This window comes from Cricetulus griseus, chromosome X (assembly GCF_003668045.3).
Source record: "Cricetulus griseus strain 17A/GY chromosome X, alternate assembly CriGri-PICRH-1.0, whole genome shotgun sequence".
In the NCBI taxonomy this organism is placed as follows: domain Eukaryota; kingdom Metazoa; phylum Chordata; class Mammalia; order Rodentia; family Cricetidae; genus Cricetulus; species Cricetulus griseus.
The window spans coordinates 119,919,345-119,991,433 of record NC_048604.1 but is presented as its reverse complement, the minus strand read 5'-3'; positions in this window follow the sequence as shown (position 1 = coordinate 119,991,433).

The window sequence follows — 72,089 nt, the reverse complement described above, 5'->3', positions numbered from 1 at the left end:
GTACATGATATGAAACCCCTAAGGACTCAATAAAGAAGTTCAAAAAATGCATGGAGACATGATTAACCCAGCCGTGTGTTAAGCATACAATGTTGCATGTTGTCTAGTATCATGGATTTGGGATAGCTTCAAAATGCCTGCTTTCCTGCTGCCTCCACTAATGCTAATGTTATTTCTCTTTTTGTTTATAAGGTCTTAATGTATCCTGGGAAGGGTGTGGGCAAATACTCTCCTGCAATTCTGCAATCTCTGTCGTCAGAACAGAATAAATGTTTCTGCTTCCTGAAGTAATTACTAATTATAAAACCACAGATATAGCTCTCTGGTGGCTTTCATTTTCTCTAGTAGCCTTGCCTTTCCTGAATCCTTCAAGAGTGCTTCTCTAAGGAGTCTCAGCTGACATTCCAATCTCCCCAGGCAGTTTTCCACCATTACTGCCAAGGGCTTCCAAAAGAAACATATTTGACTTCAAGAGGAGAAATTCCTGCATTGCCTAATATCTGCTTCCCTACTACTCCCATCACACACACACACACACACACACACACACACACACACACACACACACACATATATATATATATAATATATATATATATATATATATATATATATCCATGTAAGCAGAAGTTGGCTGCCCCTTATGTGGAAAGGCTCAGTATCAAAAGTATTTCAGAGTTTGGATTTTTTTTCAGAATTTTGTAATGACTGAAACATACACAATGAGATATCTAGGAATGGAATCCAAGTAAATATTTCATATGTGTCTTATACACACAGCCTCAAGTTAAGTTCATGAAAATAAATTTAATTTTTAAAAGTTTTTAATCAGACTTATATATTTATGTCACATGCACACATTTGTTCATGTTACAGTATGTGTGGAGGAGTCAACTCCTTCCTTCCACCATGTGGGTCCTCAGATTGAACTCGGGTCCTCAGGATTGGCAACTAATGCCTTTATCTTCTGAGTCATCTCATTGGTCCCATAGAAGTTCCTTTATATTTTGAATGTAGTCTGTCAGAATTTTCTACTTATGATGTCATGTTGGTAATCAGAGAGTCTTGTATTTTGCATTTTTTTCCTAATTTCTAAGGGTGTGGAACACTTTTAAAGATATTTCCTAGCTATTTTCATTTCTTCTTTTAATAAATCTCTGTTCATATCCACAACCTATTTTTTCAGTTTTGAAAATTTAAGTTTTAAATTAAACTATAATTATATAATTTTCCCCCTTACCTTTCCTCTTTCCAACTCCAGCCATGTTCCCCCACCTCTCTCTTCAAATTGTGGCCTCTTTTTCTTTGTTATTGTTACATGGTGTGTGTGTGTGTGTGTGTGTGTGTGTGTGTGTGTGTGTGTGTGTGTGTGCGCCCTCATGAGCACACACATAAATGTCTAAATATAACCTACTGAGTCTGTTTAATGTTGTTTGTATATGATTTCAGGGGACCACATGATATTGGATAACCAATTAAGGGGCAAATTCCTGGGGGAGACAAGTTTCATAAATAAAAACCAAGGGGAAATTTTCCTATTTTGAAGCATTGTAGACATTGGTTTCAAATTAATGGTGCTCGGCACATAATGGCACCATGCTCTAAAAAGCAGTGTCATAACTAAAGTGGAAATTCAATTTACAGCAAAAATATCTGAGAAACTTTTAATAGAAATAGTATTTGATTTGACTTGAAACTTTAAAAGGTAGCCAGCCGTGGTGGCGCATGCCTTTAATCCCAGCACTCAGGAGGCAGAGGCAGGCAGATCTCTGTGAGTTCGAGACCAGCCTGGTCTACAAGAGCTAGTTCCAGGACAGCCTCCAAAGCCACAGAGAAACCCTGTCTCGAAAAATCAAAAAAAAAAAAATGGTTAGTAGGTATGCCTATGTAAAAATGTTTGCCCCTGAATGGATATTTTTATGATCTAATATTTTCTTCCTCCTTTCCTTATGGAGAGTTCATAGAAATTAACCTGGGAAATAAGCAAACAATTGGTGCAATCAACCCTATATCAAATCAGTATTACTTACGTAGATGAACACTTCTCCATTTTTTACACATAATTACAGCCAAGCAACTTTCATTGATTGATTAATGAGAACAAGAGTGACTCATGTGGGTTCTGGGTAGAAGCTTTGAAGGTCAGTACCTTGTACACCAAATTAACCACAGTTAATCTGTAGTGAACAAGTGGTAGGAGTAGAAAGTCAACCTTTGTTGTAACATATGGACACACTAAGGTTATTTGTTATAACAGCATAACTTAGCCCATCCTGACTAAAACAAATTCTGAATTTGCACTAATCAGATAAATGCCAGAAAAGTAATACAGGGATAAAATTGTTACTCAATTGTTTGCTGATGCTCCAAGCATTGGATAGAGCAACTTAGAGACATAATCTTATTTGGTCTTACAACTTCATGATTTAGAAGTCATTAGCCTTTCCTGTGAATAGAGAAATTAACAAAAGTTAAGGAAATGGCCCAAGATTACATAGCAGGTAAGTATCATTACAGAAAACCTAATTTTGTATTGTGAAATAAGGAATCTGCTCATTTTATGCATATGCCTACCAATTCACAATGATATTCTACCTTAAATGTCCATAGTTTCTTTAATAAGTAATGTCACTTTTCTGAAATTAATAATATTCTTGGTGACTATATTTTGGAGATAAGTGGAAAGAGCTTTGGTTCCAGATGCATTATTTGTTAGATGTGAGAAGCTGACCAATAGCAAATAATTTATTCAAATCAAGGAGTAAAGATTACCCTTAGAAATTATTTAATCAATTATGGTCCTTCAAATAAGAGTGTTAAATGCTGATCTATGATTCTAGGTATTTTTTCATTCATGATCTCTGATAACGTCAAAGGGTTAGATTTCCTTTGGATACCATAGAATCACAGAAAAAAAAAACATTTAGTTTGCCAAAAAAACAATGTACTTCAAGACTTGTTTGATCCTTGTGGATCTCTCACATATGTGAACTAGAGCTTTCTTAACTGCCTTGTCAATAGACTGCTAATCTTGGAAAGAGCCAGAAAGTCACAATAAATGTGGCCAAGCACAGTCAAGATACATAGTAAACAAGTATATAGTGGAGATAGGAGATGTTACCTGGGGAAGAGATGGGCACAATAGGGGAAACAAGTTCTTAGACATGAGCTCTGTAAAAGAAAGGCTGCAGCATGATTCTTTTATGAAGATCCAGTTGTTTCTTTTTTCTTATTATCCACCTTTATTTGTTCCTCTGGCTTACCTCATCTCTCTTCCTCTTTTTTTTAATTTCAGAGTTTATTTGAGTATCAAAATGGAATATGAAGAAGTGATTGACCAAGAATAAGGTAGCATTTAAAACCAACTCGGCAATATGAGCTGTGTATTTTTATATACTTCATATAAAGAAGCAAAGTTACCTGATTGGCCACAGCTAGGCATTATCCTTATTTGTGTATTATCCAATGTAGTGTTCCTAGTGTTACTTCACCTTACTCCTCTCTTAACTCACTTGTTCTTTTCTAATGAAAATTTTTATCTGTTTATTGATATAGATATGGACATCTTGGCCTGCATGTATGCCTGCACACCTCTTTCATGCAGGGGCCAAGTTAAGATCTTCATGAAAGTTTCTGACTTGTGTTCTCTTTCTATTGTGCCTCTTTTTGTCCTATTTGCTTCCATGTTGTGGCTGCAATAACTGTGTCTGGGCAATGACACTGTGTAAAACTTAACTTCACTGTAACACCAAACTGTATTAGACATTTGAGAATCTGATCAAATGATGAGATTGGCATAGCAGTCTGAGGGAACCAGTGTGTTGGTGAGCAGCATTTATGGTAGTACTGAAAGCTTTTCATCAATAATTTCAATTAAATGGCTTCTGTCAACTTTCCAAAATTCAGTACTGAGGGGTTGGGGAATTTGGGGTTTTGTTTTTGCCTAAAACAAGATATTATATAAATCTTGTCCATTACAAGGAAAAAAAGGCGGAGGGGGGAGATGGATGCTGCTTTTAGAATGCTTATAGTCTTGATCTCATTTATAGTTTGGACAAAGTGTCTTCTCAGAATTCAATGTCCTTAGTCTTGAGTCTCAAAGGTACAATGTGGCCAGGCGTTGGTGGCACACACCTTTAATCCCAGCACTCGGGAGGCAGAGGAATGTGGATCTCTGTGAGTTCAAGACCAGCCTGGTCTACAAGAGCTAGTTCCAGAACAGCCTCCAAAGCCACAGAGAAAGCCTGTCTTGAAATCCCCCCCCCAAAAAGGTACAATGTGGAAGAGTGGGAAAAGGCTCAGTGTAAATTTCAATGAAACTGAACTATGCCAACATTTTTATTATGATTGCTATAAATTTTTCACAATCTGGTTAGAAATGACCATGGGGTTTGAGTGGTTTCACCCAATTATATATTGCTCGGGAGAAAGTTATTGATAGTGTGATTTTTTTTTGATGAAAGAGTTTTCAGAAATACATATTTGATACTTTAGCAGAAGTGTGTGTGTGTGTTTGTGTGTGTGTGTGTGTGTGTGTGTGTGTGTGTGTGTGTGTGTGTGTGTGTGAAATTTAACTTGAATCCTGATTTAAAGTTGTGTTTTCCCTACTTCTTTAGGCCCTGTGTAGATGAGTAGGCTGTGCTATGGGAACAGTGTGCAATCCTTCTGTTTGTTGTCTTCACCTAAAAGCTCCAAACTGCTGTTGCCACCTTCCTCACTAGCTTTCTGACTCCAGCAGAACTAGAGAGAGAGGAGCATGTGAAGGAGGATTTCATGTTCTCTAAGCCTGCTAGACACTAGAAGTCAGCTTTTATTCTCAGAGTATTTCCCCTGAGGCATTATTCTGACCTTTCTGTGAACCAGGCAAATGTAGCTCCTCCCCTGGCTGCTTCCTTTCAGTATTTGTCTACTGCCTTGAGTCCAGGACACTCCTTCTGGGTCCCGAAGATCACATTCTTTTGCTGTCAGTGATGTTTCTCTAGGATAAAGATGTGCATAGCTCCAGGCTGGCTCTGTCTTCCTCATGCAGTCTTATCTAATTCCCAGGGAACTCACTGACCTCAGGGCACCAGTCAACTCCAGGGCTGAATGCTCACTATAGTTTGGGGATATTTTACTCCAAAACAAATTCCTCACAGAACCTCTAGACTTCTGAGGAAGCCTAACCCCAGTACATGGTGTCCTCCTAACTGTGGGACCTGCTTCCCAGTGTCTCATAATCATTTGTTCTCTTCAGACTGGAGTTAAAAGGAGAGCAGCCCTAATCCTCCTACCACAGAGGCATTTGTGGGGAGACAGCCAACAACTGTCAAAGACATTTCTTCACAAATCCCCCTGCACGTCCCCACTGCTGTCTACATCCTCTGTGAAAGAGAAGGGTTTAAAAGCTGAATAAACAATTCTCATAGTTTCACTCTGAAATGTTTGCATGGTGGTGCCTTTGGAGTACAGGATTTACTGGTTTCATGCTTCAGTGAGATCTGAGCTTAGAAGTGTCCTATTTGAAAATAGGTCTCACACACACACACACACACACACACACACACACACACACACGCATGGACACACCACAGAGATGTTTATTCCCACCTATGATAGGCAGTCTGTTTTCAATTATGAAACAACAGTCCCTCATTTCAAGTAATATATGTATAATGTAATATATATCTGTGAAGGCATATTCTACCACCTGGATTTTATTTATTATTTTTAAAACTGTCTTATTTTCCAGCTTTTTCAACACCTTATTTGAATTTTAATGTCATCTTATCAAACTACTCATACACAAAGAAACTGTAGGGTATTTTAATGAAAATAACATCCACAGACAGGTAGCAACTTCTGTCTGCTTCTCTATATTGGGTTGCATCTGTATTCTTTATTAAGTACGTTCATATGCTAAAGTTCCTTGCTTTATGAATAAAAGTCTTTAAATTACTTTTTAAAAATTGGTTGTTGCTGATTTACAATTTTTATTTTTAGCCACTAATGTTAATACTTCATATTACTTCTGATTGCCTGTGGGCCCTCTTATATTTTCTGTGTAGACACTTAAATTGCCTTTAAATTGTGACAATTTAACTTCTTTCATTTAATCCTTAAAATTGGACTTGACTTCCTTGTCTTTTGCAAGCATTAGAAACTTCTTTTTGTATACGATTAATATTTATTCAAACATATTTAATTGCTAGCAATAATTAGTTCAATAACTTTTAAAGGTTATCCATCAATTTTTATTAATTAAATTTATTCATTTAATTTATATCCTGATCACAGTTTCCCCTCCCTCCTCTCCTCCTATTCCCTCCTCTCACCTCTGCTCTGATCCTGAAAAGGGCAGGCCTTTAATGGGTGTCAACAAAGCACAGCATAAAAACTTGAGGTAGTACTAAACTCCTCCCTTTTTATTAAGGCTTGTTAAGGCAACCCAATAATGGGAACAGGTTCCCAAAAGCCTGCAAAGTGTGAGGGACAGGCCCCTCTCCTACTGCTATGAGTCCCACAAGTAGACTAAACTGTACAACTGTCAAACATATGTAGAGAGCCTACATTGGTCCCGTGTGGACTGCTTAGCTGTCTGTTGGTCTAGTGTCTGTGAGCTTCTATGAGCTCAGGTTAGTTGTCTCTGTGGTTGCTTTTTGATGACTTTGGTCCCCTGGCTCATACAATCCTTACTCCCTTTCTTCAGGAGGACTTCTGGGACATGGCCCAGTGGTTGGCTGTGGATCTCTGCATCTGCTTGAGGAAGCCTCTCTGATGACAATTAGGGTAGTCACCAATCTGATTACAGGAGTTGGCCACGTCAGGCGACCTGTCCACTATTGCTAGAAGTCTTAGCTTGGGTCATTCTTGTAGATTCCTGGAAGTTTCCCATGTACTCTTTCTACCTAACCCCCAAATGACCCAAACATCAAGACATCTCTTTCATTGCTCTCCCCCTCTATCCTGTTCCCAGCCCAATAGCTCATGTCCCCATTCCCACTCAACCCCAATTTACCCAGGAGATCTCTTCTATTTCCCCTTTCCAGGGAAATCCATGCATCCTTCTTGTTGCCTACACCACTTCTTGTTACCTATACTCTCTGGGGCTTAGGACTGTAGCCTGGTTATCCTTTACTTTACAGCTAATATCCACTTGTAAGTGAGTGCATACCATGCTTGTCTTTCTAGGTCTGGGTTACCTCACCCAGGATGATTTTTTTTCTAGTTCCATCCATTTGCCTTCAAATTTCCTAATGTCATTGTTTTGTTTTTAACAGCTGAAAAATACTCCATTGTATAAATGTACTACCTTTTCCTTATCCATTTTTGGTTGAGGGACATCTAGGTTGTTTCCAGGTTCTAGCTATTATGAGTAATTCTGCCAAGCATGTAGTTGAACAAGTGTTCTTGTGGTATGATTAAGCAGTTTGCATATATGCCTAAGGTTGGTTTAGCTGGGTCTTGAGATAGTTTGATTCCCAATTTTCTGAGAAACCATCATATTGATTTCCAAAGTGGCTGTGCAAGTTTGCACTCTCACCAACAATGGAAAAGTATTCCCCTTGCACCACATCCTCTCCAGCATAAGCTTTCATTAGTATTTTTGATCTTAGCTATTATGACAGTTGTAAGACAGAATCTCAGAGCCATTTTGATTTTAATTTACCTGATTGCTAAAATGTTGAACAATTCTTTAAGTGTCCATAAATGACCCCAAAAATTTTATCAGGGAACTCCTACAGCTGATAAACACCTTCAGTGATATGACAGGCTACAAGATTAACTCTCAAAATTCAGTAACGATCCTATACACAAATGATAAATGGGCTAATAAAGAAATCAGAGAAACAACAGCCTATATAACAGCCACAAAAAATACAAAATATCTTGGAGCAACTCTCACCAAGCAAATGAAAGACCTGTATGACAAGAACTTTATGCCTTTAAGGAAAGAAATTAGAGAAGATACCAGAAGATGGAAAGATTCCCCTATGTTCATGGACCAGTAGGATTAACATAGTAAAAATGCCAATCTTACCAAAAGCATTCCACAGATTCAATGCAATCACCATCAAAATCCCCACACAATTCTTCACAGACCTTGAAATATCAATACTCAACTTCACATGGAAAAAAAACCCAGGATAGATAAAACAATCCTGTACAATAAAGGGAGGTATCACCATCCCTGATTTTGAGCTTTCCTACAGAGCTATAGTAATAAAAACAGCATGGTACTGTCATAGAAAAAGACAGGCAGATCAATGGAATCGAATTAAAAACCCTGCCATATATCCACACACCTATGAACACCTGATCTTTAACAAAGAAGGTAACATTATACAATGGAAAAAGAGCATTTTCACCAAATGGTGCTGGCATAACTGAATGTCATCACACAGAATAATGCAAATAGATCCATATCCATCGCCATGCACAAAACTCAAATTCAGGCGGATCAAAGACCTCAACATACATCCACTTAAACTGAAACTGATAGAAGAGAAAGTGGGGAATAGCCTTGAACACATTGCCACAAGAGGCAACTTCCTGAACAGGACACTGGTAGCAAATGCACAAAGAACAGCAATCAATAAATGGGACCCCATGAATCTAAAAACCTTCTTTAAGGCAAAAGACACCATCAATAATATAAAAGAGCAGCCTACAGAATGGGAAAAGATCTTCACCAATCCCACATTTGATGGAGGGTTGATCTCTAAAATATATAAAGAACCCCAGAAACTGGACATCATAAAGCCAAATAAATTCAATTTTTAAAACAGGTACAAATCTAAACAGAGAATTCACAATAGGAGACTCCCAAATGGCCAATAGAACCTTCTTTAATGCCACGTTAAATCCAAACAATAAAAATAAGAAGTGTTATTTCATTACTAAGTCTCAAAGAAACATGTATCACTTTTTTGGCATAAGAGTTCCTTTAGGTTTCTAAGGCTGCAGTCAGTGACTATCTTTCTTCAGTATTCTTTGTGAATGGCCATCAGTGGTCAGAAATTCTAATCACTAGCAAAACTTCAGCTCAACCACAGCTCTACAAACAGGTCAAAAGCAAGTAAGTGACTTCCTCTAGGTCAGTGGTTTTCAAACTGTGGGTCTCAACCCCTTTAAGGCCATTGAAAAACACATATATTTACATTTTGGTTCATAGTAATAGCAAAACTACAGGTATGAATGGCAATGAAAATAATTTTATGGTTGGGGGGGCATGTCACCACAACATAAGGAACTGTATTAAAGGGTTGCGGCATTAAGAAACTTGAGAAGCACTGCTCTAGGTTTTCTGAAGTATTTAGCATATCCAGTTGTGTTTTTGCATAGATCTCCTACATATAAAAAGCATTGTTTATTCATTTGTTCTGGATTTCAATGCTTTATAATTTTAGTTTAGAGCCCTTACCGTGTATTATCATATATAATTAAAATTATATGAACTACCTAGAAGGTATCCTCTCTGAGGGAAGGGACTTTGCTTTGTTATTAATTTCTTTAGTATCTAGGACAGGGCCAAACACAGTGGGAAGAAACTCTTTCTTGAATAAATGGATCAGCATAATGTAACTCCAGCTCCTCCCATACTACAGCCTGAGTCTGACAATTTGCTCCATTCCCTGAATGCATTGAAAGAAGCATTCATAGAATGAATGAGCTATTCCAACCCCCTAGTCTTTCATTTTGATTCCACCATTCTTTCACCTGGACATCTCTATTTCCAAGCCACTTAAGTAAAGCTTGATGTTGATGATTTTTGTCATTGTCAGAAAAAAAAAATGTTTGACAAGTGTGCAATCTCACTTCATGAATTTCAAAACAGATGACACCCATTTTGATAAATGCATATGATTCTGCAGTTGATGAGAAAGAAAAATGAAAATAGGGCTAAATTACAGTTTGGTACCCAAGACAATAATCAATCTTTCATCATGTTAATGGTCTGTCATGAGCCTGTAAAAGCACAGCACACAAAGACAGGAAACAGGAACGTCCTCATACCAGCTTTCTAAGGGAGTCAACATAATTTGGTTAACAAGACACACTTATCTGTGAATGAATTATAACTAAGTATGAACCTGACAGTTCAATTATAAAATATGTCACAGCTTTCTAGAAGCTATTACTACCATAACACTGAATAGGGTTACCATGGGCAGAAGAGACTAATTGGTCAAGTTAAGTCTATTTTTAAATGTCACACATCTTTCTCCTCTTACTCTACTGTTCTCTGTGTCTTAGATAAGAATATTATCTACCTTCTGGTTTCTTATTCTCACTACATTTATTTCCTGACACATTATAGTTAAGGAGAGATAGCTGGAAATCTATAATAACTAATTCTATCTCTGTCTCTGATGAACTCTTGGTAATGAAGGATAGAGGAGGAAAGGGCTGGTAAGAGGGATGAGTGTTGGTAACTCACAAAAGCTCTTGCTGTACCATCTCTAGATGAATTGTGTAGTGCACTATAAGCAAGTTTTTGCCTTTGAGTCCAGGTTCCCATGAATACATGTCACTCAAATTCTACTTCTATCATGGCCTTCATGGAAAGATTACAATGTGAGACCATGATCCCTTAACCTTCTTGTATGAACAAAATCTCAATTCCAAGTTGTCATTGTTTGGATTTTTCCAGAGGCAGATCTTGAGTTAGGGGTTTGTGTACAGACAGAAGTCTTGAAGATAATCCCAAAAATGACCAGTAAGGGTATAGGACAGAATAATACAGAAAGAAAATGCAGCACAAGGCACATTGCCTTAAAGTTAGCGCTGGGGACAATGTGAAACTAGTGTCCCTTAGAAACTCCAGATACAGCATAAACCACAGTAGGTTGTGTTACACTATCCGGGTGGGCAAAAGAGGCTGAGGGATTTATTTATTCGTTTTTTAAATCATTCACTGAGTGAAGGATACTCCCAGGGAGCATTTATATCTGGGTATTCTTGTCCTTCTATGGACATGATTGGCTTTAGTAAAAAAAGATAGCCCTCAGGCATAGGTACAGTTGCAGGCTTTGAAGCTGAGCTAGATAACAGTGAAATCTTTGAAGTTGAGAGATGAGGGTGAGGATCTGACAATGTCCATTGTTCCAACCATTCAGGAGTAATTTTAGTGATGCAGAAGCCCTTCCAGTAGCCCTTGGGAATAAAAAGGAAACTGAAATGTTAATCCTTATGCAAAATCTACCTATCCCAGCTACCTTCAGTCACTCATCCCTTAGCTTCACTGACTCCAGGTCTTCACAGTGACCATCTTTGCCCTTTGTGATAGAGATTAAATGCGTCATGAGAATGTTCAACATTCTAACATACTTCTTTTCTCAGAAAGGAAAAAAATGTCTAAGTAGATAATATTTTATTAGAGCTAAGCAAATAGTTTTGTGTGGGCAAATGTTCTTATTTTAGAAATAGCAGAACTATAAATCCTAAGGCAATTATCTTGAGGAAACCAGCAAAGGAATAGGAGAAGGAGTATTATCTTACTTTTAATGACTTTTTATAATATCAAAATAAATCATTACTGACAGGGCTGAGAGGTAATTTCAATATTATAAACAAATCAGTGGAACAATTAAGTTATCAGAATGGAATCACACTAACTATAGAAAATCATACTCCAATAACCAAAGCAGGCATTTCTACCATTAATAGGAGACTACTGCACTCCAACCATCAATTTCACAAAGAAATGGAGTCTTAGATACCTTTTTACCCCATATAGTCATGATGGAGGATGGAATATAACATCTGTACAAAAGAGAACAAAAGTGAATTTTTAATCCATTGTGGATTTTGAACCATGATGAACCCAAGTACTTATCTTCCTTAAAACAATGAATAAACCAAGGCTAGGATGCCAATGGTAGCATTCTAGAAGGGGGAACCTATTGTTTCCATTGGGCTGCTTTCTCTTCCAAAAGAGAAAAATTTCTCTTATTTGTTTCATCTGGAATCTTTGTCACAATGAATTCCCATAAAATCCATGTCAAATTTCTGCAAAATTACAAAAAATAAAGCCAGGTACAATAATATCATCTTAGAAATTAAGAAACTAAGGCATGGACTGTGTCACTGTGTCACTGTGTCACTATTAACAACATAATATGAAAGCCCTTTACAAAGCCATTGAAGAGGAATTCTTCTGAAAACATATAAAAGTTCTGTACAGAAATATGTGAATCAGCAACAGGGTAGCATCTTGCCATCTTTCAGAAGAGAAACCAACTTCTATTATGAAGCTAGATGAAACGAGGACAACAGAGAAAGAAAGGAACAAAAACTACCACAAATATCATCTTTGATAAATCCCCTATCTAGAGTTAATGAGAACGCATATCAAGGAGATGTAATAGTAGTCCTTGATGGCCTTACACTTACACAATTGGTGAAAAAATAAATGTAAGCTATTTGCAGCTCAGCCCCTAAAGGAATGCATAGTGATGGCAAGCAAATGATAATTCCATGTCCTTTTCTAAAAATTAACATTGTTCTGAAACTTTAGAACATACAAGGAGCAAGGAAAGGAAATGGCAATTTATTTAGTAATTTTATGAAACATAAAGAAGGCTAAAGGAAATAGTCATAATAAGATGAAGGGTTTCCACTAGACAACATCCACTTAGGACTGTCATCTGATCTGTATAGAACTGAGGACAACTCCAGATTTGTCATATAATTTAGTGGAGTATATTCTTACTCCATTTTAGAGACTCTAGACTATTGATCAATTAATGTTCTGCCCAAGTATCTATTACAAATAATGCTAGCAGCACCTTTTCTTAATAGTACCCACTTGAAAGAATCTCACAATAATTATTAAATAATGTGCAGTTTTACAGACAGTCGATGAACAGGAAAGCTTGGTCACCTTTTCAACATGTCACTACTTCTTTGATTTGAGACATGGGAACCATTTAAACTACAAGGAGTGCATAAAATGTAAATGAAATAATACTGGTGAAGAATTTCATGCAAGAGAGAGCTGAGGATGTAGCTCAGTGATAGAGTGTTTTCTTAATATGCCAAGGAACAGCCCCCTCAAAGAGGAACTATATGGAGCAAGTGTGATAATACAACTTGGGGTATGACACAAATTAACTATGTACCAAAATATTAGCAATGCTGATAACTTTAATTAAAAACACAATCGTTTTTGTTTCAAACAGGCTTTCTCAATTTACACCCCAGGATGCAATTACTCATCTTACTTGTATCCTGATTTCTCTGTTTCTTTGTCAAACATCTCTCCCTCTTCATTATTTTTAGTATCAGAAGAGATGTCCTTCCTCAAAGTCAAGACTAACTTGTCACCTGGACCAAAGCCCTCCTTCATCCATCCTACCAAATCCATTCATTCCTTAACTTCATCAATAGCTTGATCAATGTGCTACAATCACCCTGAAGACTGGAGAAATATGTCAGCTGGTAAAGCTGTAAGCATGAGGACCTGAATTCAATCTCCCAGCACCTATGTGAAAAGACATAGGGTTATGGCTGTTATTTACCTCCATTCCAAGGTAAACAGAGGCAACCAGTCTAATGTAATTGGCAAGTTCCAGATCCTAGTAAGAAGGAGCAGGAAAAAAATTATGGTAAAATCACCCAGGCTCCAAAAGACAAATACTACATTTTTCCTCTCAAATGGGTGTCCTAGCTTCAAATATTTTGTTTGGGGTGTTTAACATGGAGTTCATATGAAAGCTACAAAACCAGTAATGTGCCATTGGCAGGAGATGCTTTTAAGGAACAGAGATAATATAATATAGATGAAATGAAATTAGAAAAGGGAGATACTGGGGACAGATGGGTCTAAGAAAATGGTGAAGTGATGAGGGTGGGAGAAATGAGGGGTCAGGAGAAAACTTAAACAAAATGAAGAATGTATGGAGATGCTATTTGGGAACATACAGCCTTACATTGTAATAATAGGAAATAGTAGAACATATGTGAACTGATATAAAAGGGCAAGAATACTGGGAGCTAACAGTTTAAATAGGGATGGGGCAAAGGGTAGGGAAAGGAGGGGTGAGGAGGTAACCAAAATTGAAGATGGATGAGGAAGCCTTATAAAAGCCCACTAATTTGCAAGCTGTAAGACAAGGCTTATTAAATGTAAATCCCAGTGGCAGCCATGAATTACCATCTTGTAAGTTATTATTTAGAGCAGGCACAGAGGCACCCAAAACAATACAGGCTATTTCCATTGCTTTTGGTTGCCTACCATAACTAGATAGTAAAATACCACTGTTGAAAACACCACACACTTTAGCTGCAGAACTCAGAGAAATCAATCTTGAAGTGACCAGAAAACTTCTCCCCTGGTTAACTTATATAGTGCTTAAAGAGGCCATTATGTAGACTGTTTGGGGAGAAAACATATCAGTGTCTTATTCAGTATAGGACTATTCATACTACAGTACAGACAGGCCAAGTATTATGTGCCACCGGCACAAAAGTGGCAAGACTGTTTATTAGGGTAACCAAACACTCTGCTGATTGGAATGCCTGATCAAAGCTCACTGCTAGAAAGTCATAGGCCTTAGGGGAGTGCTTATTGCTATTCATTTTCTAAGTGGTTGTTGTGCTAAACTGCCTTCTACAGATTTATCTTTGTATCTGTAGATTTGTGTTTGTCTTCAACCTTTGTAATGATAACTCTTTCTGTCAGCTGCCCAAGCCCTGCCGCCACACTAGGTCCCCCAAACAACACACAGTCTTATGTTAGTTACAGTGCTGCTGGCCAATGACTAGGATTTCTCATTTGCTAGCTCTGTCCTAAGTATCAGCCATAACAATTAGTCTATATATTTTATAAAGACTTATCTTACCAAGGACACCGGTGGCATGTGTCCTCTCTTGCTGGGATCACAAGGCGACTCCATCCCTTTCCTACATTTCCCAGAATCCTCCTTCTCTCCTAGTCCCACCTAACTTGCTCCCCTATTGGCTAACAGTGCTTTATTTATCAAACAATAAGACAAACATATACACAGAAGGACTTCCCCCATCATCTCCTCTTTTCTATCTAAATAAATAGGGTTTTAACATTAACAAAGTAACATATATAACAAAACAGTTATCAAGTAAGAACTATAGTTATAATATTTAGTTCATTAATATTTAGGAATATTTTAAAGAAAATATTCTATCATCTATCCTATCCTTGTGAGTCTCAAGTTTTATATGTAGCTTATCTTTTATAATAACTAAAGAAAACTATAACCATAACTATCTGTCTTCAACTCCATCAAAGACCACAGAAGGATAATATATAAACTCTAGATATGACAGAGACATCTTGATTCCTGGACGGTCACCCAAAGTTCCTGTGTAACATTGGGGCTTCCATCTTCAGCCTATAGGCCACAGTGTGTCTGGCAGACTTCTCCATGAAGCAGGAACCCTTCAGTACTGTCTTGTTTTGCAAGATCATTTTTCTGTGGGTCCTGCATGTCCAGTTTATCAAACAGTCCAGGCAAGAGCAGTTTCTTACCCAAATGGCTAATCTTGCCATGTTGAAGACAAATTCCATATTGAGTTTCTTCGATGCCCATCCTCCTTTCTAACGGAACTGGTTTGCCAGGAGCAGTTGTGTCTCACTGTCATGAAAAGCCCTAAACTATTTAAAATGCCATACATTCTATACGTCTTTGCAAGGTTTGAAGAATATCTATCCATCTCAAATACATCTCTGCATATCTAGAAAACCTAACTAACCTAACTGTAAATTTTGACTATTATACCTGACTATATACAGTCTGTATTTAATTATGTATTACATTTTAAAAGATCTGTATAAACACAATACCTAAACAAGAAGAGAAATTTACATGTCACCAAATTGACCTTAAAGTTGTATCAATAAATGAAAAGCCATACCAATGCAAATTATTCATTTCTATATCCTATTCCCCCTTTTTTCTTTAAAAAGAGATTGACTGTGATCATTACCATTTGTAACTAACCCCATTTAAATGAAAACAAAAATTTATAAACAATATTTGGGAATGTGGGCATTGTTCATTCCAAACTGCTTCCTGCTGGTTGGGGTCGATGTCCATACCATGGGGATCATGATAAAACACAGAAACCTGACCAGGTCCTTGTTTTTGTAGTCTGCAAAGCTGCATTGTCTCAGATGTTTTAGATGTTGGATTGCCTGGGACACTGTTCCAGGGGATCTTGCTTCATCAAAACATTTTAGTCTGGAAGGAATCTATAGCTTTCCATTTTCTGTGGAAACATATGCAAAAACCTTTCCCAAGTAAACTGTCCTTATGTTTAGATTTAGAAGTCAAAGCATTTTTAAAATATGTAAGTTGGATTAGTTTAGCAGCACCTATAATCAAATGTGTTTTAGCAACTGTAACTCTTTCCTCAGCAATCAAACAATTTAAAGACAACAGTATAACATATAGTATCCAGAATCTCTGAGTATATTCCATCTTTACCTGGCTTTTTATTATTCTATTTCTTTTACATCCTATAATTTCTTTTATTCCTGAGACAGGGTTTCTCTTTGGAAATCTGCCTTCCTCTGCTTCTGGAGTGCAGGGATTAAAGGCATACACCACCACCCCTCAGCTAACTCAGTCCGTAGAGCATGAGACTCTTAATCTCAGGGTTGTGGGTTCGTGACCCACATTGGGGGCCATTTGTAATGATAACTCTTTCTGCCAGCTGCTCGAGTCCTGGTGCCACACTAGGGCTCCCAAATAACAAACCTTGGGTCAAGAAGTTGTTGTTTTTTTTTTAATCACAGTGGTTAGTGGTTAATGTAGAGACCCATAACTCATCACAGTGCTAAGAATAAGCAATTGTGAGTACTCATCAATAGATGGGACATCTACATCACCTCAACACACACTCCACCAAAGGCTCAGGGTACATTAAAGAGAAAGGAGAAAGAATGTAAGATCCAGAGGTTGGAGAAGAGTGTTGTGAGATGCTGTCCCCTGGATATGACAGGTTTTTGCACACATGAAATCACAACAGCTGTGATTAACTACACAAGATCAAGCCAGTTAAAGATTCCAGCATGGCTGGAGGAGGGGCTTATGAGTCACTACCCTTATCTATGAAGCTATTGTAGTTGATAGCTTCTGGGAGAGGAAGAGTCAGTTTTCTTTCAGAGTGAGACTACTGGTGGGTATCCCATGCCTCAATGGATGATGCAACATCCATGAACATATGGACAGCATCAGTTGGATTCATGATTTAAAAACAAACAAATAATGACATGCTCTTCAATATTGTCCTTGAAGTCCTAGCTAGAGCAATACGACAACAAAAGGAGATCAAGGGAATACAAATCGCGAAGGAAGAAGTCAAACTCTCACTATTAGCAGATGATATGATAGTCTACATTAGTGACCTGAAAAACTCTACCAGGGAACTCCTACAGCTGATAAACACCTTCAGCAAAGTGGCAGGATACAAGATTAACTCAAAAAAAAAAAATCCGTAGCCCTACTATACACCAATGACACATTGGTGGAGAAAGGAATCAGAGAAACATCACCCTTTACAATTGCCCCAAACAACATAAAATACCTTGGGGTAACACTAACCAAAAATGTGAAAGACATGTACCATAAGAATTTTGAGTCTCTAAAGAAAGAAATTAAAGAAGATACCAGAAAATGGAAAGATCTCCCATGCTCTTGCATAGGTACGATCAACATAGTAAAAATGGCAATCTTGACAAAAGCAATCTACAGATTCAATGCAATCCCCATCAAAATCCCAACACAATTCTTCACGGACCTTGAAAGAACAATTCTCAACTTTATATGGAGAAACAAAAGACCCAGGATAACCAAAACATCCCTATACAATAAAGGAACTTCTGGAAGCATCACCATCCCTGACTACAAGGTCTATTACAGAGCTATAGTCCTGAAAACAGCTTGGTATTGGCACAAAAACAGACTGGTAGACCAATGGAATAGAATTGAAAACCCTGATATTACCCCACACACCTATGAACACCTGATTGTTGACAAACAATCCAAATTTATACGATGGAACAAAAAGAACATCTTCAACAAATGGTGCTGGCATAACTGGTTGCAGACATGTAGAAGACTGCAGTTAGACCCAAGCCTTGCACAAAACTTAAGTCAAAATGGATCAAAGATCTCAACATAAATCCAGCTACACTGAACCTATTAGCAGACAAAGTGGGAAATACCCTTGATTAATCGGTACAGGAGACTGCTTCCTGAACATGACACCAGTAGCACAGACACTGAGGTCAACAATTGATAAATTGGACCTCCTGAAACCGAGAATCTTCTGTAAGGCAAAGGAGACAAAACGGCAGCCCAAAGACTGGGAAAAGATATTCACCAACCCCACTTCTGACAGAGGGCTGATCTCCAAAATATACAAAGAACTCAAGAAGCTAGTCTCCAAAACACCAAACAACCCAATTAAAAAGTGGGGTACAAAACTAAATAGACAATTCTCAATAGAGGAATCTAAAATGGCTGAAAGACACATAAGAAAGTGTTCAACATCCTTAGCCATCAGGGAAATGCAAATCAAAACAACTCTGAGATACCATCTTACTCCTGTCAGAATGGCCAAAATAAAAAACACCAAAGACAGTTCATGTTGGAGAGGATTTGGAGAAAGGGGAACACTTCTCCACTGCTGGTGGGAATGCCAACTTGTACAGCCACTTTGGAAATCAGTATGGCGACTCCTCAAAAAAATGGGAATCAGTCTACCACAAGATAACAGCAATTCCACTCTTAGGCATATACCCAAAAGAAGCACATTCATACAACAAGGACATATGTTCAACGATGTTCATAGCAGCACTGTTTGTAATAGCCAGAAACTGGAAGCAGCCTAGATGCCCCTCAACTGAAGAATGGAAGGAGAAAATGTGGTACATTTACACAATGGATTACTACTCAGCAGAAAAAAAAAACAATGGAATCTTGAAATTTGCAGGAAAATGGATGGATCTAGAAGAAACCATTCTGAGTGAGGTATCCCAATCGCAAAAAGACAAACATGGTATGTACTCACTCATATGCAGTTTTTAGACATAGAGTAAGGATTACCAGCCTATAATCCACACTGCCAAAGAAGATAATAAACATGGAGGTCCCTAAGAGAGACATATATGGTCCCCTGGAGAAGGGGAGAGGTTCAAGATCTGCGGAGCAAATTGGGAGCACGGGAAGAGGGGGGAGGGAGCTAGGAGAATGAGAAGGGGAGAGGAAGAGGTATGTCGAGGACATGAGAGAGCAGAAAATATGAGTCGGGGGAAGAATACATGATAACAAGAATGGAGATATCATATTAGAGGGAGACATTTTTGGTTAACAGAGAAATCAGGCACTAGGGAAATGTCGGGAGATCTACAAAGATGACACCAGCTAACTATCTCAGCAACAGAGGAGAGGCTACCTTAAATGCCCTCCCCTGATTATGAGATTGATGACCGACTTATATGCCTTCATCCAGCACCTGGTGGAAGTAGAAGCAGACACCCATAAGTAATCACTGATCTGAACTGGAACCCAGATGCAGAGAAGGACCAGTGAAGAGCACAGAGGTCCAGAACATGCTGATGAAACACACAGAAACAGCTGACCAGAACATCCGGGAACTCTTGCTCCCCAGTCTGATAGCTGGAAAACCAGCATGGGACTAATCCAGACCCAAGGAACATGGGTTTCTGTGAGGAAACCTCAGAAATCTATGGGACCTCCTGTAGAAGCCCAGTATTTATCCCTAGCATAGGTGTGGACTTTGGGAGCCCAGTCCATATAGAGGAATACTCCCTGAGCCAAGACACACGGGGGTGGGCCTAGGCCCTATCCCAAAGGAAACGAAAGACTCTGATGACACCCTATGGAAGGCCTCACCATCCAGGGGGAGCAGAAAAGATATGTGACAGATAAGGTTTTAGTTGGGGGGGCGGGTAGGGGAGGACGGGTGGGAGAAGGGACTGAGATTGTCATGTAAAACAATCCTGTTTCTAATTCAAATTTAAAAAGTTGGAAAAAAATAATGACCTGAAGCTGGGAGGGAAATGTGATGGGAGGGTCCTGAGGTGTGAGCCAGGAATGTATCCCATCAAGATCAATGTATACATGTATGAAATTTTCAAACACATAAAAATAAAGCAAATTTGACAGCTCTTGAGGAGCAACACCCAACGTTGTCCTCCCATCTCTCTCTCTCTCTCTCTCTCTCTCTCTCTCTCTCTCTCTCTCTCTCTCTCTCTCTCCCCTCTCTCTCTCTCTCATACACACACACACACACACACACACACACACACACACACACACACACACACACACACACACACGTGTACATACATCAAAACAGACACACACATGCACTGCATTGAGCTCTTCTTTGTATACCTCAGATCTTCTTAAGAGAAAGATCCCTTTAAAAGAAAATAGAATCTCCTAAGCAATATGCTCCCCACCTTCAGTCTCTGCCAGTAGCCTTTCTTCAAAGATTGTCTGCTCATAAAAGCAACATGTGCACCTTGTAGCAAATTTTGAACACATTCAAAATAGTAAAAGAAAATGTACTGAATATAAGTAATCTGAGCTCTGTGGCATCATTCTGTCCCTGCCATATGTCTTCATAATAAGAGACCAATTGTGCTATACTTATTTTCCTCAATGTGGTGATGGTTTTACAGGCACCCTTTTATACATGCCACTTATTGTATGACAACCATGTTACACATAGGCTATTCTTAAAAATTAGAACAAAAGAAAGAATAAACATTGCTTAGAGTTACAATTAAGAAAACATATATTGAATATTTGAATCTGTTATAATGAAAAAGAAAAGTTTGAATACAGAATGTATTGAAAAAGGAGAGTGACAGGGTGGTAGTAACTGTTGCAGCTGTCATGTAGACCATTTCCTTTTTGGGGTTGAAACACCCATGCCCCAGAAAGGGTGTTTTTTTTTCTTTTCTGTCCATATGGAAAAAGCACAATCTAACAGGCATATGCACAGAGCAATTGGAGCCATGTTTATAAGATTAACAAAAAAAGAAATAACAGTCATGATAGAAATAGTCTTCTATTTAGCTTCTCGTCGCACAGGCACTTCACCATGCCACTTAAAATTCTCTAACACATGGACGGCTTGATCTGTGTTATAGATACCAAAACTGCAATGAAGATAACCTCAGTTTCTCAATCACTGTGTAATAATTTAATCTTCAAGTGAAATTATTGTAAATAAGCATATTATTAATATTCTTGTGTGTATATTACACTGTAAATCTGCATATTGAGGTGGAAGAGAATCCAGCCTACATTAGACTCAGTCATTTATCTAAAAGGTTAGGCCAGTCTACTCAGTTGCTTGCTGTGGGTACAAACAATTCTCCCACTTTACTGTCATTGTCTTTGTACATTAAAAAAGCTTCTTGTTCTATTGGTGAAATGTTTTCTTATTTTTTTCTTGGATTTGTGGTATTTTACTACTAGGGAAGTCTTATATGATTTATGTAGAATAAGTTCATCTTTCATAACTGTCCAAGTCATGGTGCGCTTTTCTTTGTGTAAGTTGAAGTTATTTTTATTATTTCATGTGCTATCACTTTTAAAATTCATAAATTTATTATTTTAAAATGCAAGGAAATAAAAACACCATGCATTGACATTAAGCAGACCCCAAATCTAAACATTTCAATGAACTTTCACACACTTAGAATAGACATTTGGAATGGAAGCTGGGATGTTTCACATTAAATCTTACACTTTCAGTATTCAATATATTTTCCATATTTATCTACTACTCCAAAGAAGAAACCTGTGATATAATTAGAACTAGAAAAGTAATTAGTTTATATCCTTTTCCATAACTCATTTCCATTACCTACATTCAGTCCTTCCTTATCCCCTTACATTTAGCTTTCCTTATCTTGTCTTCATGTTATACTGTATCAACATGTACATTTCTTTATATATACACATATATTTTTGTATAGATACCTCATATGAGAGACCACATGAGGTGTTTTATTTCTGAGATTGCATTACTTCACTTAATATTGTATATTCTAAGTACATGTATTTTCTTTAAAAATTTTAGCTTCATTTTTTTCTTTAGAGCTGAGTAGTATTCATATTTCATTACTTTGTTCATCTGTTGACAGACAATGAGATTGATCACAGTCCTTTACTATGGTGAATAGGAAGCAATAACACAGGGTGCAGATATCTCTATGGTAGGGTGTGGAGTTCTCTGAGTACATCCCCAGGAGTGAAAAAGCTGGATCATATAGTAATTTTTAATTTCTTGAAAAATCTCAAAATCATGAATAAAGGTCAATTTTCACAGCACACTTTTTCCTGGAGACATTAATGCCTTGGTCGCTGGTTGAGTATATTGTTTCTCATGTTCCAGTATGATTAATTCAATGTATCTCATTTATTTCTGTTCCAGTGGAGTTTCAATATATTTATGACATATTTGTGTGTTTCTTCATCTAACACAAAATAAGCACTTTTTTCTTTGTTCTCTTCCAATGTCTTCAAGGGTGTGAAATATTTTTTCAACTAAAGATTATTTCAAAAATTATCTATTTGAGTTTTGAGTTTTTATGGTCATACATTTAATCCCAAACCATCTGAAATATATTTTGTTGCAAAACATGGGAATGTAACACAGTGCTTTTCCAAATAATTTTCTCAATGATTCTGTTGAATAGGCATGCCTTCTCATTAGTCTGTGATAATTCATCTAGCAAGTACTAAGCTATTTCACAATAGTATCTGTTGAGAGCTCTCTTTTCTGTCCTCTTGATGACTATGTATTTATAGTCATAATTATGCAATAGTTTTATAATTTGTCTGGCATTAAATAAAGAAAGTCATCTTAACTCCCCACACATTCACACTTCATAACATTATTTACTAATTTGTTTTAAGAATGAACTTCTTCTAACACATGCCTTTAATCCCAGCATTCGGGAGGCAGAGGCAGAGGCAGGCAGATCTCTGTGAGTTTGAGACCAGCCTGGTCTACAAGAGCTAGTTCCAGGACAGCCTCCAAAGCCACAGAGAAACCCTGTCTTGAAAAACCAAAAAAAAAAAATCCAAAGGAAAAAAATCTTCTCAGATTTTAACAATTACATTACTCCCAATTTATAGATGGGGACATGGAAAAAGGAAAGAATTTCTAACTCATAGAAGAAGTGGAAAGCTTCCTTCACTCCACAGTAGTGGAGCAAAGCACTTCCTTTTGCCAAATCTGAACAAAAGCATAATTAAAATGAAATAAAATAAAGTTCCAAGGGAAGCATACCATAGAGATGCTGGCTGGTGTCAGGGCAGGGATGCCAAAAGTGGTGAGGACTGTTACCAGGTCTTGTCTTGAGATTTAACTATGGGAAGGATGTGCACGCCCATTTCCAACTCCTTCTGAATGGAAAGGGGCAGCATAGAAGACCACAAAATATGCTGGCCAGCAGGTACTTCCTCTCCGTTGGAAGGGCTTCAAACGAAGCAAAGCTGAAGAAAGTTTCCCCATGTCTGAACCAATCATGTCTAACCATCAGATGATGGTTAGAGGACGTATGGGTTGGAAGAGAAGGGTGAAAAGAAGAAGTAGGTAGTGAACATCTTGCCACCCCTTTCGAATGTTGTTTAGACCACAGCACAAGAAGGTACTGAAGATCTATCACAAAAGTAGCAACAATCTAAGGCAGATTGCAAGGGAGCCTAGCTAGGCAACTGACTGGTTCCCTTCCCTAGGCCTTCTTCCTAGCCTCCACCCACATTAGGTTAGGTCATCATAGAATAGGGGGAAAAACCAGAGACCTCCCAGAGGAGACTGCCACATACCATGTATAGACCACATTCCTCTCAGACCCCAAACTTGGAAGGTCTTAAGTAGAGAGAATTGCAATAAGGGAAATGTACAGATTCTTCATATACAGAAGCAAAGTTAAGGAATGATCTCAAAATTTCATTAAGATTTCTGTGACCCAACAGGAACAGACTTGTTCCACAAATGTGAAAGTGAGGGTTGCAAGAAAATAAAACTTATTTTTTCTTTAATCTATCAGAGCAAAAAAGAGACAGTTCAATAAAACATAAATGAATAAGCAAAAAGGAAAAAACAAAAGTCATCTGTTATCCCACAAGGCAGCTGTAACAAATATTTACTGGTGTTTGTTGGAGATTTTTATGTGTTTCTTTTAAAATGTGCAATTATGGTGTATGTATATATGTTTTCAAATCTATCTTTTATCTTTAACACTATGTGTTAGTATTCGGGCATCTGGAGTGGCCTGTCCTTGGGGTTCTGACAGGGTATGCCCTCAGTTGCAGCCACTAAGAACATCACCTGTGCCTAGTCACTATCACTATGCTCCCCTTTAAAAGGGCCCTACCCACCTCCCATCCTTCTCTCTTCTCTCTCTCTCTCTCTCTCTCTCTCTCTCTCTCTCTCTCTCTCTCTCTCTCTCTCTTTTCTCCCTCTCTCTTTCTCTCTCCTCTCCCTTCTCTTTTCTCTCCCCGTTTCCTGTCTCCTGCTGTGCCTGTCCCCAGAAGCTGGTCTCCCCAGCTTTCTCATTTTTGTGATCCCTTTCCCTAATTAAAAAAAAAAAAAAAACTCTGCTTGAAACCTGTTTCATGGCATCTTTCTCTTGTGTGCAGCTTTCTTAAATTACAGAACTATGTTCTGAATAGTTTGCATTTAACAAAGTATAAAACAACAAAACTTTCAAAAGTTAATGTCTTCCTTGAAGAGTAGGCAATTTACCCAAACCAGCCAAAGTTTATCCTTCTATATTTAAAGTTGTTGTTTTTTTTTAACCATTATATGCAATCTTGTGATGGACATCCTTAGAACTAAATCTCTGTTCTCCTTATTTTATTAGATCAAGTTGTTAATGATAGAGTTGCTTTCTCCAATTGTAGATGACTCCCTATATCTACAGGCCAGCCAAGCAAAGGTTGAAAATATAGAGAAAGTGCTGTTGTATTAAACACATGCAGACTTTCTTCTTTATGATTATTCCCTAAACAATTCAGTGTGATGACTACTTTCACAATGTTTGCATTATATTACATGATATAAATAATCTAGAAATAATTTGAAGCATTCAAAAGAAAATGCATAGGTTCTGTGCAAATACTATATACCATTTTATTTAAAAAGACTTGAGCATTCCTGGATTTTGGTACCAGGGTAGGTATTCTGGACTCAATCCACTGAGGATACCAAGAGCCAACAATGTATTTTAAAGCTTTTCCTATATGCTACCAACCCTCCTTCAATTTTCCCATCCAACAAAAGCCCATAAGAATGTGATTTTCCACATTTTGGATGAATATTCTTCTTTTGATCTTCCTGGTAACACAGTGATATTGAAATGCATTTATTTGATTAGAAGAGAGTTGACATTTTTATCAGCTTATTGCTCATTTACAATACTACATCATCTGTGCTGTGCATAGCCTGTTTCTGTCTTTTCCTATTTGTCATCTAGTATATAATGTTTCTTAATATTTTGTAAAAGCTTCTATAATAACCATATAGTATAAGCTCTTATGCTATGAATGAACTATTGCAAATCTTATTTCTAGTTACTTATTGTTCACAATGCTATTTTCATGTCCACATTTTCAGGTTTGACCACATGAAATTATTTTGCTTTATACTTGGAGTCAGCAAACTTTTTCTGTCAAGAATCAGAGAATACATACTTTAGGCTTTTTCAGTCAAATCCTCCATGCTTCAGCTGTTCCACTCTGTCTTCTTATAGCAAAAGCAGCTGGGGACAGTATTTCAGTGAATGGATATATTCTAAATTTCACAATGCACTTCCATTTTAAGCAATTGGTGCCATGTTTTCAAGATGATCTTCCAATACATGCATAAATTGTTCTCTTTAGTATATTTTCTATTCTTTTCTATGTACTTACTTCTGTGATTTTCCTTTTAAATTTCTGTTTTGATAAAGTTATAATTAGCTGTGTTGAATTCATTTTCCTCAAGTGGTTAGCATCATTTGACATCATTTATTAACAATACATACTTTCCTGACTAAGTTGGACTGAAATTATCCCCAAATTGAAAAATTAAGTATGAATACAATACTTGGATTTTAAAAACTCTGATTATGTTCTTGGAATATTAGTATGTTTTTAATTATCAGAGATACGTAGACTATTTTAATATCTAGTATTATAACTTCAAAAGTCTCATACTTTTCTTTTTAAGTAATTGTGGTTGGTTTTCTCTTATTTTCCCAAAATGTCTTTTGCACTCATTTTGTCAAATAATAATAAATTTTATTATATTTTTATTGGAATGGCATTGACAGCACAAATGAACTGTATACCCATAATGAAGGCTCTTTTTATTGGTTTTTGCCTCATGAATTCACTTTATAATCAAGAAATACAACTGAGAAAAAGTAGTTTGGAATTTGAAGTTAGGAACAGTATAGCATTTGACAATAAGACCTGGGTGTTTAAATTTTTGAAGCATTTCATTTATATACATTCATTATCATTACTACTTTGGCTTCTCCCATGTTTTCTCTTCTTTGATAGTTACTGAGCTTAAATCTAATATTAGCCACATGTAAGCTATTTTGTAAATAATTTACATTCACTTTATCTAGTCTGTATAAATCAAGATATCATCTAAGTCTCTCCTGTGTGAAAGAAGTAGTATAAAACATTCTTACTATATCTGACTATCATTCTTCTTTTCCATTGATAATATAATAAAACATTTAAATCATCATTTTTTAAAACCACAGTTTCTTAATTGGAAAAAATGACATTTTACTTGATTTTTATAATCAATTTTTCAAATAATATGTTGCACTTATAAAAGTTTACAGTTCTTTCATGAAGGTTGTATCTGTTTGTGCTCTGTTGCAAAAGTCAGATAATTTCCTGTGAATTTACTTAGTTGTCAAAAGTTGCTTATTGTTCTATGTATCATGTGTTTTTCCTTATTTAGAATATTTTTCATAGTCTCCATTGCAGTATTTTTCTCTTTTTCATCTTAGTTCTTGGTCCTGCAAGCTGTCCCTTGCAAGTGGTGGAATATCCTTCTCATGTTTAAATAAAATTTACATTTGTGTCCTTGAATGAAATGAGGTCACAACTTCTCCATGGTATGGTTGAGGAGAAGGATTTTATTGTAGATAGAGGGAGAGTATAGCCACAGGCTTCTAGAGGAGTCCAGAATGAATTGGGTCATGAGAGAAGAGAGAGAAGGGGAGAGTGAACAAGGAAGAGAAGAGAGAGAAAGAAGAGGAGAGAAAGCAAGTGGATCAGAGAAGAGCTGGAAACCAAGAGAACCAAGAAAGTGAAGCCCCTGGACTGAAAAGGTTTAGGGTAGGTAGTGAAATGAGAATGGTTGGGAGGAGCCATAGGTACTGAGTGAGCCTAGAGTCCATTGTATTCTTTGGTATGCTAATAGACAGCACAGTTAGCCATTTGTCCTGAGTCTCTTTGAGACATAACACCAGATTTACAAAAAAAAAAAAAAAATGTGTGATCTCAGCAGACATTGATACCAGGTGTCTTCCCTACAATGGCCCTGTTTAAACAATGTGTGACCACTCTGTAGTATGACGATGTGCTGTGTCTTCTATTCAGGAAAAAAAAAGAGATGCCTCAAATCCCAAACTCTTAGTGACTGAGCTGTCATATTTTTCAGTCTTTTATGGTGTTTTTCTTGTGTCTAAATCCATCTTATCTTGGAATTCATTCTAGATTTTTCAAGGTTGTGATAGTTTTTATGTTCCACCAGTCTTATTTTCCTTTGCAGGGGCTTTATTTTTCCTCTACCCAGATCTTCATTAGAACTCTTTTTTGATAGATGCTGAGAGAAGTTTCTATGGGGAATACTAACCAGACAGCACTATGAATAACAACAGCAGTAGCTAACTTTTATTGAGCACTTATGTTCCACCCATCCATTTCTCATTTTATCACTAAAACAACCCTCATTTAACCTAGGACAAATTTGCCAGAGGGCACTCTTTGCTAAGGACACATAGTTTCATTTATAACAATTTAAAAGCATTTGTAACTTCTAAGCTATGTGCAATCGAAAACAAATAAATTGTTCTTTTATAATACTTTCCTAAATCTGATAACCCTAAACTGCAATTAACCTTTTAAATGCTAGTATTTTATTTTCTTTTCCTTGCATGCTGAAATGATAAATGATCTCAAAGATTACTAAAATGAGGAACATTGCATGCTATTCACATTCAACTTATAGGCATTCAGCAATCAGAGATCCTTTAGAAGTGTTTTGGCTATAGAGGTTGTGTGTTCTAGGTAGTGAAGTGAATATTTTATTTCTCTCTGTTATTTTTAACTTTCTAGAAGAAAGGCCTTTTAAAAAACTGAATCATATACAGCCTTCCAGACAGTTACAGACAGAAATGTTCACAATTGAGGAGTGCTTTGCATAAACACTAAATTCATTAATAGAAGTTTGAAGAAAGCAAAATATCTGAGCACTGTTGCTACAGGTTGTATTGCCTTGTCTGGAAAGGAGCTTCTAGGTTGGAGTTAAACACACAGTGCTTTTTAGAGAGTGGCATTTGAAGTGATACTCCCATTGAAGAGCTAGCGTGAGTAAGAAGTCAAGTTATGCTATAGGCTCAACAGCTGTCTTATCTGACCAAGATCCTCCAGAGGCTCTAGAGCCTTTGAAGTGGTTTCAAACTGATCCATAAGAGTAGAATATTTACAGCCCTTCATCAGTCACTAATTAGAAGTGGCCCCGCTGAGAAAGGAGGTGCCTCGCTAAGGACACTCTACAGTCTGAAGCAATCTCTGAAAAGGTTGACACTAAGGGCTGAAGTCTAGCAACACTATCGGTGACTCTGGCAGCCAATTTTTATTTAAGGAGGATCTGGGTAGACGAAAACTCAATTCTTTCCGATTAAATGCCTCCCTATAGTTTCAATTACTTTAAGGCTTGCTGTAATTTGTCAGTACTTTTAAAGTTCTAATAAAATGAAAATGTGAAGGGAATCCCTGCTTTCTAAGGGGTGTGGCTACTAATTACCAAATGACACAGAATTTGGGAAAAAAAGACAACTGACTCTCACTTGCCATTGTACAGTCAGCAGCCTGGGAGTCTTTTCACATCTTTACTTACATGGTTTTATTTCATCATCCCAACACTAATTGTTTTTACAGGTGAGAAAACGCAAACACACACAAATCACCCACAGATGATAAATTGTACATGTAGAACTGGATCTCCATAAAACTATTACCTCACTATGAAGGTTCTTTCTGACAAAATGGTTGTGATATCAAAGACATCTCATTCCTGGTTTTTGGCTTATTTTGACAAATAGTGGCAGACACTATGTTCAGGGATCCTACGCCAAGGCAGATGGTCTGGATAGGACCCAGAATCACCCTAGGAGAGAACAAAGGGTTCTGTGTTGTCCATGGACAAAAGTGTAAGATACAGTCTTTTCTGGATCAATAAATGAAAGAAGAGCTATTACAATGTATCCCCTCACAAGGATCTTCAGTTACCTAAGCATGCTGATGGATCTTGTGTGGTTTTCAAAGAAATCAAATGACAGAATGGACCAACTAACTAATACATTACAAGATCATTTACTACATGCTTAGTTGACAGAGGAGACGAAAGAAATTTAAGGACAACATGCTATTGTTAAGGAAATATTGGCTTCCTATTTCACTAAGAATAAAATCCAAATCCTTTGCCATTGTGTTTGTCAGACTTTTTGATGCTATAACAAAAACATGAAAGAAACAATAAGAAGAAAGACAGATTTATTTGGGCTCACAATTTCAATGGTTATACTCCATGCTGCCTGGCTGGATTGTCTCCAGGCCTGTGGTAATGCAAAACATCATGGCAGAAGAACATGGTTGAGCAGATCTGTTTATCTCATGGCACCCAGGAAGAAGAAAGGAGCCACAGGAAGATACCAGGACCAAGACACATCATTGAAAATGATGCCTCCAGCCACTTACTTCTCCCAATTAAGTTCCACCATCCAGAGTCCCACAATCTACCAATAGAATATGCTGATTAATCAATTTATCAATTCACTAATAAAGTCTGAGCCCTCATGATACAATCATTTCTTGAACTGACCTCATAGACACACCCAGAGATGTGCTTTCCTAATCTCCATACAAATTGGCAATCAATATTAACTATCCTACACATGACACAATTACTTCTTTAATCTCTGCCCTATTCTTTGATCAAGCCACATCTGCTTCCCACCACACAGTGGGTTTTCTATTCTCCTAATATTCTTTCCCAAGTCACTGTGCAACAAATGTTCTCTTCCTCCAAATTTCATTTCAAAATATTCTATTTCACACTTGTCTTTTTCTTTTTCTTTTGATTCTTATAACTAAAGGCATCGCCTGTTAGTTTTATTTTCTTCATAACACTTCTAAATTTCTGAAGTTATTTTCTTGCCCCATTTCACCATTTTCTCCCCTCAAATAAGTAAGCTAAATAAAAGTAGGAAGTTCTCCCCCAGTATTTAGAAGAGTTCTTCAAATAAACTACACATTAACTAAATATTTGTTAAATGAATAGAAGAGTCAGGAGGCCTACTTTCCATTCTTCTATGAAAGGTGAGAATTTGGAAGGATCATCACACTACATTGAATAGAAGTTTGCTCATCCAGAGCAAGTATTGGCATACTATTGTCCATATGTCAAATTTACCATGTCACGTATTTTTGTAAATAAAACCTTATTGTAAGACAACCACTCTCAATCACTTACATATTGTCTATGACTGTTTTCATGCTACAGTAGCTGAGCTAAATAATGCCACAGATACTATATGGCTCATAAGACTTAAAATATTTTGATATGGTCCTTTAAGGAAAAAGCCTTTTAATATTTCAGGAAAAAGGTGACAATCATAATATCTTGTATAAACTCCCCTCTACAATTTGAATGAGATGATGTATGCCAATGATTTTTGTAGGGTGCAAAATTTTACTCATGCAAGGTATTAACTTTGTTAGCTAGGAAGACAATTGTCATGAAAACTTTACAATAAAACAATTAATAATTATGCAAAATGAAGAAACTGCATTTTATTGCTCAGATTACTTCAAACATAAAGAAGTTTGAAATCAACTTTCTAGGTATAAGCCAGTCTTCCCTACTTGAGAATCAGCCCAACTTAGGAGTTAACAACTATTTCACCTAACAAACATACTTGAAATCAAATTTAGACTTCATTTATCAGCTATGTGCAGTTGGAACCTCACCAACTCTACATTTTAAGTTCTCCACCTACAAAATGGAGCAGTAATACCAAAGTGAATATGCCATAGGATTTTTGTAAGGATCAAGTGATTCAAGCCCATGGCCACAACTCTAGACACAGTCCAGAGTCACCTTGGAAGACAGTCTCCATGAGGGAGTAACAAGCTCAGGTTGACCTGTGAGCATACCTGGGAGAGGTTTTCTTAATTGTGACAATTGTGATGAGAATGCCTACTCTGATGTGGACAGCATCATGTCACATGCATGGCTCTAAATTGAATGAAAAGGAGAGAAGGAGATGAATGGTAGCATATACGCATTAACCCACTGTCATCTGCTGTTATTTGTGGCTGTTATGTGACCAGATGCTTTACATTCCTATTGCCTTGACTTCCCTGCTATGATTAACTGTAACCTGAATGGTGAGCTAAAATAAGCCCTTTCTCCCCTTTGTTGGGGTATTTTGTCACCACAACAAAAAAGAAAGTAGGACACCTATGTAAAGTATTAATACCTGGACCATTCTCAACATCACTAATGGGAATTTCTATCATCATCATCATCACTGTCATCATCATTATATTCATCGTTATAACTCTGCATCCTGAAATAATGTGTATCTAAGGAAATAAGTTTTCTTTTTTTGATTTTTTTGTTTATTATGTATACAATGTTCTGCCTGCATGTATGCCTGCAGGCTGGAAGAGGGCACCGGATCTCATTATAGATGGTTGTGAGCCACCATGTGGTTGCTGGGAATTGAACTCAGGACCTCTGGAAGAGCAGTCAGTGCTCTTAACCTCTGAGCCATCTCTCCAGCCCCCAGGAAATAAGTTTTGATACCTGACTTTTTATTCTATGAAGGAGTCAATTCAGGATACCAGTGACCTTCTTTTCCTACCTTTTATGTAATTATATTCATGTACTTCCTCCAGTGCTGCACCATCCTCTTCCCAAATGGCTTTGGAATGTTAGATTTATCCTAGCCTTTCTTTCCCCTTACTTCCTACATTGAACAAACTACCAATATTTGTGTTCGTAGAATAAATAATGTGCTCTGGGGCTATATTTCATATTTTCCCTAGCTGTTGTCTCAAATCTTATGATGATCATAGGGGTGGATATGTACCTGACTTCAGTGGACTCATAGTCCAGTCCAAGCTCCACACAGTATCCATGGTATCCTCTAAAACAAAATCAGGCTGCTTCTTCACAGCTCCCTGACCTGTAATTTTGTCTTCTGAGATGGCAGCTACCTGAAGTCAGGTTTGAAATATGAAATGGAAAACTCCAGAAACAATAACTCATAAGTTTTAAATTGCATGTGTTTCAGAGTTTCATGACAACATCCTGCTCCATTTCAAGCAGAGCATGAATCATTCATTTGTTGAGAGTATCTATGTTGCATACACATTTGTATATTAAAAGTTTACACACACACACACACACACACACACACACACACACACACACATATATATATATATATATATATATATATATATATATATATATATATATATATAGAGAGAGAGAGAGAGAGAGATCAGGACTCCACTGACACTCAGAAAATGTCTTTCTATGGGTAAGGTGGGGGTGGGTACTATTGGAGTTAAAATTTCTGGGTTTCCCATTAGCTGTTGAATGATAGTCTTCTAGACCTGGCACCTGCTCCACTTTACGGTTTTTGTCTTCTACTTGTCCTCTGCTGTACTCACACTATATATTTCAACATTGTGCACCTATTTTCTGTTCTCTCAGGTGGTCTGCAAATAATTACTGATGATTACATTGGTTTTATGCAGCATTATCTCAACAGAAATCTGACCTAATATATGACAGAAATTATAACTGAATAAGCAGGCATTGAGCTAAAGCTTTCCCCCAATTAATATAACATTTACATCATATTTTCATACCAAAATAAACTCCTGGTTTCAGAAGTCACAATACAACTATATATAGAGAGGGAAATTATTTGGGTTGTCTTTGGGAAACTTGCTAAATATGGGTCTCTGCTAACAAGGGCAATTTTCCTTTTAAAAATATAATAGCCAACTTGCTATGGATAGAAAGTATGACTGAAGAAAAACCAAAAGCAGTAAACAGTAGGAGAAATAGCATTCCATAGCTGAGGTTGATTGGATGATTCTGGGTTGGGGATGGGATTGCAGCAAGAATACACTAATCACCAAGAGACTATGAGAATAGAGGCTTCCAGATAGCAGAAAGAGTGAGCAGAGGTTGAAGCTGAGCAGTGACTTCGATGTGGATCAGAACCAGCTGAGTCACCTTAAGGAGGGCCAAGTGCTCTGCCTAACTAGGGTCCCAGGTCAAAGAAGCAAAGTGCTCCCAACTGGGGGTAACCAGTAAATTCATTCTTTTTAGCCCTTATGGGCTTCTTAATGGATGCTTAAAGATCCTTTCACCTACATTAGTTACTACTGGATGTTTGTGTATGTGAGGAAGAGCAGTAAAGAGACTGCTGACATGACCGCCCCATTTAGTAAGGCAGGTGTTTCTATTTTGCCTAAAAGAGAGAGAGAACAGCTTGAGGCATGGGGGAAAATCCAGAGGAGAGATAGAAAGGAGAATGAGCACACTGGACAAGGATGAGGCTAGGGAAGCAGGGTAGTGGAGATAGTGAGATAGCAAAAGAAAGAGCAGGGAGTGAGAGACACTGAAACTAGTGAGTGAGACTACTGGCCTATGATGAGGGTGCATAGCTGATGGTGGGAAGGGCCAAAAGACTGGTGTGAAGGTTTTGAAATGTACGATAAGTACATGTGAATAGGGACTAGGGAGCCTGGAGGCAGCATGGGCTTTGATGTGCTGCCATAGGTTAAGAGTCAATGCAGAGATATATGTCCCTTCTGCCAGAAGGGAAATGACTCCTTTAGGCAGATGGGAATCAGTTTCACTGAGCTGGTTTTATCTAACCACCAGACATCCTCCTAGAATCCAGATTGGGCTTATTCTGGGATATTTAGACAGCCTGAGACCTAATAGGTTGACCCTCAGTGAAAGTTAACTTTGGGTATAGTGCTTTCCCTGATAATTTCCTGACCTCTTTGACAGTGCCACATAGATAGTTCTTTTCCTTGATGCTCATGTGTATGCTCTCAGTGACTGCATGGCGTCTATCTTATGTTGTTGCTGGGAAGGAAAGAGGGAATGGGGGGGAAAGAAAGGAAAAAGGAAAGGAAAGGGGATGGAGGAAAGGAAAGCAAGTAAGAATTCATTCCTTGAAACTACTAGAAGCATGCATAAAGCACCACTAGGATCTTGAAAATTACTCAGCAAAGTAAAGATGTCTCATTTGCTTCCATGTGTGAACTCTGAATGACCTCCCAAATTAATCCAGGAGTTGCAATTCCTATATGATTTATGGTCCTCCTACTGCTTCTGCCTTTCTTTCATATCCTACTGACATACACCACCATAACTGAGTCCTTTCTAAGTTGTATCTAAATCTCTTGGATCCTTTCTGAGACTAAAACTGACCAGTTACCACAGTAATCATTTGTCATCAAAGAAGCAACTTTTCCTCAACCCTTTCTGTGCAATTATCAATTTGACATCATCTAAGAGTGCATGGTGTGAAATGGGTACTGAGTGCCATGGAGAAGTGTGTTACGATAAATCTTTCCACCATAAGCTGTCTGAGCCCCACTGTCACGTGTGCGCTTTGCGCCAGCCGCCTGCCCGAGTCAGGGCCCAAATGAATACACAGAAACTTGTATTAGGTTCAAAGCTGCTTGGCCAATGACTAGGATTCCTCATCTGTTAGCTCAGTCTTAATTATCATAAATCTATATATTTTATAAGACTTATCTTATCGGACGCCTTATTGGCGTCCCTCCTTGCCAGTGTCTCACATCCTGCCGCTGGAGGAGGAAGGGGAAAAAAGAGGGCCCTTCCTGTTTCTCCTTCGCTTACATATGAGTCTCCTTGCTGTGTCACTTCCTGCCTGGATCAGCACTTCTCTACTACATTTCCCAGAATCCTCTTTGACTCCTAGTCTAACTTCCTGTCTCATTGGCCAAACTGTATTTTATTTAACAATCAATAAGATAAGCATACACAGTACATTCCCCATCAGAAGTGACCTCAGCTCTTTGTGTGCTTTGTTTCAAAAGACTTTGATAGACATGAAAGAAGAAAATTAAAAAGGGGGGTCTTTGTTATTCAGACATTTTAAAACTTTCCATCTGGAAATTGTTTCTGACACTAATAAAATTCCAGTCTCTGCTGCAAATATCTAACTTTGGTGACTTCTCAATTTTCATGAACCTCAAGATGCTTCATGCTTGGAATCCAATCTGAAAAATCCATTTTATCCAGAACATGCTATACTAAATAAAATGAAAACAAATAATCCCACATCAGCATAAAGTACACTGAGTGACTCTGGACATGAGAAATGAATCTTCTTCAATTTTACTTTACTAGTCTAGCTAAAAGATTTCAAATTTTCAGTTAGAACAAAATTATAGCACACTATGACTATTTATAGAAAAGAAATTTCTCATTACATATGTTAGAAACAAATTATTGACAAAAAAAAGAAGAAACAGAAAAAGTACAGAAATGGGTTGGGGCCAAGGATGTTGCAATAACTAGACTTGTTCAAATAAATGGGCAGATACCTGTTGAATTGTGTCAATTAAGGTAAAATGCAGTCAGATGGGCCATGCATTTGAGAGTTTGATAATAGACCTGGATCCAAGCAAAAGAGGTTGCCCTCTTTTTATGTTCAGGAATGTTCATATGTAAATGGAGAAACCTTAGCTCCTTGCCATTGGGAAAGAAATTTCTATGCCATGATACTCATTCAATGTGGTTACATCATTTTGGGTCTCATTTAGCTTATTACTTTAACATATCTGTGTCTGTGTGCAAAATAAAACAATTCAGATAAATGAAAGTAGAGGTGTAGCTCAGTGGTACAGACTTGTCTAGCATGAACAAAAATCTAGATATAGTTGCTGGCACAGAAAATAAAGTTAAACATTTTCTACATGGTGCAGCAAAATTTATACCCATTAACAAGTGAGAAATTCTTCCTTCTACTTACTGAAATAAAACTCAAAATGCAAGCATACTTTTGTTAGAAGGAGACAACAAATTCTAACTGTGATTTTAATGGCTGGTGTCCATTATCTTCCTAGCTGTGAGTTTTGCAGTAGATCCATTATAAAAAGTGAGGGAGACAGGGAGTAGAATGTGTCCAAGGGTAGTTTGAAGGATGTTGCAGAAAATTTAATGAGAGAATTTCTGTACTAAGGGTGTAGAGACCTTTGGGATTAGAGACTTCCAGGGGGAGAAGCAAATCCAAAGGCTGTTCCCCAAGGAAATGGAAAGGAGAGAAGAAAAGTTGTAACAAAAATGAGACAAAAGAATACAAAATCAGAAACAGATAGACCCTGGGGATCATGACAATGACAGCCACAGAGATTAAACAAACAGGAGAAACTCTGACATTCTCAGACACCATTTAAAGAGAAAAACAACAACCAAAACAAAATCCAGCAAAGAACATGGAGGTTATAACGAGATCAGCTAATGATCTTTCAAAGTACCAACTGAGGTGAAAAAAAGGAATATGAGCCAAATTAGTTCTGTATTTGACTTGTTTTGGCAGTGTATTAATTAGTTTTTTGGTGCTGTGATAAAATACCAACTTATATAATAGGCAACTTATACAAGGAAGAGTTTATTTGACTTGTAGTCTCAGGGAGAGAAAGAGTCCATAATGGCTGGGGAGGAGGCATGGCAGAAGTTGGCCAGAGCAGGAAGCTGAGCAGTCACATCTCACATCTCTCTCTACACACAGGAAGCAGAAATATGGAATTGGAAGTGGATTGAGGCTATAAACTCTCAAAGCCTTTCCTCGGTTAATGTGCTTCCTCCAACAAGGCTGTGCCACCTCACCTAATGGCACTACAGACTAGGATCATGTGTCCAAATACATGAGCCACTAGGGAGACATTCCTCACTCAAACTACCGAAGAACTGTCCTTCAATCTCTTCCAATCAATCTTTAAGGATAAGCATGAGGTTGGGGGACCCCACAAATGTATTCTGTCTCTCTATACTGGATTAAGAGCTACACATGCACATACATTCCCACAGCATTGTCTGCTCTCCTGCCTCATGTTATTGATTACATGTTAAGTGCAATAATTCCACATCTACCTACCTTTCTACCTCATATATTTCTACCACAATGTCTATGACATTGTGTAAGTTCAGAAAATCATTGGTGACCCTTTGAAGGACAGCTGGACTAGGATAACCCTTTGATGGAGAACTGACCTGAATCTGTTTCTGCAACCATCTAAGCTTGGAAACAGATATGGATAACTCAGCAGTTGAGACAAAGTATGCATCATTGGAAGGACATGAAACAGTTAAACAGCTATGCAATTTCTAGTGTCTTCATATTTATAAGTTATCAGTGATCATATGACATGCAGACTACTCTTAGATTCAGGCAACATAGCATTTACAAATTTAATTAGATGCATTACACTGATTCATTGATATTATCAAAATGTTCTCATTCAAAATCTAATTGCTTGGAGGTAGACATTCCAGGTATAATTTAGAGTTAAAAACTCTAAATATGTTTCCTATGCTGAAATTATAAGTCACTGAACTATGAATACATATATATATATATATATATATATATATATATATATATCTTTGCACAAGTTAAACACTACTAGAATTAATGATGGTGTGAAAGCTGTTAATTTTATATTCAAAAATAATTATTACTAACTTCCAAGTAGTTAAATGCATAGGACTATAGATTGACAGTTTATACTATATCTGAAAGAGACTCTTAATTGATAAGATTAAGAGGAACATGACTTCCTTTCTAAGCCTGGTAGTGTTTTCTGGACCTTAAATTCAGTAATAATACAGCACAAGTAGTAGTGACTGTATAATATATGTTGATACCTTGCAGAAATTTTTCAGTTGAATTTCTTTTTTGACAACTTTGTTCATTAGTACTGAATCTACATCATTCCCACTCCCTCCTTCCAACTCCTTCATGCCCATGCTTCTCCTTCACACACACATGGGTCTCTTCATGAATCACACACACACACACACACACACACACACACACACACACACACACACACACTCACAACCTACTAGATACTGCTCATATGGACGTGTCAAGGACTGACTGCTGCTTATAATCCAGGTATGATATAGTTCTTGGAGGATGTTTCATGCTATCAGTTCTATTATATACTCTAAAACATGTAATACTTGATCCTTAGAAACTAAAGCTTCTTTCTGAGGAAATGCAGAAATTCATTTGGAAGGTATTGTTTCAACTATGGACCATTGTTCAAGCTCAAGACATAAGGAGGAAATAGTCTTAGTTGGTTCCAGTAGAGAGAATGGAAGGCTTAATAATGTGGGGTCAGCCACAGAATTCCACAGTGACAGAAAGGGCTTCAAACTATCTTCTTTACCCAACAATTGCATTTGAAAGTAAGTACCCCTTCGCTAATACAAATGTGCACTAAGTCACCACACAACCAACCCTGTAAATGATACTGCAAGAGAAAATAATGTGTCTGATTTATTATTCTAGGCATTTAATAATAAGTATTTTATGTTTTCAAATACATCCTTATGATCTAGAAGTGCATTCTATTATGGTGATTTTCAGCCATGGCCCTAGCTTTGAGTGAATGTGAGTTTTACACTTGTTTTTAGCATCTAGTCAAATATGTATCCAGCGCACTCCAATAAAGACCACACACAGATCATGATGGCCTATAAATAGTCCTTGAATACTTATACTTATGATGCCAAGTTTGAAAAATGGTGTGCTTGAGAGAGTTTTGTTTCCTGACAGGTGAGCTAGACTTAGTGGGAAAATAGTCCTACTTCCTTTAACTTAATTAAGGGAATAGGAAGAGTTAGGTGAAGCCTCCCTGAACACACGGCATAGGACAGGGGGTACAAGGAGGGGGAAATTACAATGGGTACATATACTTTGTATCTTCAGCAGTCCATACAGGTCACAAGAAGAAAAACAAAAGAATCTTAAGGCACTGAAGAAGTAAAAACAAGCCCCCTTCTTGGATGGGTTAGGATTAGAGTTAGGAATTTCTCATTCCATATTTCTCTTCCGAGCAAATGCCCATCAGCATGATGATTAGAGATACCCGGGAATCAGTGGATAGATTTAAGAATGATTAAACACATTAGTGGACATTCTGCGAGCTGCAAGGATCAGACCCTTGAAGTCACCAAGTGTCCAGATAGAGCTAGCGCTAAGCACCCAGTTGCATACTCACAGTCACTTGCAAGTCTGTCTATCTTGCTCAGTGTAGGTCTCAAGCTTTCCAAATGCCTAGCTGGGTATCAGCTGTTAATTCTTCCTGTTGTTCACAGAGACAGTTAAGGAATGATAAACCTCATCTTGCAAAGGCATAGGAACTTTGACTTGTTCCCTCACAGTTTCTGCAGTTTTCTGGGTGTTTACTGGGCACCTAATAAGACTTCAAAAGAGTCGCAAGAAGTACTACCACAGAACATGATGGTCAGGAATATAAAATATGGATTCCAACAGGATTTAAAGTCCTGAATCTCAATCTTTAGCTCCTTAATGTTGTTGGGTAAATTATCAGATCTTCCTTGATGCTTATTTTCCTCATCTGTAAAATAAGGTTCACAAAAATCAGGTGTTCATTGGTGTGTGGGTTAATATCAGGGTTTTCAATTTGACTCCATTGGTCTGTCTACTTTTGTGCCAATACCAAGCTGTTTTTAGGACTATAGCTCTGTAATAGAGCTTGAAGTCAGGGATGGTGATGCCTCCAGTAGATCCTTTATTGTACAGGGCTGTTTTGGTTATCCTGGGGTTTTTTGTTTGTTTGTTTGTTTCTTTGTTTGTTTTCTACATAAAGTTGAGTATTGTTCTTTCAAGGTCTGTGAAGAACTGTGTTGGGATTTTGATAGGGATTGCATTGAATCTGTAGATTGCTTTTGGCAAGATTGCCATTTTTACTATGCTGGTTCTACCCATCCAAGAGCATGGGAGATCTTTACATTTTTTGGTATCTTCTTTAATTTCTTTCTTTAAAGACTCAAAGTCCTTACTGTATAGGTCTTTCACTTTTTTGGTTAGCATTACCCCAAGATATTTTATGTTGTTTGTGGCTATTGTGAAGGGTGATGTTTCTCTGATTTCTTTCTCATTGTGTTTATCATCTGCATATAGTAGGGCTACTGATTTTTTTAGTTAATTTTGTATCCTGCCACTTTGCTGAAGGTGTTTATCAGCTGTATGAGTTCCCTGGTAGAGTTCTTCAGGTCACTTATGTAGAGTATCATATCATCTGAAAATAGTGATGTCTGGGAGGACAGCATGGGACTGATCCAGACCCCTGAACGTGGATGTCAGTGAGGAGGCCTTGGTACTCTATGGGGCCTCTGATAGTAGATCAGTATTTATTTCTGGTGTAAGAAAATACTTTGGGAGCCCATTCTACGTGGAGGGATGCTTTCTCATCATGGGGAAGTGCCTAGGCCTTGCCCAGGATGATATGACAGACTTTGGGCCTTACCCTTCCTGGGGAGCAGAGGGGGGATTGTTGGGGCTTGGTGGGGGCAGGGGAGGAGGGAAGGGAGAGGGAGCAGGGATTGACATGTGAAGCAGGTTTGTTTCTAATTTGAACTAATAAAAATTAATTTCTGGAAAAAATAATGTTCACAAACCATTTTGTGAGATATGGTCTCACTATATAGCCCAGGATGGTTTTAACTCTCAACCTTCCTAACTCTCCCTCTAAAGTGATGGAATTACAAACATATGTCACTGCACTCTGCTCAGCTGTAGTCTTCCAATCTCACAAATCTCCTAGCTATTCATTTTACCTCTCCAACTTTGTTCTCTCTCTCTCTCTCTCTCTCTCTCTCTCTCTCTCTCTCTCTCTCTCTCTCTCTCTCTCTCTCTCCCCCCGTGTGTGTGTGTGTGTGTGTGTGTGTGTGTGTGTGTGTGTGTATGTGTGTGATTGTGTAGTGTGTGGTGTGTATGCCACATATGGGAAGTAGGCCAGAAGAGGATGTCAGATCCTCTTGGAGCTACAGTTACAGCAAGTTTTGAGCTGTCCCATGTGGGTGCTGGGTCCTGAATTCTAGTCGTCAGAATGAGCAGCAAACATACATAATCACTGAAGCACCTCTCCAGCCCTAGTTTACAGTTTCTAACCATTCTTCTAGTAGAAAATGTTTGTGATGGAAGACAGGTATCAACTTGCACATAAGCTCTTTTCATCCAGAGTTTAATCAGAACTTAGGGGACTTGCCTACCAGTTGGCCAAGAAGCAAACAGAAAAACATCTCCCAAGAAAAAACAAAGGCCCCACTGTTGGGTTCAGACTAATGGGTCTTTAGAATTACAGAATCACCAAAAATCCAGTTGCAAAAAATGTAGCTAAACTTTCATGTATGCATTGATAAAAAGTGTATACTATAATAGTGTTAGTTTTAAAATAGTATTAATTAACATAGTGGTCAATGGAAACAGCATTTATTTCAGAAACAAAGAGTTACAATGCAGGTATATTGAAATGGGGTATCCCTGAATAGGACAGGAAAGGCAAGGGCTGAAAATGTTTGGAACATACATACATACATACATACATACATACATACATACATACATACACACACACACACACACACACACACACACACATTTCATAGAGAGAGCACGCGTGTGTGTGTGTGTGTGTGTGTGTGTGTGTGTGTGTGTGTGTGTCTGAGTGTATGTATGTGTACCACATGCATGCAGGAGACCACAGAGTTCAGAAGTATTAAATCCTCTGGAACTGGAGTTACAGATGTTTTTAAGTCACCACATGGGTGCTGTGAATTGAACCTAGCCCTCTGTAAAAGCAACAAGTGCTCTTATCTGCTGAGCCACCTCTCCAGCATGCAGGAAGGTTTTAATAAGAGAATCCAACAAGCTCTTTACAGTGACAGTCTATTAGAAAGACAGAAATTCCAAATTGTAAACCCTTAAACCCTTTATGATTGGTTTATCAATTAAGATAGTCAATCTCCTGCCTAAGAGTTGCCAACTTCGGTTATTTCTCCAAGTTGATTAGAACATTTTGTGGTTCCATTTTTTAGCAGGAACGAGGAGTAAACTTCCCCCATAGTCTCCCTGCCACACTCTGGAAAGCATTACCCTTAATTACTCAATTTTCTTCCACAATAGTATTTGCAAATTTGGAACTTTGTGAGGGTTTAGGAAATCTCTCTCTCTCTCTCTCTCTCTCTCTCTCTCTCTCTCTCTCTCTCTCTCTCTCTCTCTCATATTACATGATTAATGTGTTTGCTTATAGATCCTTTCTACTCTTTTAAACAGCATTTAAGACAGTTCCCAAACTGTGAATATTATGATACTTATATGAGCCACCAAAGACAACCAAAATCCATAGCAAATAATGAGTTATTTGCTTAGACTTTCTGGTCAGAGGGTGGTTTCATTAGACTATATTAGAACAGCATGTATCTGAGCTGGGGAATTTTTTGTGTATTCAATAAATATTTATAAGGGACTTCTTGCAAGTGTAAGTACTAAGTACATATCAAGCTTAGGAAAGGGGCAGTCACAAAGGCAGCATGGTGAGCCCTGCTTCCAGGTTCTGTGGACTTTAGTTTGACTGAAATTAATAATCATAATTTCTTTTCTTGATGTTTTAGTTTACCTGTTGTCATCCTCAAAGATGTTGATAAGGCCAGTCCTATTAACTCCATTTTAAAGATGCAAAAACTGAGGTTCCAAGAACTAAAGATACTTTTGGAAGGCTGTTAACATCATGTTAGCACATAATAACTATCCAAAACCAGATTGTCTGACTCAGGTTTAATGTTCTCATTTGCCATAGCAGAGGAGAGTGAGCTTTTGCTAAGCTGAGGTGTGCAGAGAAGTTCAACATTGTTTTGACTGATTTTTTCACAAGCCACATGGCTCCATATAGCCCTGGCAAACACACCATGAAATAGTGAATGAGGAAAGACTTGTTTCCTGTCTTCTAAAAGTTTCCAAATGAACTGGATGTTAAGCATATGTGGAATGGGGAGAAAGAAAAGAAATTAGTGAATAATAAATGGACTGGAACTAGAACCAATGGAATGGTAACTCATATGCAAGAAGATGGCCCTTGGCCTACTGGAGCTTAAGATATTTACCAAGTTTGGCATTGTGCATCCCAGAGTCTGCCAATCATTCTGGGATGTAGTTGATATAGATGTAAAACAATGACAAAAAAACCCAAAACAACAACAAAAACAGAACATTAGCAGCAAAGAGATAACCACAAAGCAATCTCAGTATGTAGTATATCTTTAAATATGATGAAGAGAGAATCATGAAACAATAAGAATTACATGTTTTGTTTAATGCCAGGAAGATGGGGAAATACACTGTTTGGAGAAAATCAATTTTAGGACTGCTCTATACCATCTGGAGAAAAATCTACAGTTGCCATCATTTTGATTTGGAGTGAGTGAGTTTATTAAGGCTATAGAAGGAAAATGAACAGAGAGGTAGAAGCAGTAAACAGCAAAAAATCATCAAACCAGGAATTTCTAGCTTCTAGTAGAGAGCCCTGAAGAAGGCTGACTGAGAAAGCAAAGGTAACTCACTCAAACTGGGTGCTTACAGAGCTCCACAATTAACTGGGGAAAGTGAGCCAGTCTTCTGGAGTTCTCCCCTGAGTCTTCTCTCAGACGTTTCAGACTTCTTACTGCAGTCACTTTCAAACCAAGGGATAAACAATAGTAACCCCTGTGCAAAGAAGTTCCCTTCTAGGTGTTCTCAAGCCCACAGGGTTTTAACACCCTTATTGCTGTCCCTCCAACACATACCCCACCCCTGCTTCCTGTCACAGGCTTATCTGACTCAGCACAGGGGATTTGGTAGGAGACAAAAGAGTGCCTCTGCCATTTTTGAATGTTTTTTGTCCTTAACATATGACGGCAGTTCATCTAGAATTTATTGGATATTATGAGATAGGGTTCTGCAACGTAAGTTATATTGGTAAACAGTTCAAAATGAGGGTAGAATGAAGGAAGGAAAACTCTGGGACATCTCAGAATGATGACACTATATAGGGTTTCTCATTTGAAACTTTCATTATAATTTTTTATGTATCGGAAACATTCTGGAGTTTTTGTAATGAAATTTATGTAAGACTGAAAAGCATACATAGAAACCCCTGAGCAAACAGGAATACAAATATTTTCTTCCAGGTATTTCTCATATTTTGGTATTTCTACAGAAAGCAGGAGTTATTGTCAAGAAAAGGAAAAATGGGCATTTTTTCTACACAAGGGATATATGGGTATCTCTTATATATGATATTTTATTTTCAACATGAACTGCATAGTATTTGTGTAATGCTATAATACATATTTCCAATAATAAACATCTGGCTCAAATAGTCTAGAGTAGTGAGAGTTCAAAATGGATATAAATTTTGCAGTGAGTCCCAGGTATGACATAGCCTTTCAGTTCTATACATAGAACCCTTGAAAGAAATTAAAACTTACCCCTGTGTTTTCTGCTTGGCTTCCAGGCAGCCAATGGCATAGGATTAGCTTAACAGAAAGCACGTCATTTGTGCTAAGAACTTGAGGGTTTAAGAAACAATAGCAAGGGTGCTGTTGTTTAGAAGGCAAAGGTCTTTTGAATAATAGCTGTGGGGTCTGCATACATTTTTAAAAGATTTATTTATCATGTATACAGTGTTCTGTCTCATATATACCTGCCCTCCAGAAGAGGGCACCAGATCTCATTGCTGGTGGTTTATGAGCCACGATGTGGTTGACTGGGAATTGAACTCAGGACCTCTGGAAGAGCAGCCTATGCTCTTAACCACTGAGCCATCTCCAGACCCGCATTTTCTCAGAACCTTAACAAGTTCATTTCACCTCCAATAGTAAGTAAAATAATGCTAAATAAATACTGTTAAAATAACAACTGTTGTTATCAAATGATTATTTGCTTTGGGTCAAACATTGTAACAAAATTTGAATATAATTATCTCTTTTACTCTGACCTACAGCAACCATATCTGAATACCCATTCAACAGATTTTTTAAAATGAAGCTCAGAGAGCTGAGTAACTTGTTCAAGTTCCTAGTATAATACAGCTAAGATTTAAGCCTAAGTTTACCTGGATTTAAGTTCCACGTACTTAATAATAGATTGCTTAAATGGGATCTAGTACACAGCTAGACAATATCCTGACTTTAATGACACAGCATACTGTAGAGTTCTTTTCTCACGACTGCAGAACTGGCTGTGAGATGTGACTCACTGTCACTCACTGCCCAGTGGCACCATGAGACAAGATCCACAGCCAACTGCTAGTTCCCCAAACTATGAAAATTCAAATTTTGAAATTTGATATCTAATAAATGCATATCTCTTTATGCTATCGTCTCTGTCAGGAACATTTCATATTGATGACTGACATCTGGTTTAGTGACTACTTATGGGAAAATTAAAACCAACCACACACAGAAGAGTAGCACAAAATGACAAAGAAAAAACATGGAAATACTGATTTGATAATGATCTGCTTTCATAAATATAAACAATTAGCCCTGGAGAGTGACAAATAATACCCCACAATAAGCTTGCTTGGTTACCTTGCCAGAAGAATTCAGCAGCACAGTGTATCTGTTTGGACAGCAGGGAAGTGTTTGCTTTAATATCACCACCTGCAGAATGAAATTCAACCAATTAAGTTAGGAAATTGCCATTTGCAGATAATTATTATTTAGCCAGTTTCGAACTTCACAGCTCTGCAGCCATTTGAGGACAAGGTCTCACAACTGCCACAGGGTGTGGTATCGTAGATGGTCTATTTTAACTTAATGATCTGGAAGAGGAAATAACCAGCATGGTAATGGCATTGCAAATGATGCTAAATTGAGAGAGTTGCAAATGCTAATAAAGGCAGCAGAACAAAATGGGGAAACTTTGCTGATAAAATCTGGGTCTTAGTGAAGAATGCCAGTCCATTGAATTGCCAATCGTTGGCTCAGGCAGGTGATGCATGAGCATGCTCCTCTGAGCTCAAAAATGAAGGTCTAGTATCTAAAGTAATCGAATAGTTTATTTCAGCACTACAATTTAAAAGAACCCTTTTTAAGTTTTAAAATTATTTCATAGTTGCAGAAAGTATGCATGCATTCTACATTCAGTTTCCCCTATTATTGACATCATACATTAACACAGTACATTTGTCACAACTAATGAACCAATATTGGCATGCTGTTATTTTTAAGTTTTGTTTTTTAATTGTAAGTTGACAAATTACAGCATCTATTTCTGGGGTATAAAGTGATTTTATGATATATTAACACAATATGGAAATTTAAATCATACTAATTAAAATAAATCCATCATCTCAAATACTTATTTTTATGGTGAGAACATTAGAAATTGACTTAATGTTTTTGAAACATACTTTATTGTTGAGCATACTCACTACACCGTGGACCATATTTCAAATAAACCAACCATCTTCCTAATGTAGCCTTGTTTCTTCTGCTTATCATCTTCCCATCCCAGTCACCCCACCAATTTACTCGGCTTCTCTGAGCACAGTTATTTTAAATTAGACATATAAGTTAGAATGTGTAGACTTTTTTGTGTGTTACTGATTTATTTATCTTAGCATATCATCCTCCAGTTCCGAGCACAGTTATTTTAAATTAGACATATAAGTTAGAATGTGTAGACTTTTTTGTGTGTTACTGATTTATTTATCTTAGCATATCATCCTCCAGTTCCATTCATATTGTCACAAATGACCAAGCTTCATTTTAAAAGGCTAGAACATGAGGGAGCAGAAAGGTTGAGAAAGAAAGGAGATACCATAATAGAGGAAGACATTTTAGGCTTACAGAGAAATCAGGCACTAGGGAAATGTCTGGAGAACTACAAAGATGACACCAGCTAACAATCTAAGCAACAGAGGAGAGGCTACCTTAAATGCCCTCCCCTGATAATGAGATTTATGACTGCCTTATATGCCATCCTATAGCCTTCAGCCAGCAGCTGGTGGAAGTAGAAGCAGACACCCACAGCTAAGCACTGAACTGAACTGGAATCCATTTGCAGAGAAAAACGATTGATGAGCAAAGGGGTCCAGGCCAGGCTGGTGAAACCTACAGAGACTGCTGACCTAAACAATTGGGAGCTCTTGGTCCCAAGACTGATAGCTGGGATACCAGCATGGGACTGATCCAGACCCCAGGAACGTGGGTTTCAGTGAGGAGACCTTGGAAATCTATGGGACCTCCTGTAGTAGATCAGTACTTATCCCTAGCATAGGTGTGGACTTTGGGAGCCCATTCCACATAGAGGGATACTCCCTGAGCCAAGACACATGGGGGTGGGCCTAGGCCCTATCCCAAAGTATATGATAGACTCTGATGACACCGTATGGAAGGCCTCACCTGGGGAGCAGAAAAGATATGTGATAGGTAGGGTTTTAGTTGGGGGGGGGAGGTGGTAGAGGAGGAGGGGAGGGAGAGGGAACTGGGATTGACATGTAAAAGAATCTTGTTTCTAATTCAAATAAAAAACATCAGAAAGAAAGAAAGAAAGAAAGAAAGAAAGAAAGAAAGAAAGAAAGAAAGAAAGAAAGAAAGAAAATATATTGTCCACCCCAAAAAAGGCTAGAATAGTATTTAATTGTATAGGAATATCACATTTCCTTCACCCATTCATCTAAAGAAGGGCACTTGGATTGATTCTTTTTGTTGGTTATTGTGAATAGTGCTGCAATGAACATGGAAGTTTGGACATCTCGACATAATGGTTTCAAATCTTCTGGGTAAATACACCTAAGTAAGATGGCTAGATCAGATGGTGATTCTAATTTTGGTTGTTTCAGAAACATTCATGCCATTTTTTGAAATGTCTATATGAGGTGTCTTACCAGCAATGCAAAGATTCCCTTTTCTCTTTATCTTCACCAGCACATTTTTAAATCATCTGTCTTTTTGATAATAGATTTTCTTAATGGTCTGAAATGATGTGTCAAAGTAATTTCTGATTTGCATTTTTCTGATGAACTGTGATATTCAGCAATTTCCCATGAAAATTTTGACATTTTTATGTCTTCTTTTGTAATCAATTGTTTTAATTCCCTGGCCAAAAAATCCATTGCTGAGTCTATTCAATTATGTCTTTCTCTCTTCAGAATATAATTTCATCTTTTGCTGTTAAAAAATCAGAATATTGGAACTAGAGAGATGGCTCAGCAGTGAAGAGCATTTACTGTTTTGTAGAGGACCTATGTTCAGTTTTCATCACAAAAATTACATCATGCAAGTCACTGTTCTTAACTACAGTTCCAGTGCATATTGTGGTGACCTGCATTCCCATGGTATACAGAAACTCATGCAGGCATGCATTTGTGCATATATTAAAGATCAGAGTGTCATATTGGGGAATAAGTCCCTAGTCCGAGGATTCAGGTTAAATTCATTGGAAGTTGGTGTTTAGAATTTGCTGTAGCAATATTTGCCAAGACTTCAAAATTCTCCAGGGTTTTGTCTTTGTCTCCTCTCTTGTGCATTGCAAAGTATTTCTCCTGAGAGAGAGAGTCTGGATCTTGCAGCCCTTTCCAGAGATGGGCCATTATTAGTTGCACTGGAGTCTGACTGCTATGATGTGCATATGTGAGTGAGGCACACTGGTGAAACGTATACCTTGTTCCATCCTCTTCTACTTTTGTTTTTCCCACTCAGGTGACAGCCTCTTGTCTAGGGGCTGGCTATGATAGAAGGAATATCCTTTCCCTAGCTGAGATAAGACACTGGAAAGTTTTCCTCTGGCACAATAGGCCTTTTTCATGCAGAAGGTCTTGGGAAGAAGCCAGAGTGATTGCATCTCTCATTCCTGGGCCCAACCACCAAATGAATTCTACAATCTTTAGCAGGAAATCTGGTGGGTAGCTAGAGGTAACCCCTCTGAATGGTGTCCTTCCATGAGCCTCTTACTCTCATGGTGCTCCACATTCAGCCTCACAAAATGTTGTTGTGTACATGTTCCTATCACTTTATCTCTCGAGAGGCTTCAGCTCCAGGTAAGCATAGCTCAGCTGTGACTCGAGATGTGTCTGTATTTCCAGACTCCAGGATAACAGTTTGCCCCAAAGCCATTATCTAGTGGATTCAAGAATAATTGCTTGTTTTCAGCTTTTCTAGATTTTTCCCCTAATGCCAATGAGTAATGACCTCTTCACATCAGATCTGAAATAAGTATCTGCCTCACACTGATGTTTGGTCAAATAGCATGGTCAAAAGATACCTATTACTGTCATTATAGGAAGTATCTTAAAAAGTTACTTATGTCGAATGTCTAAAAATTGTTACATATTAATTTGGTTGACAAATAAGTATGTGGCCACTAGGTACCAGATACTATTCTTTTACCTATCTATCTATTTATTTATTTATTTGTTTTGTTGTTTGTTTGATTGCATTGTTTCTCCCTCCCTTCTGCTTCCTCTCATTTGATGTCTTTTTCTTTAATTATGTCCCCCCCCATCTCCCTGTGTATAAATGCAACCTTTGAATCCACTTAGTGTTTATGTATGTATATTTTTCAGGCTGGCCATTTGGTATCAGAAAACCCAGCAGTGGGCTCATTCCTGAAGAAAACTAATTCTCTCTCAGAAGCTGTTCATCGCTCATAGATTTTAGTGTAAGGGTGAGGTCCCATGAAATTTCTCCCATCTACACTGAGCTACAAACTGTTGTTAGAATTTCTCAGGTCTTCCTAAGTGGCAATGTTTTTGTAATTTTAAGGGGATAGCTTTGAAGTCATAGCTAAAAGGTACAATCTCACAGCAGACTTTCAGATCCTCTGGCTCTTAAAAACCTTTCCACCTACTCTTCTTCAATGTTCCATAAGCCTTAAGCACAGGAAGTGTTTAAGATGTTGTAGATGTGTTAACTGCAACAGGGCCACGATGGCCGGTTGTTCTCTCATTTTGACAAGTTTTGGTTTTGCACAATGGTCTCCTTGTGCTGCACAAAAAAGAACTTTCTATGGTGAGGAGTGAGATCTACACTTGTTGGTAAGAGGATAAGTATTTAGAAAACAAAATATTTTGGTTTAGGAACATGGCAATAATAGGTTCTCCTGGTCTTTGAGCTCTCTAGCCATTGGTTTTTGTCTAGGTTTCCAGTATCAGTTATGATCTTCCTCCTGTTGGGTGGCTCTCAAGTCCAATCAGAGAGCTGTTGACCCCTGCCAAGACATAAGTGTCACTATCACACCTTTAGTGCTATCTTTCCATGCTGGTCATTGTTGTGCTTCAGAGGTATTGCAGCTGGGTAGAATTAATGATTGCTTTTCCCCCTTAACATCTTGAATAGCACCTTCTAGTACTCTGAAAGCTAGCCCTCAATGAGAAAGCTTTCTGGTCAGTTCCAGTTCCAATCCTCTGAATCCTGCATCCAAATTTTTCAACAACAGGGACTTACTTTCAGCTTCTACAAGGCAATCAATGTCAATAGCATTAGCCAATATTGTTTTTTCAGTCACTTTGACTCCCCTGACCAACAACTTCAAAGGAGATTTCTTGTACCTGGTACTAGAGTTTTTGTTAGATAGTCTGTCTTTCGGGGGGAGCAATATCACCCGAATTGGAGCAACTTCATTTAATACATGTATATATAAACTTACATGAACTATATGTAACATTAGTATCCTTCGTGTCCAGGTACTATGCTAGACTATGTAATTTTCTTAGTGAACAAAAGAAAGCTCGTGTTTCCATGAAACTTACATGCTAGGCAATTGAGGGCAGAAAATTCTAATAAATATCATGATACAATAAATCTAAGTAGGAGCAGTAGAGAGTGATAATACACATGTTGGGGATTCTATTCTAGAGTGAATCAACAACAATGCAAACAAACCAAACATGGCCCAAGAATGAAGATTTCCAAAGAAAATCTCTAAAAGAACTTGAAGTGTCCTAATGAGATATGTCAAGAAGTCCTTTGGGAACACACTTAAACTATCATAGTGAGGAACTGAGCATTGCTTTTTAAGTGGGGTGGGACCCTTTGGGAGAATTTTCAACAGAAGAATAACATGATCAGACAGATTTCCCAAGTACAGTCCAGGCTAATACACTGAAAGCTGATGGTTTGAAGTGGGGAGGACAAAATAGAAGCTACAGAAATTGTGTAGGGTGCCACTGAAATCATCCAGACCTGAGATGATGATACCTTATGAAAAAGTAATGGTGAAGATACTGTAAATGAAAATGTACTGTAATGGTTGATACTGTAAATGAAGATAACAAAACCCCTGGAAGTGTAAGCATCTTCCGCTCAAGCAGCACTTACCTAGGTGCTGAGCTTAGTGGCAAAGCAACCCTGAAATCTAGTACTTCAAGGCTCAAACCTTTTACTGACTCTGCTGTTCAGAGCCTGTTAAAAATATAAAGAATATTTATTCTCTGTTCAGACCAAACATTTATTTCACAGAAGGAAAAATATTCCCAGAGGTTAAGTGACATTTTATAAGTTGGTCACACCTGAGTGGGTCGCTTTCTACTGCACCGTGCTTCTCTTTCTTCTGCAAAGTAGGAATGTGCAAACCAAAGTCACAGATGATTGCTAATTACACCAAAATTCATAATAACATGGTTCTATTGTGAAGCCTGTGCCATGTGGATCATTTTTGAGATAGAGTCACAAGAGCAAGACTGCACTCTGAACACTGCATGTGGTTTTCCTCATTAACAAAAGGACACAATCTCTAAGAGAAGCTGTTAGAAGAAAAAATCAAACAAGCAGACAAAATCCATGAGGTCAACCAGTGATAACTGCCTAAGAAATGTGTCAGGGCCGGCAACATGGTTGACTTCCACACAGTTCTGTAGGATCCCTTGGAAATCTTAATGCTGCTGGTGTGAGCATTTGTACCACAGAGGTGCTGCTTTGGGTGGCATATTCTCACCTACCAGATGAAAGAGAAGCATAGTGCAGTAGAAAGAGACCCACTTAATCTTAATTGGCTGAGTTCTCCCCCCAAAAAAGATATTCTTGAAGAGGAGAGAACACAAATGGAAATCCTTAGAAATAAATTGAGGGATTTCATAGTTTATAAAATGTTTTTTTTCTTAACTGGAAATGCCTATTATTCCTTCTGCATGTCAGAAGCTGGAATGGGAGATGCATGTATGTTCTAAGCAACCTTTAGAGGTAGGCATTGTTATCCCTATTGTGTAGATTAAGTGATAAAAATCAAGTGCTTTCAATGCATTTACCTCCTTAGAACACCCTGAAAACTCACCCAGGTATTTTCTCCCAAATATTTCACTTAGGGTAATGAGGATGGTCAAATTCATGAAACCTAGGAAATAGACAAATGAAATTGACAACAATTCATCAGTTATATATAATGATAGGCCAGGGGAGAAAGATGCTGTGCTATGCATGATCATATCAAGGTTATACCCATGGATAAAATGAACTCTATGGATGTAAAAGACAAGTTTTGCAGTATCATATTTATGATGGGGTCCCCTTGGTTCCCCCGGGATTATGAAATTAACCTACTTGAAAAATTCTATAAGCAGGCAGAGAAGTACCCATGAATGGCAACTCAGGTCTAAGTAGGAACTGTGCCTATCATTAAAATCGTTTCTCTAGGTGACAATGCCTGTGTGGGTTGTGAGGGGAAAGCTGGAGGAAGTCTATTCAAAGTCTTCTTGGTTTTACCAGACATCAAAGTAGAGTGTGATACTGGAACTTGCCTTTTAGATACATACACTTCTCCCCCATTCTCTCTATTTAAACAAGGAGAGTGGTCAAGATGTGGACAAGCTCATGGAACCTTTAAAGCATGAGGTTAATTCAGGGTCCCTCTGACCTCAAATTCACATTTAGTTTACAATGGTACACATTTATTCTCTAACCAGCACTTCAATATGACTTCTGAAAAGAGTGAGTCTAGAAAGGAAACAATAGACCATTTTCTGGCTGGGGGCAACCTAGAAGAGAATGTCTGTGTCCCCTATGCCCAAAAATCATCACCACTGGTGAAAAATCTCACCACAAATACTTTGCTACCATTGGTCATAACAAGATCCTCTAATCTATCTATCTGTCTATTATTTAGCCCATTTAACTGTAACTTGGCCCAGTCTACCCTAGCTCCAGGGAAAGTGCTGGTGAAAAATATTGACATGAAGATTTTGACATGTATATTGTTGTTCTTGTATGTTTGGACTTGTTAAATATATTAATGTCTAATAATGTCCTTCCATCTTCTTCCATTCCTACATTTAAGTAAGTCCTCCTGGACTATGACAATATTTGAACATTGCTTGCTGTCAATCATCAATCTGATTTGTATAATAGACACATGAGCACCTCCCTGCCCCCAAATTTGCTGGACTATTCTATCTCGATCAGAACTTCAGGTAGACATGATTGTTATTCTTACAGGTTTCCTGGGAGCAATTAACTTAGTTGTAAGAGATCCCATGGGGCTGCTGTTTATATATGGAAAAATATAAACAATAATTTTAGGTATTAAGGCTTAGGAAATTTCCAACAGAATATATGACACATATAATTCAACAGTGCCAGTAAGCTGCATTATATATGAATTTGGAATTTGGTTCAGTGTGGTTTTCAGGTTCTGAAGCCTAGCTAGACCACTTATCTATGAAAAAAAAAATCCTGAGATTTTAAAGCTAGTCATTTTCCCATTAAAAGGAAATCACAAAAGAGCAAAAGGAAAGCTGGTAACAATACAGAAAAGTATCAGTTGACATCATTCTCCATAAAATAGTATTGGAGTTGAGATGAAGGTGAAATATAATCAAAGTGCCAGAATTCTTTGATGGTGAAGCAAAATGTATATGTATGTGAAACAAAAAGCATATGTATGTAGAACAATTGACTTATCCATCCTGCATCCAGGAATTAAAAACACACTGGAAAAATATAAGAACACACACACAAGGATAATTATTACTGTGCTTATAACTTATTGACTGTTAAAGCTACAGTGAATATAACATTTTTTCCTCATAATTCTAAAAGCCCTTAGCAGTGGTTCTCAACCTTCCTAACGTTGTGACCCTTTAATACAGTTCCTCATGTTGTGGTGAACCCCAACCATAAAATTATTTTTGTTGCCACTCTTAACTGTAATTTTGCTATTGTTATGAATCATAATGTAAATATATGATATGCAGACTATCTAATATGTGATCCCAAGAGATTGGGACCCATAAGTTGAGAACCACCTAAGGCTTAAGTGTTCTTAAGTGACCTCAGGATACATCAGTAACATGTTTTTCTCTTAGGCTGCTTTGATGTTCAGATTTTCTGATTAAAAAGGAGTCCTGGCCTATAGACACAGATATAATATGCTTAAGTCCACTTGAAGGCAAGGTGGGTGTCATGTCTGCATTTATAAGCACCCACAAATCCTGTAACTTCAAAGAACAGCATTATGGAAAGGATAGCAAGGACCTCAGTGTAAGTGCTTCAGTATGCTCAATGATCACTCTTTAAGAAAAGTCCAGCTATTAGAGATGGGAACAAGAAATGTTACTCACCCAGTGGCTGAGGAGAAGGAACTGAATATGCTGAGTGGCCTTATCCTCACCCAGCAATGAAGGTGAAAATGAAGATATGGGAACCTTTCCCCTCTCACTCCCACACATACTCTCTCCAGTTTCTGGTAACAGACCAACTGTTCTATGTTCCACCTTAGATCACACAGTAATTGCTTATTCTTCTCTCACATTACTTAACATCCTCTAGTTCTATCAATTCTGTCTCCAATGACAAGATTTCACTCTTTTATAGCTGAATAGTATTCCACAGGTCCGTCACTCATTCACCATTGATAGACACTTCAACAGTCTTCAATTCCTAGCTTTGTAAATATCACCGCAATGAATATTAGAGTACAGACATCTTTTTAAACATACTGATTTTCTCTGGCTGTATACCTGAGAATGAGATTAATGAATAATATGATAATTCTAATTTCACTTACTTGAGGAGCCTCCATACTATTTCCCATAAAGACTTATTAACTTATGTTCACACTAACAATGTGAAATGCTTCATTTTCTTCACATCCTTTCCAGCACTGGTTATATTTAGTCTTTTAGATAATAGCCTTTCTTACTGCATGCAGTGACATAACATATTGTTCTGGTTTTAAATTGCATTTATGTGATTATCAATTATGCTAACATTACTTCTTGTACATATTAATATATGAAGATATATTTGTCATTGGGTTGTTTGTATTCATGGCATGTCTACTTAGTTCAACTATGTGTTCTGTAAGTACTTTATTTGCAGATTTTTTGTTGTTAGCTGCGATGACTTTAACTCTCTACTTGACACAACCTAGAATCAGCTAAAATGAGAGTTGCAGTGAAGTATTATTTACATTGGGTTGATCTATGGGCATGTCTGTGAGTGTGTGCCTTAATTAAAATTAATTGATGTGGGAGAAACCAGCCCACAGTGGGTGCACCATTCCTTAGGCAGGATATGCTGAAGTAGCAAGAGTAGAGAATAGAACCAATAGCAGGCAAGTAAACAAGCATCCCTGCATACATCCATTTATCTCTGTTCTTTGTTGTGAAGGCAGTGTGACTAGCTGTTTGAATTTCCTACTGCCTTGACTTCCACTCAGCCATAGACTGTAACCTAGAATTGTGAGCTGAATAAACACTTTCTCCTTTACAATTGCTTTACTTAGGATATTTTATCACAGAAACAGAAATGAAACTAGGTTTTTGCTGTTGCTATTATACTTTGGGGTCTTTGGTTCTTATGTTTTGGAGTTTCTTATATATTGACTATTGACCCCTCATCAAATTTGTAATTTTCAAATATTTACTCTCATTATGTCTCTTCTTTCAGGTATTATTTTGCTAGAAGAAGCTTCAAGTTTCATGTAAACCCATTTGTCTACTATTGCTTTTTTTCCGTGTACTTTCTGGGTCTCCTGCAAGACTTTCTCACCAATTTCAATGTTCGGAATATTTTCTCTGTGTTCCTTTATAAAAGTTTCATAGTTTCAGCTCTCATGTTTACATCTTGTTCATTTCAAATTGATGTTTGCAACTGTAAAAAACACAAATCTAGTTTCAGCCTTTCACATGTGGCTATACAATTTTACCAGTACAATTTACTGAAAAGGCTATCCTTTCTCTGGTATATTCTTAGCATATTTGTTGAGAAATCAGTTGGCTATAGATGTGTGGATTCACTTGTAGACCATGTATTCTTTTCTATTTGTCTGTGTATCTGTTTTCATCACAATACTGTTATTGTAATTTTATTTTACTTTCTTTTTGTATGCATGTGTTATGTATGGAGAGCATACATGTCGGGAAAGAAAACAACTTTATGAAGAAGTCTTTCCCTTCTGTTGCCTTTATGCAGAATCCAGGGATAAAACTTACAGTGCATTATGTTATTTTGATTATTGTAGTTGCATAAAACATTTTAAAGTCAGAGAGTGAAACAACTCCTGCTTTTTTCACAATTGCTTTGTCTATACAGATTTTTGTGTTGTTTTTGTGACTACAAACAAATTTTAGTATTGTTTTATTCTAGTTCTGTGAAGAATGTCGTTTATCTTTTAGTACAAATTGCACTGAACCTGTACTTTATTTTGCTTAGTATGGGTATTCTAACAACTTCAATTCTTCAAATTAATGACCATGAAATAACTTTTAACCTTTTAGTGCCTACAACTCATCAATGTTTTATAGTTTTAATTATAGTTATATACTACACATTTCATTTATTCTAGGAATTTTGTCTTTTGTAACTACTGTAAATGGTGCTGTTTTCTTGATTCTACCTCAGATGATTTACTATTAGCAAATAGCAATGCTACTTATTTTTGTATGTTGATTTATTTTATCTTAGAATTTGCTAAATTCATTCCAAAATGATTCCTCTTTTCCAATTTGTATACATTTATCTCTTTCTCCTACTTGATTGCTCTGGCTAGAAATTCTAGAACTATGTTGAATAAAACTGGTGAAAAAGAATGGCAGGCATAGGAATTCATGCCTATAATTCCAGCATTGGGGAAGATCACCATGAAGTAAAGACAAACCTAGGCAACATAGTGAGTTCAAAGCCATCCTGGGGTACAGAGTTTGTTCCCTGTCTCAAACAAAACAAACACAATACAATAAGACAAAACATAACAAAAAGATGCCAAAATGTCCACTTTGTTATAGATCTTATGTGAAATGTCCTTCCCTCTTCTGTGTGTTAGTTGTTGACTTATTATATATGGTCCTTATTATGTTCCTTCTATAACTAATTCATTCAGCATTTTTACCAAATTTCATCTTAACTAAATGTTCCTTTCTGTAACTATTAAGAGGACTATATGGTTTTAGTACTTCATTCCATTGATGTGGTATATCAAGTTTATTAATTTGTGTGAACTGAAACATCTTTCCATCTTTGAGATGAATTCTACTTGAACACAGTAAATGATCATTTTAATATACTGTAGGATTCAGTTTTTGCATTATTTATTGAGGACTTTCACATCTTTATTCATCAAGAATATTAGCTGGTACATTTTTTACATTCATTTATTTAATGTGTGTGTATGTGTAAATTTATGTGTAAGTTCATTTATCTATTGGGGGCGTGGGGGCATGCTTGTGCTACAGTTTACACACAGGAGTCAGAGTATAAATTTCTGGGAGTTGGTTCTCTCCTCCCACCATGTGGATGGGTTTCAGGGATCAAACTCAGGAAGGCAGTTTTGGCAGGAAGTGCCTTTACCCACTGAGCCATCTCCCTGGCCTCCTTTGTTGTATTCTTGATTATTTTGGTCTCAGTTTCATTGATCATTACTAATTTTTGTCTCTATTATACTCACATATTCTCTGGTTTTTATTATTTGTTTTCATCCTCATACTTATGTTTTTTTTCTAGTTCCTTATAATACGTTTTTTTATTATTATTGTTGTTATTATTATTTCTCCTTGTTTGGTGTGCACATTAATTCATATATTAATGTGTGTGTGTGTGTGTGTGTGTGTGTGTGTGTGTGTGTGTGTGTATGGATATAGTATGTGTATGTATATATAGTATGTGTACATATATATGCATACATATATGAAATTAGAATTGTTATTTATTGAATTGAGTGCTTTATCATCATAAAAATATCTTCAATATTTTTCATTTCGTCTATTTTATCTGATGTAATTATAGCATTTTTATTTTTTCCTGGATTCTATTTGCATGACTTCCAGGTCACATATGTCCTTAGAAACAAAGAAACTTTCTTGTAGTGAAAGAATCTTAATTCTGTATAATCATATGTGGTAACCCTGTTTCTATTCTACTTCCTATTGAAAAAAACATTTCTTTTTTTAAAATGCATACTTATATGAAACTATGTAAATAAACCTGCACACTCACTATCCTTCCCTTACTTGCTCCTCCCATTAATCCCCTTTATTCCTCTAGACTGGTTTGCTTCTTTCATGTCATATGCACATACATGATTTTACATATCTGTATAAGACCTATAACCCAAAGGGAAAGAAACCATGAGGTATTTGTCTGAGTGAAAGAAACTGAATTACCTTAATATGATTACCTCTAGTTGCATCCATTTTTCTACAAAAGACATAACTATTCATTCTTCTTTGTGACTGATTTTCTTTGTCCATTCCACCGTTGATAGACACTCATGTAAGTTCCACAATTTAGGCATTGTAACAGTGCTTCAATAAAAAATGATGCACAAGTATCAGTGTGCTATATTGTCTTAGAGTCCTTCAAGTATATCTCTAAGAGTGGTAGAAGGACTCTCCATATTGCTGTCCACAGTAGCTGGATTAGTTACTTGGGTTAACTTTTAAAAATTGCTTCCATCTTTTTGTGAAGTTTCCGTATTTAAGGACTGACACATTTTCTGTATTTTCTTGAAACTCTGAATTGTGGTAAAATAGCTATATTAAATTCCATGTTCACTTGTACTTGTTACTATTGGGTCAGTTTCTAGATTTTTACTCTGACCTTTAGGTTTCCTGGAAACTTGTAATTCTTGATAAGTGACATCATTTGGACATTAAAGGTTTAGATATTTATTTATTTATTTATTTATTTATTTATTTTATTTTATTTTATTTATTTCAGTCTTCACAATCTGGCTTTGTTGGTACCTCTCTTTTCTGAAAAATAAAAGTAGATTGCTTCTGAGCCTAAAGTCGTTTCCACTATTACCAAAACAGATGTGGCTCTGTATCCATCTTTCCTAAAAGTCTTCTATTGATATGTTGTCACAATTACAGCACTAGAGGACAACTAGGTTTGCCCCAATTTCCTAGTTAGTGGGTTCACCAAAGATGAAAAAAGTACTTAAAATAGGTGGTGCTGCACTGGAAATAGCTCCCTGTTGCTTAGCTAGGCCCACACACCTTGCCTTAAGTCACTGGATTATAGTCAGGCACTATATGATTCTACTTAGCCACAGTCCCCTATAGCATATCTTTGATCACCAATACAACAAACTGTGTCACCTGATGAGGCAACAGTTGATAACATTGCTATGGACCCCATAGTGCTGAAGTAGATTCATGACCTCAAATGACTATTATAAGCCACAAGTGAGGCTGACTACAATCAAACTCTAATGGATGGGCACTTTGGGTCTCTTTCTAACATAAGAGCTGTTCCACAGGCACTATTCTTAGGCAATGGCTTGGAAATGGAGGTCATTAGGATATTCTCAGTATTAAGATTTAGCAGTCTGATTGGAAAATTAATTCCAAGTAGCTTGAGGTACCTAACACTCCACTTAGAACTGCTTGCATATTGGTAAGGTTTTATGTGTGCATATATTTTGTGTGTAACACACATAAAGAAAGGGCCGCATAGTCCAGTGTTAGTGGTCTGTCATGGAAAGCCTTAAAAAAGCTGGAATACCAGCATGGGACTGATCCAGACCCCAGGAACATGGGTTTCTGTGAGGAAACCTCAGAAATCTATGGGACCTCCTGTTCAGTACTTATCCCTAGCATAGGTGTGGACTTTGGGAGCCCAGTCCATATAGCAGAATACTCCCTGAGCCAATACACACTGATAGCCTAGGCCCTATCCCAAAGGATACAATAGACACTGATGACACCCTATGGAAGGCCTCATCATCCAGGGGGAGCAGAAAGCATATGTGATAGATAGGGTTTTAGTTGGGAGGGGGTGGTAGGGGAGGACTGGTGGGAGAAGGGAACTAGGATTGTCATGTAAATTAATCCTGTTTCTAATTCAAATAAAGAAAGTTGAAAAAAAATTCCAAGACAGAGGGGCAAATCCTATGGTACATATCACCACTAGTAAATTGGTATATATCACCACTAAGAAAAATTTCAAAATTCTAAACAACTCTTTTTCTCCTTTTTAAGTTTTTATCCCCATCCACTGCTTCTGTCTCTCATTTTCTAGAAATCCCCTGTGGGTGGGTTCTTTGTGTGTTTGATGCTCAGATGGATGGCAAAACCTTGTTACTGGGTATGTTTTGAGCGTGCTTCTACAACAGAGGAGCATTTGAATCTCTAGAATGCTAGAGTAGATCCACCATTAGCAATGTGGTAGATCATACAAGTGTTCAAAGGTAGGAACAGAACAAAGGGAAATTATCTTCCATTCCCTGAACAATGACTGAGGACTTACACCAATGAATCACTAATTCCTTGGCATTGACTTTTCTATTTCTCCATTTTGCAGATAGTAGGTATTTTTGGTTTTTGGTTTTAGTTTTTTGGTTTTTGTACTTTCCACAACTGGATAAGCAATCCTTACACACACATTCTTGGTTTTTAAATCTGTATCTTATTGCTCCAGGTTGTATGAATAAAACTGACAAAGAACCGTAAAAAAAAAAAAAAAAAAAAAAAAAAAAAAAAAAAAAAAGATTTAGCAGTCTGGCACTGAGTTGCAAGGCAAAATGCTGAGTTAACTTATTGGAGATTTGATCTATGTTATATTGCTTGAATTTAGAGTAATAAAAAAGAAAGACTGTTGCCCACCCTACCCCACTGATGCTAGGCTGGTGGTTGTTGACTCCTACAGCTGCAAAGACCTACACAGTTTCAGTTATGTAACCAGGTCCTTGCTGTAGCTAGTGAGATGTAACTGGAGTTTCAGGTCAAAATACCAGTCTCTTTGAAACCAACAGTTAAGCTCAGGTATCTGTCTCAATACACCAACTGAAAAGGTGCAAAGTAGTGGAAAAGAGAAAGTGAGTAAAAACAGAGAGAGCAATCCAGTGACCCCAAGCTTGTCTTTAAGATACTGATGCAAGTGTTATATTTCAGTAGAGAAAGAATTGGAGCAGGAGCAGAGGAAGTAGGCATAATTAGGCAATTCTTGTCAAGGTGTAGTGTCATTGATTATTATATCAATTCTGTCTCTAAAAGGTGACCAAAAAATTTATTGCTATTGTCATTCCTTGGAGAGGGAGTAATCCTATTCCCTTGAGATGATTGTTTCTGCTAAAAGATACAGTCTCTCTATTATAGATAACCGACCTTATCTGAGGGTTGCTAGGCCCTGTGAAATTCCCCATTATTCATGTCTAATATCAGCCTTGTGTTTAGATTTTAACTCTCGCAGAGTAGAGTTATCCAGTTCTTGAGGTACAGTTCACATAACTACATCTTTTCTACAACATCTAAGGTTATAGTGCCAGTATTGAGCATAATCACAAACATGGGACATTTGAGCAGAGCTGGTTTGAGCATTTTATGACACTTTTGGCTAAGAGTCACTACTTTCCAAAAGGACTGTGACCTGAATGCTTTGAAGTAAATTGCATGTGGTGTCCCTTTGACCACAGAACAAATGATTATGTACAATGTGCTTCCTTCAAAATGACTACACACCTCTCTAAACTGATATTAAAAATGGTGTATAAGTTTCTGGAACTAGTAACTGTCTATCTGCATTGTGGTTTTAAAAATAGAATGTTTCACTTACAACATAGATCCTTTGATAAAATAATGATAGCCAAGTCTTAAAAATGTTACCCTCCATTCCCTTGATGGATATTGAAACTATTAACTAAATTAAGATATCTCCTATGGGTATGGATTGATACCCATAGGTATCAGTGGTTAAGAATATTTTTTCTTTTAGAGCACTCAAGTTTGATCCCTACTGCACATTGTAGCTTATATCTTTAATTCAAGTTCCAGGGGATCCAACACCCTCTTCTGGACTCTCAGGGCACTGAATATACATGGTACACGGGGATACATATGGGATAAACACTCATGCACATAATTTGTTTTCTTTTAAAAATAACACTACTTCCATGGAAATAAAGAATACCTGGGGTTTGTTCTCCACTGACACTATCAAGTTTTGGAGTTGTGTAAATGAGAGAAGAGGATTGTTACAATAGGGCTTTCTGCCAGTTTGTGTACAATAAATCTCTGATCTACAGCAACCACAGTCACTGTTCTAAAAGGATGCTGTTTTACTCTTCTCCCCTTACATGGGCTTTGGGAACTTCTCTAATCAGTATGCCAGAGATCGAGGAAGAGATGGGAGACTGAGGAGGGGATGAAAAAGAGGAAAGAGACAGTGTGAGAGAATTAGCTTGAATGCCAAGGCCACAGGGATAGTTTTTCTTCTTTGACTTTTCTGCTTTCATTAGATTTGAAATACTATATATGGGTCTTGGAAGAACTTTCTTGAACAATTACATATATCTATATCGAGATATATAGATAAGTAAATATATAAATATATAGATATATAGATTCAATATATATGCATGAATGTATATATATACACTATGTATATATGTTATGAATTAAAAGGTAGGAACATAGAATCACTATGATAATTTAGAATGTAAATTAAGATTTAAAGAAGACAATAAAACTACCTGATTATAATTCCTGTATAAAAGTGCTAATATTAGATATGGATATATTTTTATGAAATTATAAAATTTCTTAATGAAATATATCAGTCTCAAATTATTTCTTGCTGTTGTTTTGTTTTTCCATTGTATCATTCTCTGTATGCAGTTTAGCACTTTGATTTTCACATTACACAAAAATTTGTCATTATGTGATTACTATAAAAATAATTTTGGGAGGATGTAATATCCTGTCTTATTATGTTTGATATTTCACTATTGTCTGACACTGATATCATATTTGGAACTTTGAATGAAAAGCACTGCATGCAAATACTTTGAAGTCTATTATTATACCACAGGAAAAAACTAGTAAAATTACTTGGGGAAAGAATATTCGGACTTCTACAAGTTTCTACTGCAAAGTACACACATCTTAAGCACACAGCTTGACTACATTTTATCAGATGAACATAACTGTAGAACTAATAGCTACTACCCAAATCAAAGAGATGGAAAACTACACATCTGCTGCAAGGCAATCTATTTTTTAAAAACACACAAAGCAACAAAAATGAAGACAAGAAGGGGGAGGGAATCTGGGAGGAGTAGGGAGTTGGGAAATGAATATGATCAAGATATACTATAAAAACATTATATTACAAAATACCAACAGGCCCTATGAAGCCCATTTTCTCTATTGTTAACCACCCCAGAGGTAGTCATCAAACTGACATTTCACACAATAAATTCTTTTCACCCATGTTTTAACTCAATATAAATAGAATCACTCATATGCCATGTTCTCTTTCTTTTAATGTGGTTCAATTTACTCCACACTGTGCTATTTGTGCAACTTTTTGTGGTAGCTGGTTGTGATCATTTGTTTATTCTCATTTCTGGGTTGTATTCCATGCTGTACATATAACTATGCTTCTTTACCTAGTCCTCTGTCAATAGGCATTTAATGGGGCACTTCTCATATAAGAATAGTGATGAAGATGCTAGAACGTGATTTTTAGCAACAAATATAAATACTCTGTTTAATACACATGTACCTGTGGATAGAAATGCCAGGTCGAAAAGATGACCAAATGTTCAACTTCAGTGGAGACTGTCAAAAGGATTTTCAAAGTAGTCATAGAATATGCACGTTTTTACTTTTGACACAAAGTGCCATTCAGAAAGTTTCCTTCCCCTACAATCCCAACAGCATGTGGGATTCCATATGGAACCCTTCAATACAGGAGGGATAATGCATTTTAAGAAAAGGCCAAGCATGGTTGCACACCTTCAATCCCAGCACTCAGGGAGGCAGAGGCAGGTGGATTGCTATAAATTTCAGCCTAGCCTGGTCTGCATAGTGAAAGACCCTGTCTCAAACAAAGCAAAGCAAAAATGTTAACATTTAGGCAAGAAAAATTTTCTTGCTATATTATCAGTTTGCATTTCTTGGTTGTCAATGAGTTTCACATGAAAGAAGAAACACAAATAGCTAAGTAAACTACATTAAGCATTTAAAATTTTTACATCATTTCCAAATTGGAGCTGTTGGAATATTCGTCTTGTTCTGATTATCTTGGAATGCTGTGCTTTATATTAACGAAATTAAAGCAGACTTTTAAATAATAGTTCTGAAAACATGCATATGCTCAAATTAATGCGAGAGTGTGTTTTGAGACTTCTGGTTTTAATTTTTTACTCACTAATCAATTTTACTGGGCATAAATTTTGCTCAAGTATATGTGAAATTGAAATAGAAACCATCATGGAGACAAATTGTAGCTTTTAATGTTCTTCCTTCCAATAAAACTTTTGCTCAAAACTTTATGTTCTGTGTCTCAGGTTTTAGTTCTATAATCAGTTATAAACAAAGTTGCCTCACATCTAGTATCCTATGTGCTGCATGCTATAGAAAACACATTATTCAAGATGTATAGACTCAGCTGGGCAGTGGTGACAAGTTCCTTTTATCCCAACACTGAGGAGGTAGGTGGATCTCTGTGAGTTCCAGGCTGGCCCCCTCTACGAAGCAAGTTCCAGGACAGTCAGGACTGTTTACATGGATAAACCCTGTCTTGAAAAAACAAAGGAAGAAGGAGGAAGAGGGGGAGAAGAAGAGACTTTCTCGACAAGTGATTTCTATTCCACCAACTGCATAGATCCCCACAAGTGACTATCTGTAGATATTCAGTGCAAGCCACATGGGCAAAATCACAGTAAGAGACTTAGGACTGAAGAAGGAAAACAAACAAAAATGACTGGAGTAATAGGCTGCATTAAAGGTCCAGAAGTCAACACTGAAGCTTGAAAACTAGTAGGATTTTCCTCACCAGTTAAAGTTCAATTGGAAGCATAGGTTCATGCTGGCACTGTGAGAAGTCAGAGGTCAGAAGGAGGGTTGGTGGGGAGGCAGCAATGTACAAAGCACAGAAAACAAGAGAAGTGTATAGGAACTAAAAAAGCCAGACCACTCCTTATGTGGACTGTAGGCAGGACAGTGTTAAGTGAAAATAAGATGAAAATGTGGGCTGAATTAAGAGAGACATAGTTGAGATGATTTAAATAGAAGCAAGCCCCTGCACCATTATAAAAGTTTTTCCTCCAATCCAGGAAGAAACTGACCTATGAATTCTGAATAGCAGCCTAGGTTGTTGGACCCAACTAAATAAGCTTCTAATGCACAAAGTCAGGGGTCTTGCTGTGGAAAAGGAAGCGAGCTGGGATGACATATGTCAATACTGAGGACAGGCTAAGTGAGTCTCAGGTGTTCTGTGTGAAAGGTGAAGAAAAACTAAAGCAAAAGCAAAGAGAGTCTTGGCTCTAATGAAAAAACCTGAGGAATGTTGGTTTTCCTTAGCTGTTTTGTAACTGGGTGATAAAAGCTGAAGATGGAGGTGGGAAGTAGAGAGCAGTGGATGAGCAGATCAAGGAAATTCCTGAACACACCGACAGTCACACCCCAGGATGCAGATTAGCCTTATTTAAAGAGCATCTTACAGTGGTGGCGCTTTCCTTGGCAGGATGTGCATGCTGGAACATGTGTAGCAAATCCTGATCCCTGTGTTTACTTCACCCTACCAACACTCAACCCCCTATGCACATAAACCTGGGCCTTGGCTTAGAGCCCAGAAAAAGAAAACAAGATCCTAGCTGTGAGCACCACTCATTGTGTGTTGTTCCCCAGGTTTATTCCCTTTGTGCTAGTCACTTAATCTAAGCACATCAAAAGAACTGGGGCAAGAGTAGGAGTTGCTTTTCGCCATGGAATTTGAGCCACCACAGGTGAGGTAGTGGGAAGGATTAGTTCCAAATGCAGACAGTAAAGGGGCACATTGTTTGTAGGGAATTTAAAAACAATAAGGATTTCAAGTAGTCACGTCTGCCTTGTTTTCACCATGCATTGGCGATTCCAAACAATTTGGTGAGAACACAGTCCTCCTTGCAGAGAAATTTCCTGCTGCTATGGTTACTGTGAGTGGTTTAATACTGTAATACATATGTGAACTTTAAGACAGCACTTTCGATTGTTTATCCTTCAGTCAACATGGGATTTTACAAAGAAGTGAATTTCTGAGATTTCCCAGGTAGGAAGCTAACTTGACACACTCCAACTCAGCTACATCTGCTTATTTCTAGAGAAGTTATGGGTTTAAATACCTTGGGGGTCAAGTTAAAGAAGACTGCTGTCACCACCTTCAGTGTCCGGGACCATCCCAACATTTAAACAGTAAGTTCAAAAATAAGAATGCTAGCCAAGTGGTTTTAAAGAAAGGGAAACAATAACAAAAAAAAATTCTTTCCATTCTGTCAGTCAAGCAATGACATATCTCTCTGAACCTGATTCTATCATATATCCCCACTTTATTTCCCATCATGACAGGGATGTGACTAAAGACTATTCATCTTGATTTTTTATATTTTATTCCAATAATACATGAAAAGTTCAAGAAAATAATCTATGTCTACATTTCTTCTCTAGAGGGTATTATTTCTTTTAGCTTGAAAATAATTTGGTCAAGAAACAAGGTAGTGTCAATATGGCTGCCAAAGAACAGAGAGTGAGCAGTTATATTTTCACAGGAACTCTAGTGAAGAATGTAGTCCTAGAAATCCAGGGATAGCCTGAGCCATAAGATCTCTCAGTATCCCAGTTGAGAAGTGTTGGTTTTGGAGCCATCAATTAATCACACCACGCCAGCACCTTCTCAATTCTGCTGGGGAAAAATACAAGGCCCCCAGGGAGAACCTGTATGTAAATCTAAAACACAAATTCCACAGGGGCCTGAATTCAAGAAGTGCTGGCACCTTAATCCTAAATTCCACAAGGAAATGTGTAGGCCCAGCTACAAGATTTCAAAACATTAGAGGGCTATCATTGGCATATCGCCCATGTGTATAAACTTAACTTATACCTGTCCCCCACTTTTCCACAACTTCTAAGTTACACATTAACAAGAGCCCTTCCTTCCTGGCAATGAAAGATCCCCCCACTCCACCACTCTCCTGCACTTGGGGAATTAAGAGACAGCCCATCTGCAAGCAGTACTATGGACCACTCATCAACCGCAAGGCATACAACCTCCTCCGGTCTCCAAAACCTTTAAGGAAATCCTACTACTCCTACTATGTCATGTGCACCTGAGTTCTCCTCAGAGCCCCCACCATGCTTCATGATGCTGGATTTTTATGGTGTTAATGATTCTTCTATGAAATGTCTTACCAAAGAGGCAGTCCACCTTACTGACACACTTGAAACTCAAGCTGGGGTGTGGTGATATATTGTTTTTGGTCCAATCAAGCAATTGGAAATCAAAATGCAAAGCTAGCCACAGCCATAGAACCAAGCAGTGGTGATACACACCTTTAATCCCAGCAGCCATTCTAGTTAGCCACAGAGGCCATGTGGTGGTGGCACACACCTTTAATCCCAGGGCTTGGGAGACAGAGGCAGACAGATCTCTGTGAGTTCAAGGCCACACAGGGCTACATGAAATTGATCCAGTCTGAAAGAGAGACAGCTCACACAAAGGTGATCTCAGCAACTGGGATCACAAGCCTTTAATCCCAGCACTAGGGAGGTGGCTGAAGGACTGATATGCCGGAACAGAGAGAGGAATATAAGGTGAGAGGAGACAGGAACTCAGAGCATTGCACTCTAAGGATTCATGGAGCCAGGATCACCCATTTTGGTCTGAGATAGAGGTAAGAGCTAGTGGCCGGTTGCTTTGCTTCCCTGATCTTCGGCTTGAACCCCAATATCTGTCTCTAGGTCTATATTATTCATGCTACACTGGAGACGTTTCTGGGAGCTGTGTGCCAGACAAAAATGATCAGAGCTTGAAGCCCCATTAGACACACTAAAGCTTCATGGCCTTAATATTGAAGAGAGTTATACACTGGACAAGGAAGGCACCTTCCAAACTAGGAATAGAGCCTGAAAGAGACCATTCAGTATTCAATATTAGAGCATCCAAGCCTTCACTATAGTAACCAGCAGAAAAATAAGTAAAAGATCTATTTTACATGCATCTGGGACACACATGCACATTAACATAAAATACTTGAACTCCTATGAAATCTTTTTATTCTATTTCATTAAAAATATTAGCTGTGATCCAGTAAATTGATTTTGTGGCCCAATGTTGAGTTGTGAGCTAAAATTTAAAAATACTGGCATAGGGAAGAGGAGCCCTGGCCTTCTGACACTCACATAAGTCTTATATGTGTTGCTCTTTTAATCTGGAGAAAGCTTTGAGGAGACAGGAACTCCTAGTTATCTTGTGTCCTGAAGCAACCTGAGCTCTAACTTTACTTGGAGCCAGAGACAAGGATGCCTGGTGCAGAAACACCATGGTAAGGTAAGTTCTGATACTTTTAATATATTCAATTCATTTGAATTTTTGATTGGTGTGGATTAGTTGTACACCTTTGTGATGTATAATGTGGCTTATCAAACTATGTCTAGAATGTACAATGTTCAGATCAAGATAATCACACATTACCTCAGAAATATATCACTTCCTTCTGTTGCAAACATTCCAAATCCTCACTACTAGCTTATTTTCAAATATACAATTAAGTGTTTTTGACATTATTAAGTAGTAAGGTGTACATTTACTGTGGCTATCTCAAGTTTATCACTACAATAAAAATATGATAGAAACTTCAAGGAATAACTTTATAGAAAGGAAATGTCATACTATTACAGCTGATAGGGCATAGCATTTACATAGGGACAGTAATGTAAACATCCTCATTTTCCTCTCCCAGAATCAATACACAGAAAAGGCAAGGATTGATTTCATTAAATTTCATATTCAAAGCTATTTCCAACCTTCCAGGATGAGAAAAGTATAAATAGCTGTATGGTGCTGAAAGTTAGTAAGTAGGCATGTGAAAGAGGTGAGGAGGTTACTGTACTTAAGATCCACATGAGAAAGCATGATACTTTGTCTCTGGCTGATAAGAGAAGAATTTAAATATAGCATTGAATGCCACAGAGGTGACTAACAGTGAAACTGAGAGAGGGATATAAATGTATTGGTTGGATGGGGAAAGAAAAAACAGAACTGAGCAAAATTCACATTTACCACAGCGGGAAATCTATATATAATTTATGCAATTGATACACAGGCTACTGTCCATAAATGAAATTTTAAAAATGTGAGATTCTATGTGTGCATGTGTACTATTTCACCACATGTACACACACACACACACACACACACACACACACACACACACACACACACACACACGAGGAGTAAAGTCATGTTTTTTTTTCAGGAAAATGAATGAAACTGGAAATTGTGTTAAGTGAAATGAGTGAGACTTAGAAAGCCAAGTACTGCATGTGTTTTCTCAGTTGTGGAATCTAGGAGGATGAAAGTACTAGAATGGTAGTTAAGGAATAAGACTGGGATCAGAGGGATGGAGTGAAGGGAGGGTAAGAGAATAATGATATATATATGCATGTGTGAAATTTCTCAAAGTATGTTATATGCATGTGTGAAATTTCTCAATTAAGCCCATTACTTTATATAATTAATATGTGCTAAGAAATGGTAGAGGGGTTAAAGAGATGATTCAGTCAGTAAAGAAATTGCCACACAGCATGAGGAGCTGAGTTTAAATCCCCAGAACCCATGTAAAAAGGCTAGACAAGGTGGCTTAGGCTTGTAATCTCTGTGCTAGGAAGGTGGAGATAGGTGGATCCCTGGGATTCATTAGCTGGTCAGTCTAGCCTAATTAGCAAGCTCTAGGCCAATGAGTGAGGCCCTGTCTTATTTCAAAAGTGGATGGCTCCTAAAGCATGACATACCAAGCTGTCTTCTGGTCTAGACAAACACACTTCCACATGCACCTGCACTCATATGTGTAGCCACATAACCCTGCCTACACACAGAGACGGGGAGGTTATAATATATCTATGCTGTATGTGGGAGTGTGGAAGGAGAAGAGTAGTATTTGGGACAGTATTTGTTCCATAATTTTTCAGCACAAATAATTGACTTTTAGAGCATTTTACTGAATTGTTCCGATTAAAAATTTGTAATTATAAAACTCACAGAGAAACACTGTCTTGGAAGAGAAAAAAAGAAAGAAATTATAAAACTAATAGCAACCATGATACTAATAATTAGTGTAACTTGAAAATTAAGATTTTATCCTTTTGACATCCAAATATTGTAAATCAATGTCTGAGATCAAAATTATCATAGTTTTATCGAATTCTCTCTTTCTTATACCTTTGGCGTCATCTGCCAACATCTGAAATAGGTTTCATAGGCCATCCATTCACAGATGAAACTTAAACATATATTAGATCAAAATGCTCCTTAGGAATTAATCAACTTTGGACAAAGATGACCCCACAGCACTTTGATTATATTTCATGTTCTGCATTTGACCAATCGGCTGCTCAGTGCCAGCAACATTATCCTGCAGATGGGAAAAGCCACTTTCTATTCCATTACTTGTAACTTGCACTTCCAGGACCTCCAGAGAGAAAGTTCTGCAGGGAACAGTTCAATATCTGTGCTAGCTAGCAGTGCCAGGTGATAAGCAGCCAGGACTCCTATGGTCAGTGTGGTCAGGTCTAATGGAATCCTGGAGTCAAAATGGGCCTTAGCATCTGTCTAGCACCTTGATACTCAATGTAGGAGCCCAAGAACAGCAGCAGCATTTTGGAGCTTTGTAGACATTTGGATCTCAGACTGCTAAATCAGCTTTGCCATTTTAAGCACACTCTACTGTTGATTGTGTTGATCCCAGTGCACATGAAGTTTTCAGAAACATTGTCCATTCTAGCTCAATTCCTCAATATGAGACCCTCCTTTTCCAGCATCTCTGGCCAGTTGTCTCCTTGGGTTGCAAGTGTTGAGAGAGGTGGACGGTATTTGTGGGGGTACATAATCTGCATCTACTGGAAGGAAATCAGTTTCTCAATGTGCTCAAAATTGCCAGACAGAGTAAGGCAGGAGGAGCATCAGCAGCAGTGGGCTCAGTCGAGATGAGGAAGAGGACCACCAAGTGCTTGTGAGCTTCGAGAGAACACCCCTTTGCACCAGAGACCAACTAGAGGGAAGGCCTTGCTGGGATGTGAGAGTTCAGCCAAGGGACAGTTCTGCTGTGAGCAGCTAAAACAACGGTGCTGGCAGAGACTCAGAAAAGACAGCTAGCCTAGGTTAAAACAAAAGATGCTAGAGATAAAAAGCTCTTTCTAAAAATCGCCTGCTTTCCCCTTTGACAGGCTTCTGTTTAGTCTTTCTAAGCTTTTTTAAAAATAGCTTTAGTGACATATGAT